A 72089-nucleotide genomic window follows, 5' to 3' on the forward strand; every position below is an offset into this window, starting at 1 on the left:
CTTTGCCATTTTCATTTTGTAATAAGAATACAGGTGCAAGAGGCATGCAACTAAGCTTGCAGATAATAATATGAAAAAGAAGAAGAGGGCATGCTTTTGATGTGTGATGTTTTGGTTAGCATTGCTGTCTCACAACTCCAGAATCCTTGGGTTACCCACCGGTATGGAATGTTCTCCATGTGTTCTCCAACAGTTTCCTCCAGGTTCTCCAGTTTCCTTCCATAAACATGCCAGTAGGTGGATTGACTACTCTAAAATGCTCCTAGGTGGTGGTGTTGTTGTGTGTTGGTGTGTGAAAGGTTGTATTCTTGTCTCACTCCCAGTATTCCCAGGTTCTGGATCCACCATGACCCTGACCAGGATAAAGAGGTTACTGAAGATAAATGACTGAATATTAACAGTAATCTTATCATTTTATCTAGATGTTTTTTTTTCTCACAGTAACAATTTTTTTAGGAAATGGGATCCCCAGACAACAAAGAACTCAGCAACGGATCCTTCTTGGCTCCAAAACAAACCTTCCGGGATAGTGGTGTTGCGTCTTGCTGATAATTAAGCTCCTTGTCTCTAGTGAATAGTCGCATATCTGTCTAACTAAAGTTCTGTCCATGTTTATCCAAAGTCCTATTAAGAATTTCAGTCAATCTTCATGTCACATACTGTACATAGTTATATACAGTATACGACTTGTGAAAAATCCTGCCCAGCTTGCTCCTCCTTAGACTGTGCAGATAAACAATACAATGAATAATGATGAAGAATATGAAGGAATAGAAATAAGAAGGTTCTGATTTTTAACAAACATTCTGTTAAATACTATTTGTCTTTTAGCAAATTACTTAAGAAGTCAAGATCATTTGGTTGTGTTCTTAGGTTCTTAGGTCTGACTGACACCTGCATGAGCACAGTTTAATATTTTGCTCAGTCTTATGTTGACTTCAATTGATCAAAACAGACTAATGACAGCATATTGGATTAGAGACCCTTATAAATGACGACACATTTGTCTCAGTTATCAGAAAGGGCTTATGTAGCTTTTATGTAGCCTTATGAAGCAATACTGATAAAGAACACTGGGCAACAAAGTCAGATTAGAACTTTGACACTTTTAGAAAATTCATGGTTCATCCTAATGTTTTCTTGAATTTAGTCTACAGTGCAGCGGGTATCTTTGCTGCTCCGGAGTTCCCAGTTTTGAGCTCAGGTTACTTTCTGTATGCAGACTCTACGCATGTGCCCATATCTCTGCGCATGCATCTAAGATTAATGTGACAGTTATTAATGGTGTCAACTAGCCTTATTACACTGGATTGTGCTGCTGCTTTATATCAGCTGACCTGGCGCGTGTTGATCAAAGATTCACTTTGGCAGAAGTGTGCCCTTTGATCCTTTGAGTGTATGCAAGGTGGTGCGCTAAACAAAGGTCTGTTGAAATGCACCATTGTGTGTGTGTGTGTGTACTCATTGTGCATGCATGTGCACACATTCACCCACTCCTGCTACATTTTTTGTGTTCAATTCCGTTTTTTTTATGTGTGTGTTTTCTTTCTGTAAAATCCGCACACCTTGATTTTACCACCAAAGGTTCGGCAGGTAAAAGCCGCCTCCTGCTCTGTCAGTTAATGAGCTAATTTCAGCATGAAATTATTTTTCTCCTAATATGTTCATGGCCTGCAAGCTTTGGCAGAACGTTCTTCATAGTTAGAATTCCTTTTTTAATGACAAAACCACACAGGATAAGAAAATAATCAAGTCTGCATTACGAACCACGTCGACTAGAGAATATAGTAATATTGTTTAAAGGTTATGAACCATTTTTCCCATCACCATTGATTGTACGGGATATTTTCAAGTGCAATTAGAATGCGACCAAATCATAAACTTAATTCCAATTCTGGTGGTTACTATGATTATACGTACAATTTTCCCTTGACTACATCTTGTCGTGGTATATAATTTCATCAGTTTGTTTTTTTAAACATTCTCCTTTGTGCACATTCAACCTTGTAGGCTGGGGAGCTTGAATAACCATCCGATTCGTCTGCTCGTCTTGTAGCTCTGATGGTATTGCAACGTGCCGTGACCACTTGGTTAACCAATGGCTCCACTGGAAAACCAGACGGTTGACCAAAGCATTCTCAGCTCTATTAAAATTGCCCTCCTTTTGTTTTATGAATATCCCTCTTTTCAAATGGGTAGGTGGTTAACATGGCAATCATTGGTTTTTGGTGTAAATAAGTAGGGAAGTCTCAATACCCTTTTAAAACACACACACGCTACTATTATGTCCGGGCGGACGTATGGAGTTCCTATTCATCAACTATAACAGACCTCTGTGTCTACAGAAATTATGATTACTCATAAGCTAAGATATATGTGAACTTTTTTTTACTCCACTTCCAAGAAGACATTATTTCGAATCCATTTTGTGCTTACCCATTCCAGTTTCTTTTGTCTATGATCTGAGCTAGCGTTTGCACATGTAACATTACCCCGGCAGATATTTATTTGATGTGCAGATTTCACAGTCAGAGTGTCAAGCTGAGACCTGAGTGCAGAGGAGTTTAGTCTCTTGCTGGAGAGAAAAGCCTTGGAGGGACTATTATGATTGGAACCATTGCACAAAGGGCAGACAGTTTTTGCTTGCACAGAGTGTGTCTCCTTGCCTGCTGATTCGTATTAAATCAAGTACAAGTCTATGTGTTTAGTTGCTGTGCAGGCATAAATGACAAAGTTTATGGGTTTGCTGTAGCATTCATTTTTTACAGGTGAAAATTAGCCCAAAATAATTTCACCCAAGTAAAGCAAAAATGGCATTTTACTGAAGGGGAAAGGGTTTTGTTTTTACTGCTGCTTGGTACACACTTGGATTAAAAACCTCATTTACTGCCATCAGGGAATGTAAGACAGTAGCAATACTAGTAGGAATCAACTTCCTCTTGCAGACTTGTATTGTCAAATCCCAAACCCTATAGAGATAGATGAGTTTAAGATTAAAAGGAGAATGGTTTTCATCCCCAAGCTTACAACAGTAGCAGAAATGATGTAGATGCAATGGTTCACATTTCATCCTCTACACCTTTCTTTCGGTCTTATTCAGCCAGTCACCAAGTCCTACAAAGCATTCTCTCACACTCTCTGTGACTCCGTAACCCATCTCAACTGAAAACGAAAACTGGTTCATGTTCCAGCTTCTCAATTTTTGTCAACTATCTTACGACTGTTTTGGGCGGATCAAAGGTTTTCCCACACCTTCTTGTAGGAGCGTTAGGATTATCTGTTACTCAGGATGGATTACAGCCAGTACAATTTCCCTCTCTGTCATTATCCATGTTTACATTGCTTAGTCTTCATTGTAAAAGAATTCTTTGGTTATGAGTTAAGTCAGCAGAATGATCAGTAGAATGTATTTTGGCCAATTGAGTGCCACTGAAATCAAAGGCAGACATGATAACATTCTCTCAGAATTGTTTTTTATTTAAATCTTAGATCTCTGCTTACATAAAATCTGCTTTTTTTAATGTTACTTGCTTACTTACGTTAATATAATTAAATGCCTAGACTCTAATACAGTGGGTTTCAAAGCCACTACTCATGTTAATGGACAGAAGAACTTTTATTACTTCAAGCTCTGAGAAGATCACCACAAACAGCTCTGAACGCCTTTTCTTTACCTTTTAAACCATGTTTACTTCAGGAATACCATTTCTCCTGATTAATGATGTAAACAGACCACATGGGAGGGAAGTAGTAGCTCAGTTATTAAGAGGTTGCTGCTGATTGGAAAGTTCCAATCCCAGGATTAAGCAATTAAAGAGCCCTGAGCAAGGCTGTTAACTTCCATATGCTCAGTTTATTAAAAAAAAAAAAAAAAAAAAAAAAAGTAAAATGTAAGTCACTCTGGATAAGCATGTTGGCCAAATGTTGTAAATGTAGTTGGGTTTTTTCCTCAAGTCTCTCATTAGAGTATCTTCATCATGGACATTTTAGAAGATATCGCAGATTTTATGTGGCTTCTCTTGGGTAATGTGACGAGTAATAATCTGAAAACAAATCATGAAATTGCCTGGAAGAAAACATGGCCTTGTCCTAAGCAGAAACCTGTTTTCCAGTCCCTCTCATTTCCTTTACTCTAAGCCTTATGAGTGAAAATGTATCTAGTGTCATAGCAGGGTGTGCGTATAAAGCTGCAGCCTCAGACTGTATATTTGGCTCGCTTAGTAGAAAAACAATTAGATGGGATATAGGTGGAGTTGGGTTTTGTTTTATGTGCTTCTGTATCTACTGTTCAGTTGTCAATAAGATGATAACACAAGGATGTGATTAGCAGGTAAGTGTAGTGTTCATGGGCTTGGCCCATTGTTGGCGCTGACAGTCAGATGAGATCATTAGCCGAGAATTTCCGTCAGAGAAACATTTATTTCTATACTTCCTGCTCTACCTAACAGCGTAAATTAGCGTTGCTATGCCTGGGTTGTTGTCAACATACATTTTTTTGACAATCCAGCTAAGCATTCGGATGAGTTAGATCAGATGGCAAGTGTAACATCATAAATGTATTTATTAGGCTCATATGCCCTTCACACTGTTTTTGTGGCTTGGCTGTCACTGGGATCTATGCACAGTGGAGGGTTTTCCGGTAAGGGGTGTGTTTTCTCCATGAACAGCTGCTTTTGTGAAGTGTTCGCATGCCACAGCTTCAAGAAATGGCTAGCACCAAGAAAAGTAGATTGCTGATATTTGAAGAAGAATGTTGTGATCCACAAAGGAAGCTTTGCTTTTACTAGGATCTCCATGAGCATAACTTAGGATCCTGCAGCAGCATAGTTGGTGTGTTTTTGAGTTGAACCCTAGAGGAGAACATTATTTCTCTTTTTTTTGTGTGTGTGTGTGTGTGTGTGTGTGTGTGTGTGTGTGTGTGTGTGTGTGTGTGTGTGTGTGTATCAAAGTACCAAATCATCTAATTTATTCTATAGAATAGTTTTAGATATAGATTTCTTTTGAATGAGACAATGGTGGTGAGGAAAATCTCCCTGAGACAACATTAAGATCTTGCGATAAATCCGACTTAAAATGGCACCCATTTTACATTAGGACACGGTCAACCATCCAACAGACAAATCTTCCACTTAGCTACTGCACGGTCATTACAGAGCTCATCATAATCATCTGAGTACTTATATGCTGTTGACATTCAGGAGAAGGTATACTTTTTCCAGTGAAACCATGCAGACTTTGTCAATTCCACTTCCCTGATCAGAAATCTGTGTTGTTTTTTAATCTGGTTAGGTTTTACATGACTGACGTTTATTTATGTGCTGTCTGGAAATTATTTAGTGTTGGTTTTGGCACTGATTTACTTTGATATTTACAGTATTTGGCAGATACATTAATCCAAATTGACTTAGTGAAGTGCAAACAAAAAATGTATCTTCATTTAAATACAAATAAAACATTAAATTTGTTAATTTAAGAAGTATCCTTTGAAGACGTTCAGTCTCTCAGTCACTGCTTCTGTCTTCTATTTGTGTATAATGCTTTTAAACAGCTCAAACTCCCAGAACTGTAGGTTCTTTACAACTTGAACTGTACATTTTTTTTTTATCACTGTCCATTTCATTATAAGAGGTTTCTGTGATTTCTCAGCATTGGTCTATACCCATGATAATTACTGATTCCTGTTTGGGTCAGGTCTTGTTCTTCAATGTGTACCGAGGACTGAAGCTATGTTCACACGTAGCATTTTTTCTATTTATTTATATTTAGTTTGTCACCTGTTTGGCATTCCTACCTAGTTGCTATATTAATCAGTGGTGGGCATGACTAGCATTACAACTGATAAAACTCAAGTGTGTATATGCATCATATCTTATGAGATGAATTAAAAACATTTTATTTATTTATAGCATTTAGTAGACACCCTTATCCAGAGCAACTTACATTATCTCAATTTTATACAACTGAGCAATTGAGGGTTAAGGGCCCAATAGTGACTGGGCTTAGTGGACCTGGGATCGAACTCACAACCTTCCAATTCGTAGCCCATCACCTTAACCTCTAGGCTACCACATGCACTGTGGAAGGGCATATGGTAGAAGCAGTGTGTCCTCTTTGCCAAGCATCACCTGCGCTGCACCAATCTTCTTGCATCGCTGGACACACACACACACATCTAGTCACCAGCATTTGGTGTAGCTCGTGTCACCAGAAGTCGACAGCTCTCTTTGAAAACAAATTAAAATTGAAAACTTACAAGTGGGTAAAAGTAGGGTATGCTGCAAGTTTAGTGCTTGTATAGTTGATATAGCTGATTTTTTTTAAATATCTGATTAAAGGGAATGTCTGTCAGAGGAATAAAAGCTATAAGAATTATGTTTTGGTTTATACAGTGTATGATTGTGCACTCACTGCCATGCCTTCTTCCCAGGTGACTCTTGTTTCTTGTGGTCACAAAAACTACATATTACAAGGCAATTTGGGTCACATATTCTAGTGAATAGTGCAGCATAAGATGGATACATGGCATGTCCTGAGAGAATATTGCATATTGTTTATAGAGTGCACAGTCACAGCTCAAATTGTCGTAGTGACACCCTGACACAACAGCTCATCTCCTGCCTTATGCCTCCATTTTGAAATCAGCACTTACTATAAGGACAATTTATTGTCATGTTACTACGCATGTCTTCTAAACTGTCCTTAGAGTTTTAATCAGTTGTTTATTTTCTGTTTACTTCCTTGATCACATTATATAAGCAGGCCTTTCATTTCAATTTGCAAAGAACTGTTATTCTCTTGAGCTGTGTAAATCCTGAGCCTTGTTTTCCCTGAGACTTTATTCTTTGTTCTGAATCTTTTGCTGATCTGTGTTTGACTACTCTGTATATTGACGTTTTGTTTGATGCTTTGTGCTATTATTATGTTTAACCATCACCTGTCTGACGGTTGGGAATTTGGATAGTTGCGGTCAGGGGCGCCACTATCAATTTTGGGCCCTATGAAAGAAAATGAGACTGGGCCCCTTACCACACCCATTTTGCACCAAACATACAAGCCTCTGGGGGCCCCAAAAGTGTATCGTCCCAACTTTCCCCCCTTTAGTGGTGCCCCTGGTTGCAATAAACTCAGCTCAAAAGTGCACTACAGTGTTGTCAACAATCTATCCAGTTAACTGTGATGATTAATGTATACTTACCTCTTAAACACTATATAGTCATCTACAGATGTGACGAGGATATGTCCATATGGTTATTGACCTAAAGCAAATAGTAGTATATACAGTATACCTTATTTAATAGTAAAGAGGTGCTGCTTTGTATTATGTTAATACTTTGAGCAGCCATGTTGGTTTAGCATCACTTGCTAAACTCAAGAATGAAGAGGGTGTATTTATTTATTTATTTTCCTCTAAAAGTTTTTCTTAAAATTAATATAAATGCAGCTTCTTGAAACCAACAGAAATTCATAGTAGCTTGATTTTTAACTTCATTTAAACACCTGAATTATGAGTGTGGCATGGTTCTTAAAGTTTAGAATAATGCTTTGTTTATTGGGCGAAAGAATTTACGTGACTTTTCCAGTCCAGTAGTCCAGGTGTCTCACTGTCTCACTCTCGCCGGCTCTCCGGCTCACTCCCCCTCAGTATGTGTGTTTGGATATGAGATATATATATAGGCTTTGGACTTTCCCCAATTTTTCCATCCCATATAAAACTTTCCGACACATTTTTTTAATTTAGCAACATCAAAGCAGCTACAGCCACTGGTGCCTGTCCACTCTAGTAATCAGTTTGTTGCCCAGGGTCAGATCTGTCCACTCCAAGCCCATCTTCACAATGCCTGTGATCTAGCAGCACTTCCTATCCCTCCACCATCAAGAGAGATAAAGAAACGAAAGGTGTTAATGCATATGCATTTGGTTTAATGGCAAGAAAAGGGATTGGTGTATATCAGGATATCAGATTTTTATTCTATGTGAGGTTTTTTTTTAGTTTAAAGTCATGCATAAAGAAATTCAATCAGTTATTCTGAGTAACCAAGCTGGATATTTGTAGGTCCCAGCAAAGTTGCAAAATTATTGCCTATGATTTTTGGATACATTCTTCTGCTATGTCTCCTGCACAGGATTTTTAAACAATGATCACTAAACCTGCTCTAACAGTTAATCCGTTGTTCTTTCATCAGTTGAAAGGTTATAGTTCCATGTCTACTTCAAAGCCTGCTAAAAGTGTACATTTAATTCTATCTTCTCAGACAGCCCACATGCTAACTGATTTATTTTGACCACATGTATTTCCTTTCCCTTCCATTCAGGGAACCTTTGTCACCGTGGGCTAACTAAATGATACAGTCCTGGAGTGATTATGTTTATTTGCCTAAGCTATGGCTTCCTCTAAAAGCCTTGCCTTTGGTGGGTATATACCATGCAAACACAAACTTTTTTTTTTTTTTTGCCTTCTGCCTTTTGCCTCACTTTCCTCTTCCTTTCCCTTTTCCCCTTTCACTGTCTCACTCTCACATTCTGCAGTGGTAAAAATGGACAGTCTTACTCCCCTCCTCATGGACCTCTGTGATAATTGCCGTAAGCCGCCCACTTGGTTTCTTTCTCTATTGTCCTCCCTAAAGTCTTTGGTCTGGCTTGAGATAAAGGGACAATCACTTCAAAGCAGACTGCTAAGAGTTTAACCCCTGAGCTGAAAGAAGCAGCAGACAATACAGTAATTGAGTAGAGTTACTGATCATTGGCTTGGTGTGGAGAGAGAAGCAGATACCCTCAAACATACTTAATTTTATTGGTGTTTAGGACCACAGCCTGCTACGGAGTGCAGGGGTCCTAGGGTTAAGAACTAGATGTTGACTTGATTGAATGGAGTTCGAAAAAGAAGGGAGTTTAACGGTTTTTCAGAATTTTAAGAACATTTTCTTACCACTTGTCTATGTATATCTTGTGTATGCTTGTGTACTTGAGTAATGTGTTCCTATGAACATTGTTGTATTAACATGGTCATGACTATATGTTTTTGGAATTTACAAAAACTAGTAAAAAAAAAAAAAAAGGGGCACAGAAAGAGATGAGGGAAGGATTTGGAAATAATTGTCTTTGCCAAATAATATATACCTTATTAAGATGCCCGTGGAAACACTGAAAAACAGGGGAAAATTGCCAGTGCTTGTCAGCATGGTGTGTGATTTCTGGCTCTGACGGTTTCTCAGCCACAGCTATGACACTCAAATTCATAATTGGTCTCAAATAGAGAGATGTGCCTGGTTTTATAAGCTCACTCATAAAGTTATTATTTTTAATTGTACCTCCTTACAATATTTTCTTTTGAATTAAGTAGGTTCTATTTTAGCAAATATTAACAAACTAGTAACCTAATTTAAGTAAAGCTTCACTCATACCAGAAAGTTACTTAGGACTGCACAACTGAAGTCTCAACCAGAAAACCTATGCAAATCTATGCCAAGCTTTCTACAAAAAAAAAAACAAAAAACATTTTTTTTGTTATACATATATCCTAAAATGTATAGATCCTCCTTGTGCACCAAAACAGCTCTATTCCTCTGAGGACTCCACTGACCTTCAAGACCTATAAAGGTGTGCTGTGGTATCTGGCACTAATACGTTAGCAGCAGATCCTTTAAGTCTTGTAAGTTGTGACTTGAGGCCTCTATTGATTGGACCCTTTTTGTCCAGCATATCCCACAGATGATCAGATTGAAATCGGGGGAATTTGGGGGCAAGCAAACATCAAACTCTGTCATGTCCTCAAACTACTCCTAAACAGTTTTTGCACTGTATCAGGGCTCATTATCCTGCTGAAAGATGCGACTGCAAGGGTGTGCATTGTCTGCAACAATATTTAGATTGGTGGTTTTTGTCAAAGACCAGAACATCAGTGAGCTTTGGGTGTCCATGACCCTGTCACCAGTTCACTGGTTGTTCTTTTTTGGATCACTTTAGGTAGGTTCTAACCACTGCGTATCAGGAACACCCAACAAGACCTGTTGTTTTGGAGGTACCTTGTCATACAGATCCTTACACCTGCCCATATTTCAGCTTCAAAAACTGACTTTCACTTGTTGCCTAATATATCACACCACATGACAGGTTCCATTATAATGAGGTGATCACTGTTATTTATTTAATGTTTTAGTGGTTTTAATGTTATGGCTGATGTATGTATATTTGTGTAAAATCTCTATTTATTACATAAAATCAGCTTGCTCTTGTGTGTGTGAAGTCAAAAGGCCACATGTGGCTACTATGTCAAGACGAGCACAGACTGATTGTCTATATGCATGAGCATTTGGATTGTAAATGGTCCATCCAGGACTATTAATCCATTTGGCATGGCTTCCTGTTGGTAATGGAATTGAGGTAGAGTTTAGGGTTTTGTATGTGGATTCAGTTAACTTTGGACTACAGGGCTATGTTGTTGAGTGTGATTGTTCAGAGGGATTAGGAGAAAAGTGTGCTATGGAGGTTTTATTTGTTTCAGAAATTTATGCAGAAAGCGTAAGTGCCATCACAACAGAATATATAGAACGCAGCTTCTTTGCCACACTGTGGTAAATTCTTATCACTCTCTACTAATTCATCCATGTTATGATATCCTATTTGTTAATGTTGAACATCAAAGGAACAATGAGGCCTTTGAAGTATGATGAGGGTGAGATCATTGGGACATCTTCCCTCTGGATTTGAAAATGCAGGACAAGCTTTTCTGGTAGTTTCACTTTTTCAGAGATAAGACCCAGACTTGCTGGTATGGTAGAAAACTTTGTTTGTTTGTTTATTTATTTATTTATTTATTTGCTGTGGGTTTTCTGAAAAATGATTTTAGGGCAAATTCAGAGTGTGCAGTAGAAATTTATGGTGAATTTTACAATCTTAAAACAATCAATCAAAAAAAAAAAAAATTAAATGTAGGCCTTTCTTAAGTAGAGTTAATAGAGATCCCTAAATGTATCTTTATATTTATATATATAAACAATATAGCCAAATTGGATACCAGACCGTTACATCCATATGTGCTTGTTGAACATCCCATTCCATAGTTAACACCCCAAATTCCTCCATAAAATAACACCACTCTTGGTGCTTGGTGCAAGCTTTGTTAGCTTCCAGAGCATTACTGAGGTCAGGCACATATGTCAGAGGAGAAGGTTTGGGGCACAGTTGGCATTTCAGTTTATGCCAAAGTTGTTAATTGGGGATGAGGTCAGGACTCTTTGCAGGATAGTGCGCCTCTTCCACTCCAAATTTGGCAAAATATGTCTTCACTTTGTGCACAGGGACATTTGATTTGGGCCTCTTAGTTGCCGTAAAGGGAAATTGTAATGCTGTTGCATACGAAAACATATTATTCAAATGTGTGGTTCCAGCTTTCTGACAAAAGTTTATTTAGCTCTCACTTATATTTAAATGTTAAAATGACGTACTCTAACATATTTTAATTCAATAATTTAATTCAAATTCAAGTCAGAACAAAAGGTTTGTTGATGCTTTTTCCTTGCTCAACATGTCAAAAGGCTTTTTTTCTTTATTTGTGCCAGCTGAACATTGTTGTGCATTTGAAATATTGCTATTAACATTTGTTTTAGCTAGTATGATAACAGTAACTAAGCATTCCAGTTTGAACTGCCATTTTATTAGCTGGAGTTACTCTAAATCTTTCACCTTGAACCTAGTACCTTTGACATTATTATTGGCATAATACTGAGGAGATGACTATAATTGACAAACCACACACTACCCTACTAAACAATGTGTGGGTTGTTACTATTTACAGAAATGAGGTTCTTACTGTTTTGATATGCTATTTTTTATGTAGTATGTGGTTTGGGGTGTGCCTTGAATAGTTTTTGAATGTGTATTTACATGCCACTCACAACCATAAGATTTTTATAGGGTGCAGGTTCATTACTGTTTTCAGCAATATATTAGTAGCATGATTTACTACTGAAATATGTAAGTTTATTTTATTTTTTATTTTTTTTTGCAATCAATTAAAATACACACCCAAATCTACTTCATATGTTAATCTCAGTATGCTAATTAGATAACCTGCTAACCTTGCAGGCAACTGAGCACTCAGCAGTGTGTTACTCAGTATTATGCAAAATCAGTTGGAGTTTTAACAAGTCTAATTAATTTCATTCAGCTTCATGTGACAGAAGACCACTAACTCCACATCACGCCCTAACCATTAATGGAACGTACCTGAGGTAAGTTCTTATAGGTCTGCAGGCATGATCCAATGTGTCTATTAAGTAGACAGAAGCCTATTTGTTAATTATTTGTATAATAAACAAATGGGCTATTTTTTCTTGAATTATTATGCTTTCCATGCGTAAAGCATTAAATAGATTAAAATCAAACTCAGATACAGACATAAATACTGTCATATGTAATACTGCTAGTCGAAACAACTTTGCCACGCCAAACCCCTTTTTGAGTTTATTCATTTGATCATTTATTTATTTGTTTATTTTATTTTTACAACATTTATTGTCTTATAGACAGCGTGTTCTCAATTTGATGAATCCTTTTTGCATAACATAAAATAACACGTTTTTTAGCACATTAAAATGGTGGAAATATCATGTCTGACCATCTCTATAGCAACAATAAAAATAATAATTACAATAATAATAAAAATATTATTAGTAATAATAATAGTAGTAGTAATACTACTACTACTACTACTACTACTACTAATAATAATAATAATAATAATAATAATAATAATAATAATAATAAACTACTACTAATAGTAGTAGTAGAAATAATAATATTAATAATAATAATTATTATTATTATTATTATTAATACATTTTGTACAAGTTTAAAAATAGAAGAAAAATACCAAAACATTTTACACGTTTGAATAATGAGAATAATATTTAAGAAATTGAATTCGGTTTATAGAATAAAACTCTATTAAGGTTTGTTATGTCATTTATTTTATAGTCTATAGCTGAAAAGTTTGAGAATCCCTGCTTTTAACATCTGGATAAGCACGTATTACGTTCTGCAGAGTATTTGGGCAGGGAAAGGGTTAAAGAAAACTTGTGAGCTTTGAAAGTGTATGTAGCAACAGAAGGATCGCAGGGATGTAACGCTATTGGGGCGGCAGATCACTTACTTCTGACGTTCCAAAGCCTCGGGGAGTTGGCGCAAGATCGCTTGCCTTTGATAAGGTCCTTGCAACTTGGTAGCAACTTTTGTTTGCTAAAGGTCTCTAAGAGCGAATAACACGTTACGTTAAAAACGTGTCTAAGATATTCGTGTTTTAGTGCGAGTTTTATTTAGAATTTGTGCATTTTTTCTTCTTGTTCTGAAGCTTGTCCGTTTTTTTTCTTTCCAACAGGCGCATTTCTTTCTATGTACCTTTCGGGACCAGGCTGTCGGCTTGTAACTTTGATGTCCGCTCTTAAACCCTGAGCCCAGTACATATTGGAATAGCCTACAGGAGATGTAGCGTGCGGCGTGGCTGCGTGAAACACTTGAGGAAAAACGCGGGGGGAACCGCTTTTAAATGTTCTTTCTGTGACTATAACAAAAAAGAAGAGGTCTGAATTCGAGAGGAACGCCGCTATATTGGATATTGTGGAGTATTTTTTTTTGTCTCGTGGAAAACGCTGGAGTTTTTGGGGGGAACAGAAGTCATGGGTCGATGGTAAGTTTCTTGCTCCCCTTGCTTTGGCCCCACAGGCCCGCTTTTGATGTGCTCTTCAATCGCTTTGAAGTATCGTAGCTGTGTCCAATCGAGTGCTTTTTACTGCGTGGAAAGCTGAAAGACACGTTTATTCGTTCTAGACGCTGTTATGTTGTTGTTTTCACTCACTTTAGCAAGTGTCGGATGGAACGGAATTGTCTTTCATTATCCCGGTCAAAAGAACTTTGTGCGCGTGCGGAATTTCTTCCTTTGAGATGTTAAGACTTTTCCTGCGGACTTTACAGAGGTGGGGGGAGGTGGGGGGGTCTCGAACGGGGCGTTTACTTTATTTATTTATTTTGGCTTTATTAGTTATTATGATCATTATTTAGGTCTTGAAATGATGCGGATGCTGTGTTTTGTCCGAATTGCACGAAAAGCTCGAGCTCGAACTCTTAATAGGTAAGAAAAGTCTCGTGTGTGTGCGTGTAATTTCACTCGGATTCACTTTTATACTTAGTATGTTATCGGCTGTAGATCACGCCAAGAGATTTTGAACTCTGTTTCGTGTCTGTTCTGTGGGATACAGCGGATCAGTTTGCGTGAGAAGTCGTTACAGTGTTACTGAAGGTTTCTCAGGGGACATTTAAGTTGCCTTTCTGACCCACTGGAAAGATCTGCAAAGTGTGATTATGAAGAAAAGTTATTAGAATCGGTTGTTCAGTAACGTTGCATGCTTTGGAGATGTGTTTTTGTTCATGCAAATGTTATAAAGCGGGTGTTCGGGATTAGATCAAAGGCCGGTTGGAGCGCGCGTGCTTAGTCTGAGGAATCTTTATATTAATGCGTGTAGATATCTAAAGAAGGTCGAGAAGTTTGCGTTGGGGTCAGTTTTTGATTGAAGGCGATGTGAAAATCTGTCTCTCTCACACACACAGACACACCGTCCAGATATTTCGGCTAGGTGTTCATAGAGCGACTTGGAGTCTATCAGAGTGTTCAGAGTAATTACTAGTAAAGCCGAAGTTAAGTTTATTAGTGAATGATTATACAAAAACTACCGTGAATAGTAATAAAGAGTCGACGTCACAGTGGGCAGTACAATAAGAATTGTGAGCATGTCTGTATAGACTCATGTGAAGCTTTGCCCCCTCCTGAAAGCCTGAGTGTGAGCGCGCGCTCCCTTTGAAGTTTGGGGCGGATCTGCTTTTGATTAGATCAATACTTTGTGTGTGTTTTCAGAGAGAAGCCGGACAGAGGAGCTCCCCCGCTAACTTCAAGCGAGAGTTCGAGGGAGATTAGAGTCGAGCTCAGGCAGCCAGAAGCCGTGCAGCCATGAACGGGGCGCTTACGGAGCCCGTGGCCACGAGCTTCCGAGAAGATGCTCCCCGTCCGCCCGTGCCAGGCCAAGAGGGCGAAGTCAAGTGCCGCAAACTGCCAAGCAAAATGACCGCGCTGAGGGTCAAGGAGACAGCGAAATCGACGCGTAGGGACGAAGAAGGCCTCGGTGAGCCAGAGGGCAGCGCATCACCGGACTCGCCGCTCGCTCGCTGGACCAAGTCTCTGCACTCGCTGCTAGGTGACCAGGACGGCGCGCGCCTTTTCCGGGTTTTCCTGGAGCGCGAGCGGTGTGCCGATGCGCTCGACTTTTGGTTTGCGTGTAACGGCTTCCGTCAAATGGACCTGAAGGACGGCAAGACGCTGCGCGTGGCCAAAGCCATTTACAAGCGCTACGTGGAAGCCGATGGCGTCGTCGGCAGGCGCCTCAAACCGGCCACCAAGACTTTTATTCGGGACAACGTGAAGCGACAGCAGATCGACTCGGCCATGTTCGACCAGGCGCAGACTGAAATCCAGACCAGCATGGAGGAAAACGCGTACCAGACGTTCTTGCAGTCCGACATATACCTCGAGTACGTGCGCAGTGGAGGTGAAAACCCCTCGCACACCAACCCCGGTGCGCTCGGGAGTCTAAAACTCGTCTGTGGCTATTTGCCCACTCTCAATGAAGAGGAGGAATGGAGTTGTAATGACTTTAAAGCCAAAGCTCTGGCTGTGGTCGGACTATCGGCTAAAGCTCTGCGGGCTGCTCCTTCTCTGAGGACTGTAGAAGTGCTGGAGAAAAACTACAGGTGAGACCATGACAAACTCCTAGTATTGCAAAAGTTAAACAACTCAGTAAGTCCTACAGCCTTCATTAAGCGATGGCAGTGTATAATAAACGTCGTTAGCCGAGTATTCTCTTATCGTGCGGTTTCTTTTAAGAGGTTTAGTCTCATATTGCTTTCATTAGTATCAGCTTTTCCAAAAAGCTGAAACGCGCGCGCGCACTCGGCCCTCTGCTGGCGCGTGCTCTCTTCCTGTGCTTTGAAATCGCTCCGCTGATGGATGGAGCTTCAGAGCAAATCCGCCTCCGGACATCAAAGCGCTGGAGCCGATTGTGTCTTTCGTCCAAAATACGAAACAGTATCTGGAATATTAACAGCGAAAATGCTTTGGAATTACTAAGAACGGTGACTTAAGTAATCCGCACTTTAGCATGGATGCATGTAGGCTGTGTGCGAGACCCTCTAAGGAGAACTTTAGACCCTCTAAGGAGAACTTTAGACCCTCTAAGGAGAACTTTAGACCCTCTAAGGAGAACTTTAGACCCTCTAAGGAGAACTTTAGACCCTCTGAGGAGAACTTTAGACCCTCTGAGGAGAACTTTAGACCCTCTGAGGAGAACTTTAGACCCTCTGAGGAGAACTTAACGTCTTCCTTTAAAACCCAGTACCACTGTGGGACCTTCTTAAGGCCCAGCGATTTATTCCACTTTTTAGTTGAAAGTTTGGAATCAGGTTTGTCTGTTATTACACTGTAATTAAGGGTTGTTTCTCGTGCACTGCGATTAACATGAACATTTAGCACATGACTGTGTAAAGTCTGGACTGGTTTAGCATTGTAAATGAGCAGAGGCGTCGAGGTGCGGTGCCAGACTAATGTTTATCCGCTAATAGCTCTGCTAGGAGGGGAATCCGGACTGCGTTTTCATCTCATCCCAATCTCTTTAAGCCCCTTTGGTGATGTTGGTCACGTAGATAAGCTCCAGGCGTTTTACAATACTGATAAGACAAGGTTACATAAAAAACCCAAAGACATAATGTACACTCAGGCTACAGTTTTGAAGCCTTTATTTAGATGGTCTTTGAACTGCTTTTGCTTTCTCTCTCTCTGCATCAGGGCTGTTTTTATCTCAGCCATATGGAACTCATTTCTCACTTCCTCTCCTATTCTCTCTTTCTCTCCACGTTATTTGTGGAAAAAAACAAGCCGCAGTAACTTGCTCGCTAAGCCAGTTGCCATCATCATCTCTGTTTCTGATTTTTTTGTCCTCTATCCAATGATTTCACTTCCTTCTCCACTTTTATCTCATTCCTCTGCCAAAGACAGGGGGAAAAAATCCCACGGAAGGAGCCTGAGCATACTTTTTAAGCGGAAAAGAAGATGAGAAAGGGAGGGGGGGTTCTTCATGAAAGAACGGATGAATGAGAGGGTGAGGCAGGGAGGGGGAAATGCGAGCCCAGCTGTGCTAAATACCTGACTCTTTGCGAGAGCCTCCAAAGGTCAGGTCTGACTTGGGGCCTCTGTCCGCAGTCATGCTGTTTAACTCCTTGCAGCCCTCCTGCCAGTAGGCATTCTCATAAAGGAGGCCCTCCTTCCCCCTTCTTCACTTCCTCCTTTCTTTCCACTCTCTTATGGTCTCCTACTCACTATGAGTTCTTAGATCTGTCTCATGCACTCTTTCTGTTTGTCTCTCCCTTGAGTTTTGCGCTCTCCCTCCATCTCTCTTTGACTGTCTCCCTGACCTTTTTTTTTTGCTTTTCTTCTCAGAGTTAGCACAGGCTCTCTTCCTGTCCTCCTTCAGCGAAACAAGAATGTGTCACAGCAGGATAGAGAAATGGAGAGGGTGAGAGGGAGAGCGGGAGGGAAAGAGGGAGGGACTAGGTGGGTATTTGGAAGAAGTATACCACAGTGTTGGAAGGAGATGAGAAAGAACTGACAAGAGGAAGAATACCGTTTAAGGAAAAAAGATAGATGGAGATTCTTCTCAGACAGTCGGTCTAAGCGGTTGACCGCCACGAAAGACCCAAAGATCATATTTCAGTGGATACACATACCATGTAGCTTATAAACCTGTATTACTTATTACAGCCCAGCTCAATGTTCTTGCACAAGGGTTTGTTGTGGAGGTCGCATGAAAGGCAAAATCCTACTGAATTGATTCCCATGAACCCTGATGCCTTTTATGATATGGCCTGTATGCAGAAACATGACTTGTTGGGAAGTGTTTCTTCAATAAGGTTGAAAACAAAGACATCCAATCTAAAAACAAAACAAAACTCAACCTTGTACTAGAAGGTTAGAGTAGTACCACACTGTGCTCTTGGAACAGTAACATATTAACATTCCCTTTGTGTCTGTCCAGGTCATATAGGCGCTGTGATCCTGCCAACCCATACCATGTGGCCTCCGGCTGCAGCTTCGCCCCAGCCACCAGTGCCAACGACAGCGAGATCTCCAGCGACGCCATGACAGACGACTCTATGTCAATGACTGACAGCAGTGTGTAAGTCTCACATTGTGTCTTTGTAAATAGTCGCAAGCAAACAGTGCACAGAATAATAAACAAGACCAGACATTGTGTATGATGTTTGCGTTCGCTTTGTATTTGCCCAGTCTTAGTAATGTGACAGAATAAGAACATGGCCTTGACTGTTTTATTTTTGGTGATATATTGTTTGAAGCTGGTAAAGAAGAGATAATGCTCCGCTCAGCACTTGGCTCTTTAGATGTTTATTAATAGGAATGTGCAGAGTCTCAGATGCGTTGGTGTACTGCAGCAAGGGGACTCGGGCTCAGGCGTTTCTGCTTTGGAAAAGCACCCGGTCTTTGGGAAAATCAGCGTGCTCCATTTTGAACACTAAATAATACCAATGTCTGCAAACTCTGCCTCTGCCACAGGAATCAGCTCTTTTCTTATTCCCTTGCCCTCTTCCGAGTGTTTTGAGTTCATCAGGGGTTTTCGTCCTCCTCAGAAAGACCTCATTTTTTGTGCTTAGCTAAAACCTAGTGGTCACCATTTATTTCTTGTTCACGCCCATCCCTATTGTGTCCTGGCTTGAAAGAGGAGCGGAGAACTGGCCATGTGGACCGTAAGACACTCATTGAGACGAGCTGGCAGTAAATGAAAGCTAGGTGGGCTTGCATTGCATGGGTTTCTTGACTGGCCCTGGCACGGAGATGCTAGCTCTTTCTGGAGCATGAGAGCATGTCACCTGGGATCCACTGAGTTTAGGGCAACCTCCAATGCTCTTTCAGCCCTAAACTCCAACCCTAAACCCCTTCATCCGTACACACTCGAAGATCGAAGCACCCCACCCCCCACGTGTGTTAGCAGTGGAGCCAATTGTGCGCACGCATAGTTAAGTGCAGGGAGTGAGGAATAAAGTGCATGGTGGATGAAAGGCTTAAGCGAATCGCTTTCAGCCCATTGTTAAGGAAGGCGAGCTTAGGGGGATAAGAGGGTGGCTGGCTGCTTTGAAAATTACTTGCCCAAGTGAATAGGCGATCCCCATAAAGCTAGGCCAATGAAAGAGGCCAGCTTCTGTTCCCCCGATGCCTCAAAGAGCCGGCCAACGCACAGCTTGTGGGAGTGTGTATGTGTGAATGTGAGAAGGCCAGGCTGATTAAACTTGGAAGATTAATATTTTGGCAGAGGTCATAGTGCTGGCTTGCTTGCTCTCCTTTTATACGATGGGTGTAAAATAGGTGTGGAATATTTAGAATATTGTCTCAAGTTTGCAACCGATCTCTTGTAGCTCTAATTTGACACTTTATTGTTGTTTTAGCGTAGCATTCATTTGCATTTCCAACTTCGAAAGACTTCTAAAGCCCAAATCACACCATCAGTTCCCAATAAGCTTAAAAACCTGGCGATAAAAACCGCAAATGTTTGTTCGGGTCGATAATTTAAAACCTGACAATAAGCCATATCTTCTCTTTTTTTTCATCTGTTTTCATCTTTCCCCTCAATCTTACTCACCAGTAGCTATTGTGCTCTTTCCTTCTCTTCCCTATTCAACTTTTATCACTGCGGGTTAGGCAAGGAGGTGGGGAAAATGCAGACGTCTATTTGTTTGGGGACCGGTTTGATTGCGGTAGTTCATTTTTTATTTTAGTTAAAAGGCACAGCAAATCGGAATCTCATTTCTAGATAAAGAGAGCGCAAGGGAGCATGGGAAGAATGTGTGTGTGTTTTGGGGGGGTTGCTTATATCTTATTTATGGATTTGCTTGGACACTAGGGAATGCTTCTGCGCCGACTTCAAACATTACCTTATCTTACAAACCAGCCTTTTGATGTTGCCGAGATCAGAGGCTGACTGCAGCGCCGCTTGCCAAATGAAGATTGGAGCTCTGGCTTTGTGCGCATGACTGTGAGCTTTCAAAGCCATGCCGGAGACAGCATTCAGGGCTAGGTCAGACGCTTCCAAGTGTGCAAAAAAAAAAAAGCCCAAGCAAAGGAAAGTGTCCAAGCTTTCAAAATCACCCTGAAAAAGTTGTATTCAAAAGAAAAGTCAGTGTTAGTGGAGATAGGACACGTTTCACAAGGATGCTGTGAAGTCATCTGAGACATGTTGCTTTTTGTACTTAGTTAAGCTTGTGGTTATGGAAGCCCCACATTCCTTTACTGCACACTTTCAGGCTAGCTTTCAGGCAAGCCTTGCACACGTGAGACTTACCTTCTAGTAAACGCTGTGTGTGTAATTTGTTCTCACTTTTTCTGTCTTCTTCTTCTGGCAGTGACGGGATCCCACCATACAAACTGGGCAGCAAAAAGCAGCTTCAGAGAGAAATGCATCGCAACATGAGAATGAATGGTCAGGTCTCGCTACCTGTCTTTCCTGTAAGTTCCTTCGTCTTTATCACACACGCACACGCACACGCACACACAGATAGAGAAACCCCCAATATCAGCTCTTCTCTTACAATTGATCAGCAACAGCTGATTAAAATCAAATCTTCAGGTCCCTTTTGTGTGCTAGTTTTAGGAAATGGCCACAACTTTTTTTTTCTTTTCTTTTCTTTTTTTTTTAAGACAGCGTCTCTCAAAGCTGTCGAGTAGCAGGTCGATGTAAATAAGCTATTTCTAAACGAGTCTGTTTTATCCCCGGGGCACCAAAACCTACTCCTTTGCTTTGATCACTAGATGAATGGAACCAGTTTGGGGAAAAGTGACAGCATCCAGCAGCGCTGCCCCCCTCTTTTCCCTCCATGGGGTGTGAGAGACAGAGGATGCTCTCAGTGTTGTTATCTCAGTGTTGGCTGAACAGCTTTGTGAAGTGCCTTGTCTTATGAGCAAAGACAATTTGACCAGTTAGAACCAACTTGACAGTTCTACATGTGTGTATATGCATGCAGGCGCTCAGTGCATAACACACAAGATGACCCAATGTCTTTGTGGTCTGCGTCTTTTCCATTCTTCCTCCCCTATTTCCAAATATTATCCCCTGGTTTGGGGCCAGGAACTTACAAACAGGTCTCCTCAGTGTAATTAGAGGAACAAATAAGACCACACCATGAAAGAGAGCACAAAAATAACCATAATAAATTAAACGATATGTGGGAACATGTCCACATATACACCCACCTGAACACATAATGTGGCTACTGGAGCTCAGAAATGCCCAGCATGGGGTGGGCAAATAAATTACCTCTGCTTCTCTGATCTCCCCCTGTTTGAATCCACAATCTTCCCCCACTGCCTTCACTCATCTCCTCATCACTCATCTCCTCATCTTACTTTCCCTACTTTTAATCCTCTGTTTTTTTTGTTTTTCCTCTCTCTCTCTCTCTCTCTCTCTCTCTCTCTCTCTCTCTGTGTGTGTGTCTCTCTGTCTCTCTCTCTCTCTCTTGCTCTTTCTCTCTCTCTGTCTTTCTCTCTCTGTCTCTGTCTCTCTCTCTTGCTTTCTCTCTCTCTCTCTCTCTCTCTCTCTCTCTCTCTGTCTCGTCTCTGTCTCTCTCTCTTGCTCTCTCTCTCTCTTGCTTTCGCTCTCTCTCTCTCTCTCTCTCTCTCTCTCTCTCTCTTGCTCTTTCTCTCTCTCTGTTTTTCTCTCTCTGTCTCTGTCTCGTCTCTGTCTCTCTCTCTTGCTTTCTCTCTCTCTTGCTTTCTCTCTCTCTGTCTCTCCCTCTCCCTCTCCCTCTCTCTCTCTCTCTCTCTCTCTCTCTCTCTCTCTCTCTCTCTCTCTCTCTCTCTCCCTCCCTCCCTCCCCCCTCTCCTGTTGATATGTGACTTTTATTCCTGGATGTAAAGCCACTGTCGCTCCCAGCCCTGGTGTGCGTTTGATATTTGCCAAAGCTTCTTTGAAGTGGCTTGGTGGCACTACAGAGAGAGCAAGCTGAGGCTCCTCAGAGTGTGACCAACTGCTCACACCAGCGGTGAAGGGCACAGTGTGTTTATGGAAAAGGCACTCAGGTAGAGGGCAGCTGTGTGAATCAAGCCTTGCTCTTTGTTAGTTCTAGTTTAATACATATTATTGGCACAACCACATTTAAACGCAGTCGTGCCAAAAGCAATTACAAGGCTGTAACTATACAAATAACGTAATAACGGCTGTATTTTTATCACATGCAGAGGCCACGGCGGCCACCGAAGGACATGACCCCGGTGGAACCAGCAGCATTCGCCGCTCAGCTGATTGCCAGACTTGAAAAGCTGAAGAGAGAACAAGAAACTATGAGCTCACTGGAAGAAAGACTGCAGCAGATTCAGGAGGTGAGAGTGTACTGCCATCTCACTTCTCATACGAATGTGTGGCTGGCTTTGTTATACAGGTTCCACAGTATGTCCACAGTCCCCTCAGTTCAGTTACTTGCCTTTTGGAAAAAATATATCTTTGCTTGTGAAAAGTTTTGGGTTGTACATGGAACATCATGGTTTATTTGTATGATGTCTTCATGCAGGAGGAAGAGCGTGAGGAGTCTGAGGTGTCTTCTTCCTCACAGCGCCGCTCAAGCGAGGACGACCCACAGGCCATCCTAGATGAGCACCTTTCACGTGTTCTCAGGACACCTGGTTGTCAATCGCCCGGAGTGGCACGTCATTCGCCCCGCTCTCGCTCACCTGAACCCCGGCCTATGACCAGGCCTGCGGGTAGCACCGTGCCTATGTCTGCCTACCCATCTGGGCGAACGATTGTCTCTAAGCACGTCCATCACCACTACATCCATCACCACTCTGTGCCCAAGAGCAAGGAACAGATTGAGGCTGAGGCAGCACGGCGGGTGCAGGGCATGTGTCCGGCCGTACCCGAATGCTGTCCGTCACCATACGCACGCAGCCGCAGCCTGGGCTCTGAGCACGGAAACAGCGTTGGAGAGGGGAGCCAAGGGTGAGTTGTGATTTGGGTTTAGCAGACTTTGCTGACTATCTTTTTTGTTAAGATTAGTAGCTGATTCTTCCTGCCTCTATAATGCACAATGGTTATATCTAAATATCTCCTTTCTCCTCTTCTCCTCTCCAGATGTTCGAGTGCTTTATCCAAGCGTCTCTGTAGGTCAGGTGAGGAGGTGAACAGTGAGAGTGCAGATAGTGCCACCCTACAGCTGCCCACTGACAGTGCAGACCGCTCACAGAACGTCTGGCAGTGGATCCTGGAGAGCGATCGCCAGGCCAAGCACAGGCCACACAGGTAAGCATGCCACCCTTAAGCCATTTGACCCAATTATGTTTGTCTTCACTGTTAATAACCATTTAATTATACACTATTCCCAACAGCACTCAGAGCACGAGGAAACTCTACGGCTCCGAGTCAGCACGAACCCACACTTGGGGTGGTGCAGGTATCTCTGGGCACCTCCGAACGCACCAGCCTGCTCATCCATTTATCCAGGACCCAGCCATGCCCCCTCTACCTCCACCCAACACCCTAGCACAGCTGGAGGAAGCGTGTCGACGTCTGGAAGAGGTTTCCAAACCCCCCAAACAGAGGTGTGGACCTTTTCTTACAAACCTATTCAGCATTGTATTTCTGGGTTTGCCTGAAGGTATAATTATGCATGTACCATATACTAATGATCATTTTCTGCTATCAGGCATTCAACACCAGGCCTTCAAAGAGACAAGAGCCATGCAGTGCCTGTCCAGACTGGAGCTGCTTCTCTCCAGAGCCAGGCTCTTCAAACAGAGCAGTAAGTAGTCTGGACATGTGTATGGAATCTGATCAGCCAAACCATTCCTGTCTACTGTACAGTGCACACCAGGAAGATACTATATATCATTCTTTTTTTTTTTATTTGCGCAAGCTTCCAGTGTTCACACATTTGCAAGGTTAAAGCTCATCTAGTGAAACATCTTTTCCCTAACAAGTAAAATGTATATTTTAATAGAGTTTGATCCGAGCAGTGCGTCAATCTTCATTTTAGACCTAAAATGAGATTAGGACTTATTTCTGTTATAGTGAAAAAAAAGGTTAAAGATTTAGACCAGTCTGATCCCTTGTACTCAAATTAAGTGGCAAAAACATTTTTTTTTTTCTTATCCTCAACCTGAGGTTTTTCTCAGCTATGACAGTGTGATTCATGTAGTGAGCGTCTGCACACTCTCACACCTCTTCCTCTCGTCCGTCTTTCCTCACAGCACAAAAGAGCCAAAGAAGCCTTCTGGCAGCCACGCCAACGAAACTGTTGTCACATACTTCTTCTGTGGTGAGGAGATTCCCTACCGGCGAATGATGAAGACACACAGCCTCACCCTAGGCCACTTCAAAGAGCAGCTCCGCAAGAAAGGCAACTACAGGTACACACTCGCTCCTACTGCCAGGTCTTGATGACTGTACACAGTTAGGGAGTTGAAGCCGCCCTCTAGTAGACAGGCCCACGGAGCCATGTGTTTCTTTTGTACGTAATTGAAGCTAGCAGAGAAGAACGGCGCCCTTGAAAGGTTTCAGGAGCTTGAATTGGTTCATGCTTTTAGCTAGATGCTCAAAGAATAGCCTCTACTGTTGTGTGTAAGAGAATGTTTACTGCTGCCTGCTTACTGGAGGTAGGTGGTAGGAAGGGAAAGAGTGTGTGTGTGTGTGTGTGTGTGTGTGTGAGAGAGAGAGAGAGAGAGATGGGGGATGCAGTGAGTGTACAGAAGAGGAAAGAGGGAATTTTAACTGGAGCCATTTGGTCACATCTGGTATTGATTTCTTTGTAAAGCACACTTAATAAGCACGTCTTTGAAGCCCAGGTCTTTCATTTCATGCACTAAGACTCGCGTAAATTCTTCAGCGATTGTATCAAGCTACATTTGCTCTCATGCACCGTGTGTGTGTATATGTGTTTACTTACGCTATCGGTTCTTCATTTTTCATTTACATCAAAGGGTAAATTAGCTCTTATTTTTGCCCTGTTTTCTTTAACTGGCGCTTCAAACAGCCCACTCAAAACGGAGCATTGGCATATATGAGCTTATTTACAGCTTTAATCAGCTGAGTCAGTGTCCCAGGTATCATACACAATCCTCTTCCTGAACTACAGCTCTCCTACCTTGCACATTCTTTGTAAAAAAATTTTTTCAAGGCCAAGCGAATTCAAAGCTGATGGTTTTAATAGCAGAAAATGTGTGGAGCTGTGACATGGCAGCATTTCAACAAAGAACAGTACTTGCCAGCACTGCCAGACGATATTGGTGCCAGATGTTGCTCGGAGAGGAATCTTGCCACATAAAATGTGTTCCAGTGGAAAGACTTCTTTCTTGCACCCTTTTCCCCACTTCTTCCTCTTCTTTTTTTAAGCATGTAAGGGCCATTCTTCTCGCACTTTTCGAGTTGAGCACTGTGCAAAGATGATAGGAAAAATAAAGATGCCACAGGTCTTTGTTTAGAGAAATCTTCCTGTATGGCAAACACATTCTACTTTCCTTTTTATTAGTAGCCATAGCTTCTGCCAACAGTTTGCTGGAAGTTGCACACCCCCTACCCCATCCTCTACATGTTTTATGTGCGTTGTTTTTATGACTTGGTGGAGTCCGCTCATAAAACGAAAAGTTAGCTCTTGGAATTCAAGTGCACACTACAGCACACTTTTTTTAGTGAACGGGGGCATTTTCCATTACAGAGCTAATTATTTGGAACAGCAACCCTTGTTCCACTCATCTCTTTCTCCCCTGCTTACTTTTAAAAGGGAATGGAGGGGCGGAGGCGAGCCTGGAGCATGTGACCTTGCAGGGATGATAATGATCCCCCAATTTCAGGTCACAACACTGAGAGCCATCTTCTCTATTAACCCTGGCCAGGTCACAGGCCCAGAAAGAGGAGAAAACAAACGTCTGTCTGCAGAAGCACGTGTGTGTGTGTGTGTGTGTGTGTGTGTGTGTGCGCGCATGCTTGCATGGTGACATGCAGACTTGCCGGCACCCAAAATATCAACCTTTGTAAAAGAAGCCCTTCATTTGACAGCGACCCCAATTAGACACCAGTAGACAGAGGAACACTGGCGACAAGCTAAAGAGAAGAGGGACGTCAGAATTTAAGCCGCCCTCTAATTTAGAGAAAAGCCCCCTTTTTTGCCCAAAGTGGGCCCACACAACAATGCAAGGGGGGTATTTTAATTACCCTTTAGGCCTTTTAAGCCATACTTCTGCCTGGAAAGATCAGAAGCATCTTGCTTCTTGCCTTGAGTAACATCTGAAAGTGGAAGGTATGGGGTACCTTTTTGACCTCTGTATGTTGCTGTTCCACCAGTGGTTGCTTGCCTAGAGTCTCTCGTCAGTAGCTCATTTCCAAGGCTCCCTGCTGACTTGGGCAAATAATTACAAACAAACTCGTGACCTGAGGCGAGGGGGTAGAGTGCAAGCCACCCCCCTGAAAAATGATTTAAAAACAAACCTTTAACGCTCCTCTTTTCTTTGCACAGGTACTACTTCAAGAAGGCCAGCGATGAGTTTGAGTGCGGAGCAGTGTTCGAGGAAGTATGGGACGACGGCACCATTCTTCCCATGTATGAGGGCAAAATCCTGGGAAAAGTGGAACGAACAGACTAATTTGCCACTCGAGACCAACAAGTGAAGAAACAAACTTCTACACATAGACCTGTATTTTCAAAGATAAAGAAATTTTAATATATCCACAAAAAATTTTTTTGTTTTGTTTTGGCGCATCAAGCTATTGAAGGAATTCTAGCCAATGAAGTATATGAACTGTGGGAGGACTCCAGCAAAGCAGCCTGGGAGATCAGGCACCTTAACTCTCAATTGGAATGGTCAATAGACGCTAAGTGTATACCACTGTCTGAAGATGCGGGTGACTGTATGTGGTTTTTAAATATATATGTATATGAGGGATCACTACAGAGCCGGTGCATCCCGCACCATGGACTGCTGACCAAGGTTTAGTTGTGTTAATTGCAGGTGTTTGCTTGAACTGTGTGTGTGTGTGTATGTATGTGTGTGTATGTGCGTGTGTTTGTATACAGAGGTTTGTGCACGTTATATTGTGCTTTTGTAACAAAAATGAATATTAATATTTATTAAACTGTCATTTCCCTCCTGCCCCATGTCCAGCTTAATGGACAAGCTGCTTAGTTGAATTGGGAGATTGTTTTCCAATGTAACACATGCATGGTCATAATGCTAGAGTCCCCCTTTATAAATAAATGCTAGGAGTCTCTAATGCTGTCCATTGAGGAGATGACTTCCGTGCTGGGACCACCCAGTATTCTCAACCTTCTCTGGTGTTGATGTTTGCTCTGTTCCTTATGCATCCAGGCCCCTGTCCCCTTTTACATCATAGTGCCTTTGATTTTTTGAGCCTAGGAATTGCACAGGATCAAACCAACATGGCAAGGAGCCTTGAAGGACATTAATGTATTAAAAAAACTTTCCAAACATCCTGATATTATACAGCAATGCTGATGTCTTAATCCCAATGAACAAAATCTGTGGCCTTTCTTTATTTCAGCACCATTTAAACAGAAATAAGCAGGATGTTGAGAAGTTAGGTGTACCCAGTTTGGAAGTTCCCTCCAAAAGTGGTGAGAGTTACTGAGAACTACAGAGCTCCTGGACAGGGTGTAGTTGTGCACTGGCATCAGCAAAGGAGTATGGACTAATGTCAGTACCCGCAGTACCTGTGCCTACATGGATACCATGCCATGTGCTGCCCTGCTTCAGGGTGTAATATTCCCTTGCTTTTCTAAAGGGGTTTATGTTGCAAAGATTTTTTTTTTTTTAATGCTTTGGATATCTTATCTATTCTGTTATTTTTTTTCTGTTCCACATAAATGTAAATTATGCATATATAGAGCATCATTTTAAAGATGACTTGGTACATTAATTATTGTAATTATGAAGAGATGTAGCCTTTATTAAATGTTTATATTTTTCAAATGAATTCTCCTTGTGGGTTGACTGTTTACTTTTCATGCAGATTATCTCTCTCCCTCTCTCTCCCATGTATGTATATATATGTGTGTGTGTGTGTGTGTGTGTGTGTGTGTATATATATATATATATATATATATATATATATATATATATATATATATATATATATATATATATATATAAAATATAGTATATATATATACTGTATATATTACTATTAATTCTATATATATATATATATATATATATATATATATATATATATATATATATATATATATATATATATAAAATATAGTATATATATACTGTATATATTACTATTAATTCTATATATATATATATATATATATATATATATATATATATATATATATATATATATATATATATATATATACATATATAAAATATAGTATATATATATATTTTTTTTTTCATTATTTTTAAGAATTAAATAATCAATTTTCAGAAAAATGTAAATCCAATCAGTAGTTTATATGACTATATTACTTCAGCCAGCACCTTGCACACTTTGTACACTTACACAAAGTCACGAATTTTGTAGGATCAGAGTCTGAGTCTGATTCAGGCTAAAAAAATGTCATACTCCATCCGCTTCTGTGAAATGTCTGTCTTTCAAAGGAATATAAAGTGATTTACCTGATTGGCCAGTAATCAGGTTCACTAAAGCATATACAGGTTTCTACCCCAGCAGAGACATGGTTCACAGCTCACTTGCGTCACCCCATAGCTAGCCTGGACATCCAAGACCTGTTTCATTTCAATATTTAATTATAAACCTGACAACCCACCACCACCACCACCACCATGAGAAACAAACTCCCAGACCATAACTCTTTCCCAGAAAAAAGCCCTTATGTTTCCTCAAGCTCAACTTCAACCCTTTAAACATTCCATAGTAGGTGGGAACCTTCAGCTCTCGAATGTTTTTGTTGCCCGTTTGGCAGGGCGAGACTACACATTCACATGGTAGCTTGTGGGAAAGGCTTTAGATCACTGTTTTGGAGGATGTACTTGAGAGACAAGGAAGAAAGGTTCATTGAAGCTGTGCTTTCCTTCTGTGGCCCCATCATCCTTTGCATGTCTACATACGGTTCAAGAAGCAGGGCACAAGCACAGATCTTCTTGTAGCTATGTGTGCTTGCTTTACTTTTCTATTACTGTTTCTACTTGACTTTTTTGTTTACTTTTCTGTTTTACTTTCTACTTAACGGCAATACAATGAAACTTTTGTATTATCGTAAGATCACACATTCGAATCCCAACAATGCCACAGCCATCCATAGTCACAAAACAAAGAGAGCACAAAGTTGTCCATGATCTCTTGGTGGGAGTAATGGCATTTCTCTATCCCATGTCAATCACGTTGATGCTAACAGATAAGAGAGCACTTAGTGTGTTGCTCTGAGTGTGTTATGTCTCCCTGTGATGGAACATGAGCAGCAGCTCAAAAAGATATGGTGGCTGAATTTATATATTAAACAGGAATCACATAATAATCTTCCCTCTTCCTGGTTGGTAGTTCGAAACAAAGTGACCTGTGGGAATATATGAATATGAATATATATATATATATATATATATATATATATATATATATATATATATATATATATATATATATATGGTTATATTGTGGCCATAATAATATATAATAATACTATATAATAATATTGTGCATATATATATGGTCACATATATTTGGCCATAAAGTTGAGATGATTTGTGGTCAGCAAACATTCTGGCAACCCTCCGTTCTACACAGTCTTGTCCTTTTCTATGGTCTGGTTTGATTTAAACCATATATTGTATCTGACATTGTTTAAAAATTCAAATAGAACTACAAATTAATTCTAGGTGGCCACACCAACAGGGTGGCCAATGATATTTTGCCACCCACTAGTTCTGCCTCTAGGACATCTTCCTAGGGATAATTGGGAAGATTGGATTCATCCCTTGAAACACAGAAATCAGGCAAAGTGTTGGCCTTAATGAATCATTTAAACCCTGGTGAGAATTCTCTGACATAATTGTTCCCATTATCAGCCTTTTAATTAGCTTCCTTCTAGAAAATTAATAAATGCGCCAATAATTTGGCCACCAGAGCCTTGTTTTGTCTGCTTGTATGTATTAGTACGTGAGAGAGAAAGAAAGTGGTGGGAGTCGTAAAGCGTTCTCCTGGATTTCATAATGCTCTGCCAAGCTTTGCTTAAATAGAATGCCAGGCTCAACTGCATCCTGTAGTCAGTGTGAAGCAAGTCTGACCTGCCTCTCTTCATGTTCCTTTTAATTGTCTTCTCATTCCAGCATTGCTCAAGTTTTACATGTTCCTGTGGTTTGATGGTGAAACCATTGGTCAAAAAGATTGATAGATAGATTTTTTTTTGTTTTCCAAGGGAAAATAGTAAGCTCGAAATAGTAGCTCGAGGTGTGTCTCTTGTTGCTCTACAAGAAACTTTGCTTGAAACTGATGGAGCTTTAACTGTTCCATTTTCCTCACTTTGTATGAGATTGGCAATATGAAGCTTTGGATGGCCTTAACAGTTTTCAGTGAGCATGGAAGAGTAAGTGCTAAAGTGACTCTGATCTCTGATTCCCACTTCAAATATTGTACCAAAAGCTTTTTGCCCCAAGGAGAGCACAGCTCCAGACTGGTTCCACCATACAATGGATCCCTGTCGACAGATCTGTTTGGTAGAAAAAGAAAAGAAGAAAAAACACAACCAAATCTTGGAATGAAAAGCAGGAACAAGCAAAAATTAGGGTGGTGAGGCTGAAAGGATGGAGACGGAAACAACAGATAAATAAGGAGAGCAAAAATGGAAGGAGAAGGAAGCAAAGGAGAAATATAAGAAGGGAAAAGGTAAAGAAGAAGTGGGATAGGGACTGGGATGATTGGTGTTCCACGAGACACATCAAAGCGCTCTGGTAATTCTTATGTTGAACAGGCACTAATCGTATCTGAAGGTATCACACTGCATGGAGGAGGCAGAAAGAGAGAGAGAGGTGATAAAAACAGAGGCGGCAGAAATCCGGTGAGGGCACAAACATTCTAAATACAGAAGGGAAGAGAAAGCTTGGGTGTGGCAATGGTGGCGGATCCCAACGCCAGGTTATGATTACAGCTAAAGAAGCACTCAGTGCCTCAGGGCTGGGCTGAATCTCAGCCTGGCTGTGTGTGGAATGATAGTGTTTTGTGTAGATGTTTGTGTTGCATGTGTTCATTCAGTTTCCATGATTTGACAGATTATGATTATGCTTGGAACAATTCAGAACATCCAAGGTGTAGTGTGCAGGGGAGTGAATCATGTCTTTGCTTGTTGTCCAGACCCTCGTTATGTCAAACGCCACATTTTGTGGGTTGAGAGCTGGTTAAGGTTTAACGCCATAGATGAGCCTCCTCATCCGTGTTTACTGCTGCTCATTGATATGTTTGGCGTTGTTGGGCATACGCTGTCTATATAACCAAAACACAATTAGTCTTTTTTTAGTTTCAAACCTTTATAATCTCCCTGCAAAAGGTGGATTCTGGTTTTCTGCTCGCCTTGTCTATGCACAAATTCTAGCATGGTTTCTAATTCTAATCATACCACTCCAATGGAGACTGCAAAATGTCTGTATATTCATATTACAGATAAAATAGTTCGGTTTTTGAAAATACGGAAGAACAAATAGATGTAATGCAGTTTCAAAAATTTGTTTAGTGCTCTATAAATTAATTTAACCCCATAGTGGCTTAACACCATGGCTTAAACTGGAACATTTCTGTTCGTTTGTTGTTGTTTTTAATTAAATATGAACCCAAACACTATCCCCGCAGAGACACTGAAAATATCCAGAGGTAGAAATGGCAGCACTGTCAGCATGTTGTGTGAATTCTGGTTCTCAAAGCATTACAGCTTTAATTAGAGATGTGTGGGACACACTCACACACTTATTATTTTTGTTTGATTACCTGCTGCAGTATTTTCTAATGAATTTAGGAGTTTCTGATTCCCAAAATATAACCAAACTATAACCAAATAGCATAATTCATTCCATTAAAATCCCATCCAGGCAGTCACTAATGAATGGATGGTAATGTTTATGAATATCTATTTGCTCCTTCCACAAGCTTCACATGAAAGTAAAACTGATATTTTGCATCCTGCACCTCTAAAACCTAGTAAGTTTTTTTTTCTTTTTAGAAAGAAATATGAATAGTGCATCTTCTATTCAAATGTGTATTTGCATCTGTATCTGTATCCCTTTAGAAGAGATTATGTGTTCATTCTAAATAATGTGTTTGGCTATGTCTTTACTGTTCATAGGCAAATTTATTATGCTATTATGTATTGATAGTATTCATTATGCCTTTTTTAATTTTATTTTAATCAATGCTAGCATTTTTGACTCAGTAAATGACACTCATGTAATCTATCTAAATGAATAATAATTAATAATCATTCTGTATTTAGTTTTATTAAAGTTGGGCAGTTTATGGAGGTAAATGTATGTATTTTACATGTAAGTAAAGATCTGTTTATGACCTGGTGTCGTTTAATAAATCACTGATGTCTTTAAGCTCAAATGAAATAAATCAAAAAGCTTTTCTCTTTCACTTCATACTACATATTTCAAAATGAATAAATCTCCTTCCTCCACAAAACCTGAGACAACAGCAGCCACACAGATATGCCTATTTAAATGCTCTAACACTAGCTGGAAATGAAGTGTGACACAATCTTTGTCTAGCAGTTGTGGCACCTTAACGCTAAGCACCTGTTTGTGACGCTTGTCACTTTGCTGATCAAAGGCACAGCTAAACAACAGTATAAACAGGAAATAAATCCATGATGGCGGAACACAGCCTTGATGGGATATGACACCAGTCTGGCTTTGAAGAATGGCATGCTTGCTCTCAGGCTTTCCCTCGCGCTGCTGGGGCCCCACTACTTACTTCTCAAACCCCGCAATTTGAGTGCAAACATGCATGATTGTGCATAGTTGTCCACCGCACCCTAGATTCTGTAGACTGCAGCGTGGAGTGTGTGGTCAGCCAGGCGTGGACTGTGTAGTGGCCAGACGCCACCAGAATGGCAAGCACAAACCTCTCATATCACCCATTCTTTTCCATTCTTCTCACACTATTTAAAGATTCCTTGATTAAGCCACAAATTGTACAATCTCAAATCAATCAACTCAAATCAAATCAAATTTTATTTGTCACATACACATACATACAGAGTACGACATGCAGTGAAATGCTTTTGGCATCTGTCCGGTATTCAAACATAAGGAATGCAATTTGGGATAAAAAATCTAACCAAAAGGACGTAGATAAATAAAAAAAAGTATAAACTATATATTAAAAAAACCTTTATCATTCATTCATCTTCTACCGCTTATCCGAACTACCTCGGGTCACAGGGAGCCTGTGCCTATCTCAGGCGTCATTGGGCATCAAGGCAGGATACACCCTGGACGGAGTGCCAACCCATCGCAGGGCACACACACACACTCTCATTCACTCACGCAATCACACACTAGGGACAATTTTCCAGAGATGCCAATCAACCTACCATGCATGTCTTTGGACCGGGGGAGGAAACCGGAGTACCCGGAGGAAACCCCTGAGGCACGGGGAGAACATGCAAACTCCACACACACAAGGTGGAGGCGGGAATCGAACCCCGACCCTGGAGGTGTGAGGCGAACGTGCTAACCACTAAGCCACCGTGCCCCCCTAAAAAAAAACCTTTGTAAAATATGAAAATATAATTTTAAAATAATGTATATACATATACATAAATATACATAAATGCATGTGGTTTTCATTATTGTCCTTAAAGTGTCCATGTGCAGTATGGTGTGTATAAAGTGGTGCTGTGCTGTGCAAGTCCAGAGTTAAAGAGACAGTCCAGAGTTAAAGTGTCAGTGCAGAAAAACAGTGAAGGGGAGAGGTTCAGTACTAGATTCAGTACTAGATCTCTGGTTTGCCAAATCACTTGCTAAGTTTGTTTTCCTAGTTATGAATGCTGGGTTTTATTAGGAACTGCAGATAAGCAGCAGTGGCTCATGCATGGGGCAAGTGAGGGAAGAGCCTCACCATATACAGTATCAGCCATTCAACAAATGTTAATTTTCATAAAATTCTCATTCACAACTCTGCACATTTTAAATTTCATTGAAAAAATAATTATCTCTAAGAGTAATCAATCAGTTAAGACTTGATATTTTACAAATATAAATTAAGGGGCAGATCAAGCTCATAGTCAGGATAAGTATAAAACCAGAAATATTACAATAACACACAGAGCAGATTAAGCAAACACAACCATGACTGCAGTCAGGTTTGGCCAAGAGAAGCTGCCAGCACTGGATTTTGCTGTATCTATATACTGTAACCTGATGACATCATCTAAGGACATAAGTGGCAACACATAAGTTTCTGATGGAACAGCAGATGAAGCAGAATAGAAAGCCTCATACTGGAGTTTGGAGTGGACCAACCTGCACAGACTGAACAATTCACAACAGCCAAGGTGTCAATGCTTAGTTTGTGTAGTGTGCAGAGGAGTGTTTTATATCTTTGCTTGCTACTTTGCCAGGCCCTCGTTAAGTCAGATGATACGTTTTGTTTGAAGAGCTGGATAAGGTTTAATGCCATAAATGAGCCTTTTATGAGGGATTACCTCTGAATCTCCTTCAAAAACTGCCCCGTCCCTTTCTTCTCATCCTTGTTTACTGCTGCTCACTTATATGCTTATGGTTTTTGCATCTTGCTCTTGAGCATATGCTGGTCTATATAACCAAAACACAATAACTCTTCAATTTCTGAACAGTCTAGGTCTAAGCCTCCTTTATAATCTCCTTCCAAATGGTGGATTCTGGTTTGAAGCTCTTGTATTTTCTAAATGGCATACATTCTAACAGGGTTTCAATATATCACTCCACTTAATGGAGACTGCAAATTGCCAGCACCACTGGCCTACAAATCACATCTACTTCCAGCTTGAAAGACCTGGATGGAACAGGATCCATAAAGAGCTGGTTTTTAGGACTTTCAGTGAGTCTCTTTCTCTGGCACAATGGAGACTACTCTATGGGCACTCTGACAACATGCAAGGGATAATACTCTACTATGGGCACGCTGGACAACATGCAAGGGATAATACTCGGGACCACCACCTGGAATGCTTCCAGCCAACCATCAGTGGAACTTCCTCATCAACTGCTGACACATCAGGATCAGGTTTATGGATCCTGTTTCTCCATCAAAGGTTCCTCACGACACTGGAAAGACTGACATGCTTCTACCTAAATGGTCAATGAACTAATTCTGCAGTGTCCAGGTTACAAAGGCAGGAAGCACAGAGGGATACTGGACAACAACATCAGGATCAGACACAACTTTCGGTAAACAAAAGTCTTTTTACCAAAAATATCAGTTCCCAGAATTAAAGAAACAATGGATTGGCAGAGCCACCTTTATAAGGAGGAAGCCTTATTTTCCATATACACATTATGCAGGGACATACAAATTACAGCCTGTTCAATGCCTTGAATTAACACATCACTGCCTACAAAATAAACTATGAGAGATGGTAGAGGCCTTTACCAAAACAAAGGACTGAGCAGGGCAAGTGTTTCCCCAAAACCTTACAGGAAGCTTGACTTTATGTATGCCTAATCAAATACATGCTCTAAAGTAAACTGAGGACCACAAACATTCAACAAAACATCAGCTGAGCCACTAATGCCACATACAGCACAGCATTGACTGCTTTCTTACTAGCTACTCATGGAACCGAAATATTAAAGAACAGCAACAATGAGAACTACAACAAGTAACCGAGGCCGACTGGGGCAGAGCTCATGCTGCCCAATTCTGTGACAGAAACCACAGTATTAAAAACAAATGAAATTGTTTTTAAAAAATCCACTCAAATATACTATAGTTCACACTTACACAATACCTCCTTTTTTTCTGATGAGTAACGATGGAATTGAAACGTTTACTTAAACTAAAACTGTAATGTAGCTGTGTGTTTACCAAACTATCTAGGCTGTTAATGTGTTTTTGGACTTCAAGCACCTAAAAATATTTTATAAAATATAACATTTGATTTTGAATTCATTATTTAAAACAAAAACTGACAAACTAAATGTCCTAAAATTTAGAAATGAAGCAAATTAAAATGAGGCAGCAATGTTATGCCAGAGATACACAGTTTGATCAATTTTTGTTGTTTTGTTCTTGTTGTTGTTGTTGTTTTTGTTGTTGTTAGACTATTCATCTACCTACACACTACTATCTTTCTGAATATCCAAGTACAGTTTGTTTAAGTTAATTCCAGCATTGTTGACTTTTCACTGGCTCTTTTGGGATTACTGTAAGAATTCTTTAGATAGTAGACTGTAATGTAAATCAAGTGTGATTGACTCATGACATCATTTTTTTTTTTACTTTGTGTCTATGGTCATGATTTATTTCTGGAAATAATGTGCTTGGGGTTCTGAGGACAGGTAGGGACAGAAGAACCCTATTGTGTGAGTTATCAGGCATTTCCTATCAGTAGTGTCCTCAATATGAATTAGAGGCTCAGTAAGGTTAGAGATCTGCAGCAACAAACTGCAGCCTTCCAGCTGTAAACCATTGCGTCCTGGCAAGGCATACAGTAAAGAAGGAACATGCAAATGGGATTTTAAATTGCTTCCTTCCGATCAGGACAAGAGATTTTCGAATCCTGAGGGCAGATGTAACACAGGACAAGGGTAAGGAAATACTGAAACTGTCTATTGTATGCTGAGAGTATGTTTACACCCAGGCCCAGGCTCCTCCTTGGAGATGTTTTAAGGTTCCCAGTGTGAAAGAGATTAATAAGGTCTCCAATGTTGTGTAGGTATGTTGAATTATCATGTGGCCACTTACTAATATTGCTTTCACTTTGAAATATAGAGTACTAATGGGCTTTCTGACCATCTGCATTACTTTTGCTCTCATTGGGACTCATTAATCAATCTTTAACTAAATTAACATTTATAGCATTTGGCAGACACCCTTATCCAGAGCAAATTACATTTATCTTGCTCAAGGGCCCAGTAGTAGCAGCAGCTTGGTGGTCCTGGGATTTGAACTCACAACCTCAAATCAGTAGGCCAGTGCCTTAAAAACTGAGCTACCACTTAAAATTTGTGTGTAAATATTTGCATAACCCGAGTTAAACTCATTCATTCATTCATCTTCTATGGCTTATCCGAACTACCTCGGGTCACAGGGAGCCTGTGCCTATCTCAGGCGTCATCGGGCATCAAGGCAGGACAATTTTCCAGAGATGCCAATCAACCTACCATGCATGTCTTTGGACCGGGGGAGGAAACCAGAGTACCCGGAGGAAACCCCCGAGGCACGGGGAGAACATGCAAACTCCACACACACAGGGTGGAGGCGGGAATCGAACCCCCAACCCTGGAGGTGTCAGGCGAATGTGCTAACCACTAAGCCACCGTGCCCCCCGGAGTTAAACTAAAATTTACAAAAGTTTATTTTTACACGTCATTTGGTTGAGTTGTACCTGTACCTGTGCAAAGCGTGTTCCTGACACCGCTAATTTGCATGTTGTCACGAATCACTGCCAGAGTCGCGGATGCAGTTGCAGGTAATGTGTGAATTCGGCAGAATCAAAACATTACATGTGCACAGATCAGACGATCAGCAAACAACTCAGAGAAGACAAGCTAAAGTCAATAAACATAAAAACAGAAACCACAAAATCAACACAATAACAACAAAAAAAATGAGCATGAATTGAATACTCTGAAGTTATTTAACTGAATGAAAGAATGAAAGTCCTGTTAAACAGTTCATGAGTGTGTATAACTGGGGTACTGAGAGCAGGGTGCAAGGGAGCAAGTGCGTGTGTGTTTGTGTGTGTTTGTGTGTGTTTGCTTGTTTGTTGAGGGGAGTGTTGTCTGAGGCAACCCTACATAACATAAAATGTAATAATATGTATATATATGCTAATCATATTCATATGATAATATGTAAAGAAATCCTAAAAATGTTCAGTTATGTAGGGTTCAGTAGGTTGAATATAATTTCTTTATTTAACCAGGTGAGTCAGTTGAGAACCAGTTCTAATTTACAATGACGACCTGACAAAGAGGCAAAGGTATTTAAAGGTTATAGTGTTAATATGCTAAAATGCTGCTATGCTATTGGTTGCTAGGGTTTTGCTACTTGGTTGTAATGAAAATTTAAGAATATTATATAGCTAAAACCTGTACAATATCCAATATGCAGACCACGTGATCCATTGTGGCGACCCCGAACAGGGAGCAGCCGAAAAAGTATATATGGCTATAATAGTTGCTAGGATGTTGCTAGGCGACTGTTATGGGTTTCTGTGTGATGCATTGGTGTTTCCAGGATGTTTTAATATGATCCCCATTAATTGCAAAGTGGTAGCTAATTGGTTGCTAAGGAAACTCAGCTGATTCCAAGGGTGTTTGCTAGGTGGCTGGTATGGCGTACAATGTGGTTGCTCTGGAGATGCTAGAAGCTTTCAATATAATCCCACTTGGTTGCAAGGCTGTAGCTATTTGGTTGCTAAGGAAACTCTGCTGGTTGCTAGGGTGTTAGGGTTTCTATCATGGTCCAGCTGGCTGCTTATTCCAGGTGGTTACTATGCAGTTGTTAGCAGGTTGCTTTGATAATCTTCATAAAGAAGAAAAAGAACTGAACATTGGCTCGTTAAAGCCAACATAAAAGCAAGCTCTAAACATTCCAATATCTAAGGCATTTGTTTGTGTTTGTTCGGCTCACATGCAGATTTTACCATCCTCTATTTATACGTAGCTATTCCTCATGTCATAATTGAATGATTAATTTTATTTGTCTTAATTTATGTTTTTGCGTGTGCTTCATCTCTTTTTTCATATTTAATTAATGGCAGTAATATAAAATATCTGGGTTTCACAGGTTTTTTTTTAATAGTATTATTTGACCTTGACCTAGTGAACTAGCATGAGGATGTGTTTGTGGTAGAGACTATTAAGCACTTCTATTAAATGCTCAGATAAGGATAGCATGATAAAAATAAGAGGGAAGTATATTCCATTCATAACAGAGCACTTGCATTCAGATTATATGATTTGAAATTGATAAATCAAGGTTTAAGCATAAATGTTGAAGCACAGACTTCTGAGCATGAGTAAAATATCAATATTCTTCTGATTTCATGAGATTGTTTTAATTACAAAATTCTTGTATAAGCAGTTGTACAAATAACACAAATAAACCCATTGGTTCCTTGATAAATGAAGCCCATTGTTTTAAAAGCTCTTCACAGGCCCCTTGTTTTTGCTTCTTTTTCCCATTCTTCTGTTGTTCTTGTTCTCCTTCTTCTGTGTGAGGGTAGGTATGCAGGGTTGAAGGGTTGGGGGCTGAGTGCAGGGAGAGCATACAGTCCATGTGCCGTTTTTATGGCTAACCACATGTGTTTCTGGATCTCTGGGCCTCCACATTTCCCATGGAAAGCCAGTTGGGGGTAGCGTTGGCTCGGGCGGGGTGGAGGGCCTCTGGAGGGGGAGGAAAAGATGGGGTGGTGAGGGAAAGAGAGACAAACATATGGTTCTTGTTTGGAGGACTGAGATGGAGCAGCTATGTTTTGTTCCCTGCAACGTGCAACGGAAATCTAAACATCCTCCTGGTGATTAAACAGTATGGCTGCAGAGATGCCCTAGCAAGAGAAACAACAAAATGCACACTTGCTTGATGGCTACATTGACAGAGTACATCAACAAACGTTCAGAAGATCAGAGAAGTTCAAAGAGAAAGAGTCACACTGCTTTCCTGTGTATGTGGAAACAATCAGTGATTGTGAGTATTGTAAATATTCCACAAATACCCCAGGAAAATGGTCATAAATGATACAATTCGGAGCACGCTGAAGCAGGGATTCTCAAATTTGTTGCAGCTTGGCTGAACAACTATTGTCTTTTAGCTATTTATTGGACCCATAGAGATTTTTAATTATGAAATTTCCACTCAGAGGATACCTTTTTTGTGTCTGCCAATAGCTTACCTGTTTTTATGTTATGGAAGATTTCAAAAATTCAAAGAGTTCAAAGAAACATCAAATGTCATTCTAACTATATCAACTCAATAATAAATATAATAACTTTGTGGTATCCACTGCTGCAACAACAAATCGCAGACCTCCTGGTTATGCTTCATGGGGTTCTGACCAAATTTTGAGAACAACTGCTATAGAGAACAACTCCCAACTATTATGTGCAGTGCAGAGATCCAGCAAGGACAGCACACAATATACAGCACAACACACTAAGCATCACAAATAGGAGCATGTGTTTATTGTGGGAGTTGGTGATTGGATACCAGTTGCCCCTTCCCTTCAAACATTCCCTAGATATGATGTCATGCACCTCTGTGGAAAGCAATATCCATGGGTTTGAGAAGCATCAATCAGCCATTCCCCTTATCCCATGAACCAGACCCACTGCTGAGACAAGTCGGCTTGGACAGACATCAGACGATCACACTCATCTTACATGCAGCACTCGGCCACACACTAGTCTTTAAAGACTGAACACGGAGGTACACGAAGAGAGAGTGAGAATGAGAGCACTTGAAAGCATTTGAAAGTTCAAAATCTGGGCAGTGGTAATGGATTATATGATAAGGGTAGATGGAAAAAAGGATAAGAGTGATGGGAAGGTAAAGAAAGTGTGTGTGTGTGTGTGTGTGTGTGTGTGTGTGTGTGTGTGTGTGTGTGTGTGTGTGTGAGAAAGAGTGAGAGAGAGAGAGCATTGGTGTGAAAATCAGTGTTTTGGTTGGTAAACGATAGTTGTAAGCAGAAGAGAGAGGAGGAAAAAGAAAAGAAAGTGAACCTCTGTTCTCAACTCTTACTAGGGTGGAGGCTGGTCTAAATAAACTAGTAGATTAGGCCACTGTTTGAACTGTGAAATCTTCCAAGTAAAATGAACCCTTGTTGTTTAAAAAGCAGGAGGGGTTAAATGACTACAACTGAAAGGAAAATGTTATTTATGGTATTTACATTTGGAAAAGTAATGGGTTAATTTGGGTTAATTTTTTTGTTTCTGTTTTCTAACGGTCTGATGTCTTGATTTTACGTTTACTTTGTCTGAGCTTCTGCTGTCACTGTAGATGGAAACCAATGATCTTCTGTAGCAGAACTCTCTCTAAAGCAGAATTCAGGTCTCAAATATCAGATTAGTAGATGAGAGATTCAACTTAACTGAGACACTTAACTGAAGAGTTGATAGATATGATATGACGCTTCTTTACAAGCCTAAGCAGTGAGTAAATCAAAAAAGATTCAAGATTAACGTGGAGCTACACTGTCATGTGATATATATGGCATATTTAAAAAAAAAAACAACTAAAAAAATTCTCAAAGAAATTGTGGATGAATATTTTTGTACTTTTTTGAACTCTCAACTGGTTAAAAGAAAACATCTGGGAATGGGTTAAGAGCTTCAGGTACACTTGTATGTTTATGCTTTTAAGATTATGGTAATAATTCATGTTCCTTCTGGAGATATGTCTTTTTGTTGTTATTTTAATAATTCATATTCGGTTAGCTCAGCAGCAAAATGGGATACACACTCGATGAGAGATGCTTTAAGCTTGGAAGCCTGGCTGTGGTGTCCCTGGAGCTTATTTGAGGTTAAGGTCTTGCTCAAGGACTTGTCAGCAGTTTCAGGGAAAAGAGAAACCTGAACCAGCTGCTCTATAGGACTAAACCAATCTTAGTTTTATCTCAGGAATCTGAATGTTTTTACAGCCAAATACTGACCAAATATTTCACTACCAACTTATCACATGGACATAACCATGAACTAAACCAGTGATCAGGGTTGAGGTAATGCATTTATGTTTAAGATTAAGAGAGAGAGAATAATTAACATTATTTCTGACAAGTTATCGCCTGTTTTTGATTGGACACGATTAACTTGAATATTTTACAAAAGCCTCAGAAAAAAATATTATATAAATGTGCATGTCAAGAGCCAGCGAACAGGATTATCAAACCAAGTTAACTTTCGTTCATAGTTTTTGAAGCTTCAGCTACATTTGAATGCTTGTTTGGCTGCGAAGGAAGATGTCAAAGAGAGGAATCTTAACTATGTGGTTTAGCCCTTGCCTTGAAGATGTTAAAATTTGTGTTTAAAAAAAGAATTCAAAGCAGCCTGCACACAAAGAGAGAGAAGCTTGAAATGTCGGTCCTCTGGTGTTAAAAGAAATCCCCTAGATGAGAGATGTAAGGGGCTGACTTTGGTGTCACTACAAAGCCTTCCTTTTGAGGCACACAGGCTAATCAGAAGATATGAAGATGGCTGTGCCTGCGTGACCCTGACCAGCTGGTGAGTCAGGGTGAAAGAGAGAAAGAGCAAGGGAGAAAGAAAGAGATCTGAGGTATTCTCTCAGATATGCTTGAGAAAGAAGGAGCGATCTGAGGTATTCTTTCACTCTGTCTTAGCTCTTCTTTTTTGTTATGCTTGAAAGGGTGACCCCCCATGCTCCAAAACGTATGCTACAGAAGATTTTCCACTCAACCCAAACCTGACGGTTTCAATCCAGGTATTAGTATTGGAAGAACAACTTCCTAGCAGTCCTAACTTGACTAGCAGTTTAATTCCTACTAAACCACTCATGGTTTGGCTGTTTTATTGTCATTTGCAGTGCCTCAATTCTTACACTGATTCAAGCAACAGGAGATACATGCAAATTTTGAAGTTCGTCTGGACTTTCATTTGACATTGGCTTTCAGGCCACTCTTTAATGACAGTGTGAGTGAATATCTGAATATCTTCATGCTCATATTCAGTGTTTTCTGTCATATTACTAGCACAAGCCTCTGCTCCTTTTGATCCATCCTCTGCATGTGTACTGTAACATCGGTAGTCTGGCTGCAAGCTCATTTTCTCATTATTATATCAGCGGTGACAGAACAGGAAATAAAATATGACAAATGTAGGTGGGTGACTTTTCTCCTCTGCCTTTATCAGAACTTCAGAACCATCTTGGTGGAAGAACCCCCCCTCCCCCATTCCCATCCTAATTGTCCAGCTGTGTTTCTTTCTTCTCCTCCTGGGCCTTCTGGTCTTATCTGGGGGAGCTTACAGGCCATAAAGAGAGAGCAGTCTCCTTCCTGTGCTTTAAAGTCTGACAGGCAGGATGCCGGCTTGGTCCGGCTCTGTTTCTCTCTCTCTCGCTGTGAGATCACGAGATGGCACAGGAAAGAGTGATAGAGAGAATGATGGAAACAACAGCAATGGTTTCCCGGAAAATCTACTGGGCCTTTCATCAGTGGTGTATATTAATTACTGTCAACTCACAGTCACTTGTATTTTGGTCATAACCCATGGAACATTCACATCCGTTCTCAAGGACCTGAAAAGTTCAAAAGTTCATCATCTGTACTATGTACAATCATTATTCTTATTTCATGGAAGAAAACAAAAACATCACAGGAATGATCAGATAAATGGGATTTACAACGATAACCATCTATTATTTACTACCCTCATAATCAACATTTGTTTATTATTTTCCATTTTCCAGAAACCCCTATCTTGTCATCTAAAAATAGTAAAAGCATTTAACAGCAGGCATACCAGACAACCCATCAAACTATTGCACCTTGTCTTTGAAGCACTTCAAAGGTTTAACATTTAAAGGTAAACAAGTAAGAGGGAGGAGGGAAAGAGCCTTGATATAAGGAAATGACGCATAAACAAGAATATGCACTTCTTTGTTTGATTTCAGCTGAGGTTGATAAGCTTCCAAAGAGCTGATCTGATACAGCACCTCTGGATCGCTGCTGTTTGAAAGGCCGGTTTGAGGCAGTCTGGTTCTTGAGGTTGTGGTTGAGATCTGAGCTGTGTTGCAAGGGATAAAATCCCACAGTGGTATGATGCAGCCAGGCCAGCTTTTCCCCACCTTCCATTCAATACTATTGTTATATTTTCTGTATAATGTAGCATGTCCTTCTGAGGAATCTGATGAATCTGTAGCTTTGATGTATTTGTCTCAAGCCACAAAGACTCACTGCACATGAAAACGACATGTAACAGATAAAGCACATCAGGGTGTGCTGTTAAAGGAAAATAATCACTGATTATTATTATTATTATTATTATTATTATTATTATTATTATTATTATTATTATTATTATTATCATTATTAATTGATTGGCAAAATTGATTTCTTGCTGTACAAATACAGTGATTTTCCAATTTCTTCAAAACACTGTATTAGAAACAAAGAGTCTAAACATTAATGTATATTAAAATAATCACTGCAGTCAGTTAATGGAAATTAATTAACACCAATCACTTCTGGCCAATCAGATTTAAGCATGGCTCTGTTACAGTATATATATATAAAGCATGGTCTGACAAAACTGCTGCATCTCTGCTGATATGGAGCAAATGTATATCTAACTGTAAAGGCAGCATCTTTGTCATGATGAGGTTTTAACGAGCCTGTGACATGCATTGTTTAGCAGATGGCATGTGTTTCCCAGAGCAGAGCAAGCGAGATCACATGTGAGCAGTAAACGTGGGTCGGGTAGCTGAACCGTATTTACGTTTAACCTGTCCTTCACATGAGGCTGTGTTAAAGACCCATGTCAACACAACACATTTTTGTCAGTTGTGTCTTTGACCCCATGTATCCCATGTTTTTTCTTTTAACTTGAATTGTTTAAAGTTGAATTGTATCAGCAGGTTGTGTACCACCCATCCAGGGAGTATTTATGCCTTACATCCAGAAATAGCTTACTGGATCCTGACCAGAAGTAAACACTTGTGAGTTTAAATCCCAGGACCACCAAGCTGCCACTGCTGGACCCTTGAGCAAGGCCCTTAACCCTCAGTTGCTCAGTTGTATGAAGTTGCTCTGGATAAGGGCATCTGCCAAATGCTGTAAATGTAGTGGATAAATGTAAAATATTACTATAGATTCCAGCCATCATCACACTTAATCGAAATCAGCTGTTACTGTGGAACCAACTGGAATGAGATATTTGTTGTTTCCTAAACATATGGGTCACAAATGGTTCTGATTGGTCTATATCTTTTGTACTATATTTTAGCTAATGACAAAAAAAAGGAGAAAGAAAAAATCTAACTTTCATAAAGTTTAAGAACCGTCTGGAAGCCTGTCCTGAGAATACTGGGAGGAATGCAGGGACACACATATTCACTCCCTTATTCACAAACACAGTAAGAGCATTTCAGTATCTTCAATGATCTGTTTATTTAATACAGTCTAAATAAAAAGTTTTTTTTTTACTTCCGCATTACAGGTAAACAGTTTGTCTCCATTAAACATCCACCCATGCTACATGCTCTCCGTCCGTGTTTGTCCTGTCTTTTTCATCCTCATATGTTTTTTAATATTTATCTTGACTGATATGCACATGGGAAGGAAAGGAACTGTGGTTAGAAGGTTACATTTTTACCCCAATTTGTTTCCCCATCAGTTTAAATAATCCTTAAAAAACTGTGCTTACATACATTACTCTGATTAAAATACAGTATATGTTGTAATACATGTTAAGAAAATAAAACAACAAATTTAATGTAACTACTTACAAGCTGAATTATTTAAAAAAAAAACACAACAACGCTGTGATTCTACGATTTCATGTTTGGGAGGAAACCAGAGAAGCTGGTGTATGGACATATGGACAATATACAAAATTCTGCACAGGCAGACAGGTGAGCATCATTACCTGAGCATCTGTACATCTTCATCCTAACTGCATCTGCAACTTAAAGGAATTAAAAATATGTTTGATTGGCTGAATCCAGAATCCCCCAGCCTTTTTAAATAGTGTATTATAATGATTTCAGTCCTCTTTCCATGGAGCTGTGTCTCGTTGAGCATATTCACAGTGCCAGGGAAAACAAACTAGATGTCTGTGCCTCCTGCTGCACTGCACGGTGTGTTAGATTGGCTCTGCGTGTAGCACTCACATTTGTTTTAGCTCAGTATGCTCTGGCACCCTCTTTCACGTCAGCCATTGTTGTTCATCCTTTGTGTAGCAGCAGCTGCTTTCATGCTCGGTCTGTTGAGAAAGACGAGATATTCATCTGCTTCTTTAGATGCAGCTCCAGGTCAAGGGTCATGGCCAGAACTCCCTCTGAAGTCACTCTTTTTATGTACTTTATGTTCATTAACTATAAACACCATCCTTCCAATTAGTTTATGATGATGAATGGTACTAGTTTTACGAGTAGTGTTGGCTAAAGCGCCTTCTCCTGCGATGTGTTCTTGAATTGTTTAAGGTTTGACGGGAACACACAAGGGTAACAAGCTGAGCCCGGCTCTCATTACTCCCCATCTGCCCATCTGCAAACGAGATGAAAAGAGATCCTGTGGACGAGCTAGTGCCAAGTGGCAACGGCGCGAGCCGAAAGGGGGTCTCGCTAATTTTCAGTGACAGGTCACTTTGCGCACTCAAAGGGAGCCGTTTTGTTTGGCTTTCCTGTAGGCGAGAGGGTAATGGGCGCACGGGGGGCCAGAGGCATCCTCTGCCAGTGTCGTTCACAGCTGCTGATTAAATATGATAATGTGCCCCATCATGCTTTGATGTCAAACAATGCCTGGGAAGGATGGCGTGACAGTGGAATTCTTTATACGGTGTGTGATGAGGCACCAGGCAGGAGTGCTGTGACAATCCGAATCATTCATAGAGCAGGCGCAGTCTGTCGAGTAGGTGGCTCTTGTGTACGGAGTAAGAAAATGGCTAACCATCGACATAAAACCCCATTCACATACAAGTATTTGTCATTTTAAATAAAATCTGTGAATGAACATTTCTCATTTATGCCTGTGTCAGTATTTGAAACAGATTGTGAGTTTTATTCATTGTCAGACTTTTAAAATTTCCTGCCAAAAGTTTCATATTCACTAAAGAATGCTGGTTTTAAGGTAGAGGGTGAAAATAGAAAATGCTCTTAATAGATGTTAATTTCTGAATCGGTTTTGTGAATAGAAGACAGTCAGGTAAAAAAGAAAATATGATAAATATGTTTATTACATTTTATGATGATTCAATAGCCAAAAAAACTGAAATGTTCTAGATTATATTTACCATATATGTGAATGTAAATTTAATGAGAGAGAGAGGGAGAGAGAGAGAGAGTGAGAGAGAGAGAGAGAGAGAGAGAGAGAGAGAGAGAGAGAGAGAGACTAAATAGACATATTGCATATCGCTGAATGTCTTACCTGGTAACACCTTTTCATTTCATTTTAACTTTTAAGATAAAAATGACTTCAATAAAAAATAAAATGTTTATGTTGATTAGATAAAGTGCAGCATCAATATGACACAAAGGCTAGCATTGCCATCTCACAGCTCCAGCATCCCCGGTTCAATCTAAATCTAAGGTTATCATCCATTAGGAGCTTCTCATATTCTCCGCCTGTGTTCCTGGGGAAAGGCTTCTTTCATGCCCTGTGACCTTGACCAGTGTTTAGTACAGATGAATTCGATCAAGTGAACATAAATGTAATCATTTCCCACATATTGTTTCCAGGTAGAAAAATCTTATTGGGAGAACTGCAGATGAATTAATGCATCCTGTGTATGTTGATGTGTGTGTTATTGCCTGTATTGTTTTGTTCTTAGTGTTTCATGCCATATCGGTTCAACTGATCCTGGAGAAACACAGCAACGTCAAGCAGATCTTTTCGTCTGAACAGGTGCAAAGTCTTGAGGTGTCTGCGCAAAGTTGACGCACTAATAACAATACCATTTATATTACTTAAAGACAGCAGTATCTCCCAATGTCTCAAACCCAAAGTAAAATAAAACCGGATTAAACTTGAAAGGCGGGACATGTGTACTTCCATGCAATCCACCTAAAGTAGAGCTCCTGGCAGGATTTTGAGGGATCTCATTAATTCAGAAAAACAGAACAATTAATTTTTTTTATGAAAAATGATCTCATAATTCTGAGATAATTAACTCATTAATTCATAAAAACAGAGTGAAAAAAATGTTTTTCAAAAAATATTTATCTCATAATTTTGAGATAATTAAGTCGTTAATTCAGAAAAACGGCAAAAAACTTTTTATTCATGAAAAATTATCTCATAATGCTGAGATAATTAACTCGTTAATTCAGAAAAACAGAGTAGATTTTTTTTCCTCAAGTGAATGCAATACGCTTCCGTACGCTTCCGTAGAATTAGGCTTAAAAACAATAAAATAAAAAACTTTTTTTTTTTTTTTTACATTTTTTTTCTCTTGCTTTTGAATGAGAAAATGACCTGTTGATTTTCAACGGTGGAAAAGAGATATTACAAAGTCATTATATAGATTCATACAACATGGCCCATGCAAACAATGGTTTCTCCATATTACTATATCTACTAGAATAATATCTACTGTATCTACTCTGTCACAGCCTGAGAAATGCTTGGAAAGTTTCTACAGTGCACTAGACAGGGTGGTGGAAGAGCCTGAAACAGTCAAAGCTTGGCCAAACTTGCTGAGAGAACGCTTCGGTGCGGCTTTTCATCATGTTCTGTGTGGTTTTTTGGATCTCCACGTCCCTGCGGCTGCCGGAATAATGGGCCCCCATCCTCTTAACTTCGACATCGCTGTGTGTGTTTGCCGCAAGCTGTCTAGCGAGCTCTGTCAGGACAGGCTGACAGCAGTGTGTGAGCGTGTGTGTGCGCCAGCCGAGGTTGAGGCGTCACAGAGCCAGGTGTCAGTGTAAAGCATCACCGAAGCCCATCAGTGACAACCAATACTGCAATGTAGTTGTGGAAGGATGCTGTTGGGTGGCGAACAACCTTGTTTCTCTTCTCATCTCAGGGGAAAATTGCCTCCCCACACCAAGCTGGGACTGTGAAGTGTGTGTGTGTGTGTTGGGGGTTTAAATTCAAGAAGAGCTGTCCTGATCTGTTTGTGATTATTTGCGAATCTATACGTGTGTGTGTGTATATATATATTTGCGAATATATATATGTGTGTGTGTGTGTGTTGGTGAGAATGATGTAGGGGTGAATCCTGCATCCCTCTCTCTATGTTCCTCATGAACTCTGTTACTTTTATAATGAACACAGTGGCTCCATGTCAGCTAGCGTAGTAACAGATATGTAAAGCAGCTGCGCTGAATATAAAGTGGGACACAGGGAGCTTTTTGGAAAAGAAATCTGGGTTTGAAGGCACAGTGGTATGTATTTATTTAACAACAACAACAAGAACTCTGTCAATATCTGTAGAGCACAATATACAGTGTCAAATTGGCATGTGCTTAAAGTCACATAGAAAAAAACAAGATCTCCTCTGCCCCTCTAATTCGTATTAGACCTGTCTATCCTTCCGTAAAAAAGGTCAACTTCGGTTCTCTGTGTATACATTGGTTCTTATGTATGTAACATCAACAAACTCAGTAAAAGATCTGTGTAGTCGATAGTGATGCAACCTGAAACTAAGTTAGTACTATTCCTAAAGCATTCAATACCTGGTCAGTTATTAGTCATATAATATTGTGAGAGGAGTAATTATGATCAATGTATTTATATTAACTGCATTATGATCAAGTAATGGTCTTACTAAAAATTATATAAGTACCATACATTTATTATGAATACAGACTGATAGAAGGGTCACATGACACTACTATATATATATATATATATATATATATAAATATATGTACATGAGGGCTGCATCTGAGGATGCTGAGAGGCTGAAAACAGAAATGATATTTAAAGAATAGCAGCAAAAAAAATGTCTCTTTCTGCATATATTATCATACACAGGTCAACAAAATCATAGAAATAATTGAAGATGTCTTTGGTTAGACCTCACTGAAATTTTGACCCAGGTTATGGTCCTCAGTCTGACATTGGATTCAGGATATATATAATGCATATCATTCTACCACCTAAATTTATATTATAAAATAAAAAGTTCAAATACATTACAGACCATAAAATAACAACCTGTTTAACATCCATCATTAATGGAGCACCAGTATATTCATATATGATTGTCCATAATAAATACATATTTATTTAATAAATATCAATATGTGCAAAACTGCAATGTGCATGCATGCATGCTGGGATGTCAGAATTTTTAAAAGCTTACATTCTATGGGTATTTCTGGACAGATGTCTGTTAGGTAATGTTGCAGAAATCAAACAGACAAAGAGAAGCTGAAAAAAAGCTTACAGTAACCCGGCTGCATAAGTGTACACATCCTTGTATAATGGGACATGTGCCCCTGCTCATAGTGAAAAATCACATACATGTTTAAAAGTAATTAGCGTAGATCCTTCATCAATGAAGTGATTCTGATTAACCTCAAATAAAGATCAGCTGTGTCTTGGAATAACCAGAAAAGGGGTACAAATGAATTTCCAGGTTTTTTTTTTTAATTTTTGGAGAGCAACATAATTTGGAGAAGAAAAGTGTGGACAACGGTGACATCACCGAGAACTTTCAACATTAGCACACCTGCCACAAAGCAGCTTTAGAGATATCCAGATATACATATAGATTTCAAATTCATACCTATTAAGCAATCCAGAGGCAACAGTAGCAAGGAAAAACTCCTTGAGCTGACATGAGGAAGAAACTTTGAGAGAAACCAGACTAAAAAGGGACCCCCTCCTCTTCAGGGTGACATTAGTGGTATTATTGTGAATATAAATCATTACTCTTCTATATGTATACTACAGTGTCAAGCAGTGCTAAGTGTGTTGGAAAGACATTCAGTATACTGTAAGCATTATGGTCATTGATGATTTCAGTAGAGTTTACATAGTTCACAGTGCGAACATCCACAATCATTTTATCCTTGTGTTACCATCTACAGCAAATTCCTGCCAGCTTTTGTGCTATCAGTGTGGGACCTCAGCAGGAATGAGTGATTCTCAACTCAAGGAGGCTCCAAGCAAGGCTGGGTGCAGACACAGTTGGGCCAGGCAGGGCCAGAATGCAGACACCTCATCATCCAACAGGAGTAACAATGCATTTTTTTTAAAATGTGTAGCTTGACCCAAAAGACCTATACAATAATTAAAGTACTGGTCACTCCCTGTATGTGACAACACACCTTACATCTCTTTACATTTCTGGGCTGTTGAGTATCATGGTTAGAGGAAGCTCTTTCTCAAAAACCTAAGACTGATTAAATCACCCCATTTCAATTGGCAAGATATCTTATGGTCTGATGAGAACTAAGGTAAAACGTTTTGCTTATAATATATGTTAAGCTTAAAATTAAGACAGCTTAACTCCCAAAGAACACCATACCTATGGTAGTGGCAGATTCATGCTATGGGGCTGCGTCGTTCCAGCTAGGAGGAATTGTAGACAGCTCCAAATACTAATCTATTTTGCCACAGAGATCTGCATGCCACATACAGTTTAGACAGCTGAAGTCAACAAAGGAATGGCTTCAGAGGAATCAACGTTTGGAATGGCCCTGTCAAATCCTGTGGAATCACTTGAAGTGGACAGGGTACAGAAGATCTCCTAGCAATCACAGCACAGCATGACAGCACTGGAGCACGTTTGTTCACTGGAGCAACGAGTGGAATAAGGTATAATATACTGGTGGACTCTTAGCCAAAAACAAAAGTATTAGTTAAGGGGTGTACATACTTATGCAACCAGGTTAATGTGTGTGGTTTTTTTTTCTTCTTTTTTGCTATACCACAATAAAGAAAAAAATCTGACATTATTTAACTTGCTTTAATTTTTTATATAACAAATGCCTTCAATTTTAACAGGGGTGTATAGATATTTCATATGCAGAATATTCGTTTTTATCAGTTTACCTCCCAGATTCTATACATTCCTTGCATCCTACCTGGCTTTAATGTACATAAGTCTACAATGTTGATTTTAATGTCCAATTTTACTCTCAAGCTTTCTTCTATTCTGTATATGTAGGGTTTTCCTTTCTCCAGTTTATGCCTGTGATGTTGATGGGATGTTTACGGATGTTTAAAAGTTGTTTAAGAGATGTTTACAGAGGTCTTCATGTCTCTGCTTTATAATGCTGAATAAAGGAAGTCAGAATTGTTTTCCTGACATACACACGGTGCAAATGTATGGCTTGTGATTATTATAATTATTTCCTACACATTGCTTGGAGGTGTCAGACATACTCCCTGACACTCAACACTATAATTGCTCTTCTCTGTCTCCAGACCTGTTTATCCAGGTTATATGGGTATCATTTGTGTATCATTCACTATGTTCTCCTTCCTCAGGGCAGAACTAAGACACATTCAGCAGCCCAATATATCTGTTTAGTAACATGGTTCCTGATTTTGAGTTCCTGAAAGACAGGTTCCTGATTTTTGGGAATTCTCTCTCTCTCTCTCTCTCTCTCTCTCTCTCTCTCTCTCTCTCTCTCCCTCTCTCTCTCTCTCTCTCTCTCTCTCTCTCTCTCTCTCTATCTATCTATCTATCTATCTATCTATCTATCTAAAACAGTTAGGAAATGGTATGTGGCCATGTATGTTTTTCAAGAGAAAGAGTATCGGTTTTCTCATGATGACCCTACCACCAGCACAGGGTCAACCAGCTGCATTCTAAGACCAACTCTGACCATCACCCACTAACTGACCCCCACCCACACACACAAATTCAAAACAAAGCGTCTAATCAAAATTCTTGAATATTACCATTTAAGTTTTTATTTGCATAATGTTACTGTACATGCTTTACATTCTAAGCTACAAACAGACTCTATATAGTTGCTGTATTTTATTAGTAATAAGAAATCAAAGCAAACTAAAGGTTAAATAAGGTTAAATAATTCAGCATAGGGCCCAGAAAAGTTAGTGTTAAAATAATAGACTGCCTTGTCTGTAAGGGGCCACAAAATAGGGGAGAGCTAGATTTTTGTAGCTGGAAGTGTTTGCTGGCTTGGGCTAGTATTTTTTAATCTAGATTTTTATTGTATTGGCAGATAATGGATTATAATACATTACTCACTCACTCACTCATCTTCTACCGCTTATCCGAACTACCTCGGTTCACGGGGAGCCTGCGCCTATCTCAGGCGTCATCGGGCATCAAGACAGGATACACCCTGGACGGAGTGCCAACCCATCGCAGGGCACACACACACACACTCATTCACTCACGCAATCACACACTACGGACAATTTTCCAGAGATGCCAATCAACCTACCATGCATGTCTTTGGACCGGGGGAGGAAACCGGAGTACCCAGAGGAAACCCCCGAGGCACGGGGAGAACATGCAAACTCCACACGAACCCCCAACCCTGGAGGTGTGAGGCGAACGTGCTAGCCACTAAGCCACCGTGCCCCCTATAATACATTAATGTAATTAATTATATAATAAATGTTGTCCTTTGGCTGCACCATGTTCAAGGCTGACACAGTGGATCATAAGATTCACATATTTGATTTTGGTGCAGGTTTTATGCCAGTTGACATTTCTGACACAATCCTTCCAAAATTTATCCAGGCTAGGGAACAGCACTGAAAGTTGTATATGAAGTCTGTTTTAATGTAGTCTACTACACAGATTATTATCCCATTAATCAATCAGCAGTGAGGATTGGTTCTCAAGTGAGAACAGATTAATATCCTGAGTCAGAAACTTAAACATAACCCATCAGTCATTTTGTTTATTGCTCATGGGATGCTATGCTAGTTATGCAAAATACACATTATAGACATCTGATATAGCTATCACATAATTGTCAGTATATATATATATATATATATATATATATATATATATATATATATATATATATATATATATATATATATATATATATATATGACAACATTTGATGTAAATATGTGTGTTCATGAGGTCGGATGTTGGTTTATAAAATGCTAATTTTATTCATAATTCACTATTTTCCTAACCAAATCAGCTTGCTAGGTGCGGAAATGTTAGCTGTAAGCTCCTTAGCAGACTATAAATCAACTTGCTGTTAGTTCAGTGTTAAAGTGTTCTTTTGCAGAATGGTACTCATTAATTACATAGTTCAAGCATGAAAATATTCATTAATAACTATTGTACTGGGGGGCACGGTGGCTTAGTGGTTAGCACGTTCGCCTCACACCTCCAGGGTCGGGGTTCGATTCCCGCCTCCGCCTTGTGTGTGTGGAGTTTGCATGTTCTCCCCGTGCCTCGGGGGTTTCCTCCGGGTACTCCGGTTTCCTCCCCCGGTCCAAAGACATGCATGGTAGGTTGATTGGCATCTCTGGAAAATTGTCCCTAGTGTGTGATTGCGTGAGTGAATGAGTGTGTGTGTGTGCCCTGCGATGGGTTGGCACTCCGTCCAGGGTGTATCCTGCCTTGATGCCCAATGACGCCTGAGATAGGCGTCGAGGTAGTTCGGATAAGCGGTAGAAGATGAATGAATGAACTATTGTACTGATGCTGTAGTTTGTGTAACACAATTCTGCAATGAGCAGTATATGGCATATGTCTTCAGCATTGTGGTATCAACTATAACACTTGATAATGTTTGATTTTGGAGTTTGATATAGCGACTAGCTTATGGAGCAGCTAGTTAACATTTGCTTCAAGGATTGCAATAAAGTACATATAATTATTCCTTTCTTCATGTTTCATCTTATGTCAGAAAATCAAAGTTAGTTGAGGGCCTACAAAAGAGAGAGAAGCCTAATCTTATAATGTGTTTGCTAATCTATTGACTAGCTGGTATTAAGGCTCTAAGGAAATGTTTTACAGTGAATAGAAATTGAACTGTTTACACTAGACAGTTCACCCAGACATCTTTTTACTGTGCTGCTAAGTATAGAGCTCAAACCCAAACATACCTGCTACATTTTTTTGTACTCTTTGTACTCAAGCCCACCGTTACTGAGCTCAGAGGACAATTCTAGGCTCCACCTCTCTTCTGAAGCATGCGTGTGCATTACCCAAAGAGCAGCCGCATCCCTGAGTTGAATAAGCATCTCATTGTTGGGTGCAGGTGTGTGCTTGTGCCAGTGGCCTTGAGTACAGGATAAGGGAACAATATGCTGTGTAAGGGGACACCCTGAGTCAGCACATGGAGGTGAGGGAGGCAGACGGGATGAGATTACACAGGTTAGGACCTGCTGAAGATGGGGGAGAGGGGGGCATTCAGGAGAAGGTTTCTTTATTTAAAGCATGTATGCCAAGATAAAGCATGTGTACAGTATGCTAGAAATAAAACATGATGAGGCATGCTGTTTAAGAAAATAATAAAGGGCCAATACCATCCTGATTATTTTCTAAAAAACACACCCAGTTATACAATTTGCCTCAAATTTGACAATTTTGCAATTTGCCACAAAATTACGATTGACTACGATTTTGTTTAGTATAAGACACATCATACCCATCTGCAAAACAAGTTTGTTCCTGTTATCAGACAGGCCTAAAACTATCTGGACACCGACACAATTGTACACCTTCTGTACACCATCACAATGGATATGAGAATTCCTGATGTGATTGATCTGTAGTCACTCATCTGTAAATCAAGGGGGTTCAACTACAAAATGCTGTAGAAAGGACATTATTTACATTTACATTATTTCCTGTCCAGTGTCACCCAAATAAGAATGGGTTTCCCTCTGAGTCTTGTTCCTCTCAAGGTTTCTTCCTCATATCATCTCAGGGAGTTTTTTCTTGCTACCTTCAACTCTGGCTTGATCATTATGAAAAATTGTTAGAGATATATCTTAACTTAATTTTAAAATTTAAACTTGAATTTTTTTATTCTGTTTCTATACTTACGTATAAGCTGGTTTGAGACAATGTGAATTGTGTTATACAAATAAATTGAATTAAATTGAATATACTCTTTAGTTAACAAGCTCAAAAAGTAACTGGACAAAATAATTCAACAGTTGGGTTGAAGTCAGATGACTGACTCAGCCATTTAAGAACATTCCATTTTTACCTTAAAAAGCTCTTGAATTGATTTCACGGTACATTTTGAATCATTATCCATCTGCATTGTGAAACACCATCCTGTCGGTTTTGCAGCATATGATGCAGACTGATTCTGAGTAGAAAGTATATTTCTATACACTTCAGAATTCAACCTGCTACTTCTATCAGCAGTCACATCATTAATAAAAAGCAGTGAGCCAGTTGCACTGGCAGACATATGACCATGACATAACACTGCCTCCACCAAGTTTGACAGATGATGTGGTGTGCTTTGGATCATGAGCCCTTCCTTTTCTTCTCCATTACTCTGCTCTTCCCAACATTCTTCTGCATGTTCATTTTAGTTTCAAAGAATCTTGTTCCAGAACTAGACTGGATTTTTAAGATGTTTTCTAATAATATCTAATCTATCCTTTTTGTACTTGATTGTTAGCAGTGCTTAAATCTTGAGTTAAATCTTCTATATTCACATTTATGAAGCCATCTCTTGATTGCAAGATGACATGATACGTCATAATGATACGTCTACATCCTTGAGAATGTTCTTTACTTGCCTAGATGTTTTAAAGTGTGTTTGTGTGTAAGATTGTGAATTTTTGTTTTGCTTTATATTAATCTTTGTATAATATTATATTATATAATAACATTTGTATTATGTTTCTTATGTTCTGTAAAGCTGCTTTGATGCAGTGTCCATTGTTAAAACCGCTATATAAATAAACTTGAATTCAGTTGCATTGAATTAAAAGGTTGTGCGTTCAAATTTCATGTCCACCAAGCTACCAACAATGGGCCCCTGAGCAAGGTCCTTCATCCTCAATTGCTCAGTTGTATAATATTAGATGAAAAAAGCAAGTTGCTATGGATAAGGGCATCTGCCAGAGCAATTTACAATATTATATTCTATGACCTAGATGTCATCATTGAGGTCCTTCCACATCACAGCAATCAGTAGATAATCTACAAAAATTAATCCTGTTTTACCTTACTTCGGTTGAGGTACAGTTGAGGTTGTTGGGAAGCGTATTCCAAATAATCTACCATCTGTATTTTTCAACAACCATTTAGATGTTTGCTGAGTGGAAAAAGGAAAACAGGATGCTGGGTGTGTTTGACGGCAGTCAGACTGCTACATTATGGCATTTCATGATTATATTGAGGTTTTTCTTGTAAGGCTGTGTCATTTCAGTCTTCTGGTGGCAGCGCCTGTCAGACAAAATAGAGCTTCTGGCTCCTGGTGGCCATGACATCATTGTTAAATAGGATGTTTGCATCAAATCTCGCTTAATCTCAGCACATGGCACAGAGTACATCTTTATTTGTACACAAATGCATCTTCAGTATAGCCAGGGCTTCAGAGAAACATCAGGAGCCATGAAATCACATCTATACTGTTCTGATGTCCATTAAAGGACCAGTCATGATTTCTTCCATACAGCCTTCTGAAAAATACAAAAAAACAAAAACAAAAAAGTATTTTCCAAAACAAACCTAAGATCAGAACGATGGGAAAAACCCACCCACATGTGCAGGACTCAGAATTTGTGCAAACAACAAAGAAGTTTAGATGCATTCAAGATTTGTTCTGGGAAACATCAGGAGATAAGATGATGAAGAGTAATCATTATGATTAGCTTCGAAAGAAGGTTGACCTAAAGCACAGACAAAAACTTTTCATAAGTTTTACTTATAAAGGGATTTTTTTTTTCTAGTTCTGAGAATGTAACTGATTTATTTATTTAGGTAATTGAGCAACATTAGCACTTAGTGATATTAAGGAAATTCTTGCTATATACTGTAGGAAAGCCTTGACCATTCAACACAGCAAATAAATTCTAACAGTTCTAGTTTTCCTAAGGTTCCACTTTGAATTTTTTGTGAATAATAACTCTTCTGTTGTAGGGGTCCACACAGAACAAGAAGAACTCTTTAAGGTGATAAATGGAATATTTTATGAGCGTATGTGGAAAAGTAAGGAATGAAACCTGAGCTATTTGCCAAAACTGACCATTTCTTTTTATTAAAGAATGACCTTCATTTACATCTGATTTTAATCCAGTTAGTCACTTTCAATTTCCTGTCATGATATGGTGCTTCCTTTGGAATCTGGAAGGATGTGATTTCTGACAACCTGCTCAGTAAAATCACAGTATCTTAGGCACACAATAAAACACTGAAACACATGAAACACTGCTTTATAAACACTGGATATTATCCAGTTAAGAATATCTTATTTAGTATTGTTTGCCTTCTCTATATATGGTCAGTTAAACAAAACTCTCATCTTTAATAGACACAGTTAAGCAAATTACTAATGGACATAAGGAAAGATAATGTAGTTAAAGATGCACTAATACTGACACTGGTGTTGGGTATCGGTCCAATATAATTCTTGTACAAAAAATAGCTTTGACACCAACATTGCAAAACTTGAAGGGTGGCAAACTCTGCAGCAAATGCTGGAAAAAAATGTGTACACAGTACTGAGTCTGAAAAAAAAATGTGTTGATGCGTTGCTATATGTAGTCTTTTAAAATGATACCATACTCACTATGCAGAACAGAGTTGCCACTGCTTGCAATTTGGCATCAGTAGCTAACCTTTTTCTAATTATGTTAACATTTCTGAACATGCAGGACCGTTTGAGAAACCATTTACAACCGCATACCATGCTTTCCTGCTCTCTACGTTTGTCATCAGTTGTTTATAGTTGAGACCAAACTTTGCCTTCCTTTCTTTGATTTGTTGGTGCGTCTCTTCCTGTAAAAAAAACTCCCCACATTCCCTGCAGGTGTCTCTAGGCAACCGAGTGGGCAAAGCAAGAAAGAGGGCTGCAATGGAACGCTAGCTAAAGCTATTCCAGGAATGCAGATATGAGCTGCACACACAATAAAATGAATGGAAAGCAGAACTAACTGAGGAAGAGCCATAAGTGAAATAATAACTAAAGCTTCTGAACAGCCTGAGCTAGCTTGCTTAAATGTCTGCTATCTCTCTAATAGGTGTGTTATGATTTGTGCCTAATGACGGCCTTCATTATTTGGATCAACTACTAACTTTAAATGTAGGCAGACAAGAGATCCAAATGACCGGCAGATCAATTGCACAATTGTTTCTTGACAGAAAGAGACCGCACAATGGTGTCTGTTGGTGTGTGACGAGCTTCTGCTGCCTTTCATGAAAGGATTGAGTAGCAGTACAAAGTCATTCACTCTCAGTCAGTTTATCAAGTATGAAAATATACTCACTGGTCATTTTAATAGGAACACCCATACTCCCGCACAATCTTCCATCCAGTCATTAAGCAGCAGTGGACAGGATAAATTCATGATACGTCTACATCAAACATCAGAATGGGGTACAGACTCAGTAAAAATAGGCAATTGAAGATTAAACAAATACTAGCTGGTCTTTTTTGAGACTTTACATGCCCAGTTTCTGAGATCGGTGTTTTTGGCTGACCAGGGTGGAAGGTGATGTGGTCCTTTGCTGTTATAAACCAAACGGATGACGTAAAATATATAGAACCGTTATGTATGGTATGCTGAATAAATAACTGTCTCTCAGAGAGTCCTTCATGTTTAGAAACATATACATAATTAGGAAAAAATCAGAGTGTTGTGTCTTCTGAGAAGCTGTTCTGTTCACCACAGTTATAAATAGTGGTTATTTGAGTAATCATAGCCTTCCTGTTAAACTGAACCAGTCTGACCATTCTCCTCAGACCTCTCTCTGTAGTACAGCCTTTCTGGAGCAGAGCTGCAGCTCGCTGAGTGTTTTTTTTTTTTTTTTCAGACTGCTCTGTTTAAATTCTAGAGATTGTTGTATGTGAAAATCCCAGGAGATTAGCAGTTTCTAAAAATTTCAATCCAGCTCAGCTGGCACCAACAACCAAGCCATGGTCATAGTCACTGAGTTCACATTTTTCCTTATTCTTAAATTTGATGTTAATATTGTCTAAAGCTCTTGAGTTGTATCTGCATGATTATATGCACTGTGCTGCTGCCACATGATTGGCTCACTGGAAAATTGCATAAATGAGCAAATAAATGGGTCTGAGAGCATATGTCTTCAATTTACACTAAAGACACTGCATGGAAAAGTGCTAACAACACATGAAATCCAGTTGGGACAACATAGCATCATTTCATATGATTAATTATTAGCAACATTTTTTTCCCAATGTGATATTGCAATATACATTACTTTTACACCAACACTCTGAGTAAATCAGTTTCAGACTCGAATCGCTGTGTAACGTTAGGAAAAGGCAGACACTTTCCTGCACATCTTCCCTTTGATGAAACATAAGAGATCTCAAAGGCTGAGAGCAGACCCTTATTTAAGTTATTGAAGGGGGCTCCAAAAAGGGAAAGTTCTCCAAAGTCACTGGAAAGCCAGCTCTTTAGGTAAGGGAGGAGGGAGGGTAATGTTTATGCATTAGATTTCAAAGGCTTCTTTCCAGCAAGAAAATCTAGATTTAAAGATGTTCTTCTGCCAGGGGGATCTGGGGGATTCTTTTTTTCCTCCTCGTCTTTTTTCCACTATTACTGTTTTTCCCCCCACATGATTAAGCCGTTGAGTGACATGGCTTCAGTTGACACAGTTTCCTCAAAGGGAAGGCAATGATTAACTAAGATATGCATGCATTCATCATCCTTGTCAGAACATCAATGAAGTTTGGGGTGCAAATAGCTCACAGAAGGCATATTAACTTATTAGCATTAGCATTTTGACACCTATTCATACAGAATCCAGGTTGTTGACACTGGACAAACTTGGACATGGTAGTTTGTTTGTTTTTTTTATGGAAAAAAGGGTAGATATATCACGGTACTTGGAGTTCCCTTGCAAAAAGCATTCTAAAAGCCTTCACTGGATTGTGTTGGTTGAGTGTAGCATCAAATCCAAAAATAAGCAGCTACTCTCTCTCTCTCTCTCTCTCTCTCTCTCTCTCTCTCTCTCTCCCCCTCTCTCTCTCTCTCACACACACACACACACACACACTTACTAGTCTTACTGTCCTTGTGAAGGCCTTCTTCCAACATTAATTATTAATGCAGCTTATTAATGCTATGCCTACAACTTCCTCTAAACCCGATACTTAACCTCACTAACCAAAAGAAAACCTTTTGGCTCTTTTAATTTTAAATAAAAGCCATCATTTTCATTGAAAACATCTTTCTGAGGGCAACATTCGTTCCCCACCAAGCTATAAAAACATGCACACATACACATATAAAGTTTGTTCTGTGGATATAGAGTTCTTCTGTTCCTTATCTCCCTGGGACATGTTTCATAACTACACTGTGCAATGCCATCTCCAGCTCCATCTTTTTCAGGTGTTACTGAATTGGCTGAGGAAGACATGACAGAGATAGAGAATTTCACATAGAAAAAACTTAACTTTAACTGAAGAGGTGAGCGAGAGAACAAGAGATAGAGAGGGCACACAGAAATGTCTTTCTGAAGTGGCGGGAGTTTTTGTAGCTTTGAACTCGTCTCTCTTTAGAAGCCTGATGGAGATTTGAAGAGCTCTGTTGAAAGAGACCTACACAGTTAGATGTTTAATTTGTTTCAGTTGTTTTGTTCTTTTTCCTTTCTTTCTTTTTACCACAACCATTTTTTCAAGGCTTTAATATTCACACCAAATTGAACACAAAGTGTATTTTTTTTTACACTTCTTTGCTTTGCCTCTAATTTAAATGATGATTCTGCACTTTCAAATCATCAGTATATTTACATATCTCATTTCAGTGTGAGAAATAAACAGCTCCTATTCCTTTCTTTTCCCTTAAACACTAATTTGCACTTGTTAAATGACAGCATGAAGTATGTAGGACAAAGCTGAGATAATTATACATATGCATTATTGGAGCAAAAAGAAGCTGTGTGCTTTATTTGCCACTGTGTTTACTTCAGTTCATTTTGTAAATATATAAATGTCATGGACTCAGCCTTTTGTACGCCATAACAGCGAGAAAGTGGTCAAAGTGGTCTGTTGTTGGCTCCAGGCTGATGAACGGTCTGTTACACAATATTCTGTCCACTTATATACTTAGCAGAAAAATAAATGTCTTTTTCCTTTCCTTTCCTTTCCTATGTGTAAATATTTGTACGAATATAAAAAGATCCTGAGAGATTTACTGAAAACATTTTCACAGGCAAACAGAAAAATTGACCAACAGAAATATAAAAATGATTTATTATTAATTATTGTTGGAATGTATAGTGGTATGTTTTGTGTCGATCAGACTAGTAAAATGTATTCAAAGACCACATGGGACCACAAGGTGCAAGTCACCACTTAGAGGATGATAATGATAATTAGGATGATGAAGAGGATGAGAGAACTATGAGAACACAAAGTGTCCATTGTCCAGAGAACACACTAAGAGTTGACCTCTCCCTTGACCTGTCGGTGAGTCTTCTTTCTGGGGTCATGTGGGAGGACTGAACTGGCACCTACATGTCTAGGAGTCTATTGTGCCTCCCGTTCTGCAATAGTTGCCCTGAGTTTCTCTTACCAATGTTTAAAGCACTAGGACAGCCTTCCTGGTCTGGTGAGTAAACAGTGGGTGTCTGTGTGATCTGCCGCCACTTGAAAGCCTTGCTGTCTCCATCTACGATTTATGTAAGAAGCAGAAGAGACTCTCAAAAGGTCTTCTGGAAGACAGAACTACTTTGGGTTGAGTGGAGGTTGGTATGGGTGTTGGGGGGTTGGGATTGTGGATGAAATCCATCATATCACTCATGTCAATTCCTAAGAATGTTATGTGAGGTCAGATCAGTGTGTGTGTGTAGATGACAGATGGAAAACAGTGTTTGTATTTATGAGATCGGATTACTAGCCAGATGCTTGACACACATCAGGATACCAAAGCACACGTGTACTCAAGGTACACACATCATGGTGTGGTCTGTGTCATACCACTATGTCAACCTGGGGGCAATCAGCAAAGTCACCTAAAAAAAAAAAGAAACAAAGACAATAATTGAGGTTAGCAAATGCTTTCATCATACTTTCATTAGGACATGCCGATTTACCATAAATCATTAATGTCACTCTTTGCTTTGAAGTGAGCATTCTGGGTAAGCAGAGCGAGGGAAAGAGTCCTGAAACTCTAGAGCACAATAGTTGGATTAGGTCGGTCCTTCATGTCTGCGCGGCACTCAATTGAACTTCTTAAGATGTAACATCTTAGTCGTGTAGTACCTTTTGAAGTCCATTTGAAATCATAATCCTTCTTTAATCAAATCTTGCACAATTACTGCCACAGAAGGCTTGCCTTTACTGCCTGCTTTTGGCACCTTTGATGTTTCTTTTTGCATTTTCTGTCCATTTTAAGAGACTTTGTTAATGTCCTGTAGCTGAAATACACAAATTGTACACTGTGTTTCAGTGTCATAAACAGCAATAATTTACTATTACATTTTTATTTGCATTTACAGAATTTGACAGGTTTCCTTATCCAGAGGGATGTCCAGAAGGACTACCAAGAAAACCGATTTTCATAGTATTATTATTATTATTATTATTATTATTATTATTATTATTATTATTATTATTATTATTAAGTATTAATTTAATTATCTTCAGCCATTAATTCATATTTGATGGAATCAATAAAGATAAAAATAGACTTTTGAGCAATGTTGTAAATACAATAAAATGTAATGCTGTGTTCTTGAAAAGTTAGAGACTGCTATGCTAAATGAAATGTCAGTCAGTGATAAAAGTTAACTCAGGATAGCTGCTTTGAAACTCAAAATTCGTTGTTAAAGAGTTGTTAAAAAAAAAAAATCTAACAAACGAACAAAAACACTCGCTATGAGAATGCTAGTGCAAAAGATGGTGCTGACTCTCAGACAAATAAATGATCGGCTGGATGTTGGTGGTCCACATCATTTTTTTCATATTTACAAATCTAAGGGCCACATAGACGTAGATTTCCAGATGCTCATCATCTGTACAACCTCATTTGCCAGTATGGAAGACATCTGCCAGACAGTCATCCTTGAGTATATAAAGTATTTGATTTGAACCTATCAGTGTTGTAAGGCAGCACCCCCTCTTGGTGACACTTTATTAAATCTCCACACTCTCCCCAAGGAATAAGTAGAGTTGGTATTAATTCTCTTTGTGCAGATTTATAACAAGTTATAATTAAATAAGATAACTCAACATCTTCCCAATCAGCAGGTGTACAGGAGTGTGTCAGATGACACGTGGAATGTCAGTGGATTGTATTCCCATTTAAATGGGTTTACATTTATCTGAAAATCACATTTTATATTGTCAGACATGATTAATCAATAAAGATGCTTTGTGAGTATGAGGCCCCGGGTTTAATCCCTGGCATCTCCACTTGACCAATACCTTTGGGGCAGTGGTGGCTCAATCTGTTTAGGCTCGGGGTTGAATCAAGGATTGGTGTTCAAGCCCCAGCACTACCCAGCTGTCATAGTTGAGCCCTTGAGCAAGGTCCTTAACCCTATCTGCTCCATGGGTGCTGTATCATGGCTGACCCTGTGCTCTGACCCCAACCGCCAAAGTTGGGAAATGCAAAGAAAGAATTTTACTGTGCTTTAATGTATATGTGACAAAATAAAGACTTCTCTTCTCTAAAGATGCATTCTTTTCCTGATTGGTTGTGTGTTGATATGGTTGTGTCCATATTATTTTGACACACCCTGAGGGAATCGAAAGTTTCTCTACATGCTTATTTCATTTCTTTGACCGTACCAACCATCCTTTAGTATAATGTTTAGTTTGAACTTGTCAGTGTCATAAGACATCCAAAGAGGTCACTCAATAATTCTGAGGCATTTTGCTTCCACTTGGGTTCACTTATAACTTTAGAGCGAATGGTTAGAGCAAATAAATGCAAAGTTATTCCTCCTGATTACTTTTTATCCTGAGTATGAAAATGATCTAAATCACTCTTCAGTGCTCAACCCAGCTGAACTCCATGAAAAAAAACACCAATTAAGGGAGTTTGGAAGAAGAGTTTTTATCCCTCTAGTTCCAGACACTTAAAAATAGACGACATATTGAAGATGAATTGAAGCTGTTCCGGCAGCTCAAGGTGGCCCAACTCCTTCCTCAGACACTTTATATAGATGTTTCTTTTACTTTGACACCCTGAGGTTTGAAGCTTACTAAAGAAAAGCATAGCGAATTCAAGACTGGAGGTTAGTCAATCTGTCCAGATAATACTGTTTTAGTTTATTACAATTGTTTATATAACTTGTTTGCATCCAAAAGAGCAAAAATGTCTGTGGTTTTAAGGTGGGCGGAGTGACATACTCTCTGCCATGTCATTCACATCAGTAAGAGCCAAGCTCATGCATGCAGATGGAGATGGATAACTCTTTCATAGATAACTTTTTCAGAGTTTGTTACACTGCCCCATGATGCATCATGAGCAACAGATCTAAAAGTTTGCAGGTGTCTAAATGGAAGTGCATGATATCCTTCACCCTCCAGATTGGAAGCTGTCGTATGAAAGAGGAGACCCAACTAGTGGGAATTAGCCAAGACTAAATTAGGAGAAAATAGAGAGGAGGAGGGGCACCACTTTCCTAAATGTTTAAAAATGATTTATTTGTTGGTGCCTTCACTCACAAAAAGGTTTTGTCCTGATGTAAAACCTGTGCAAAGAAGACCCACAAGTTTGTCTGACAGCCGTAACAGGGGCCACTCCGCTGAACACGGTTTGCTGAGCACAGCTTTGATCTGTGAGGGAGACTTGATCTGAGAGGGGCTTCGCTCTGTCCTTGGCAGCACTAAAATGTTCCCAGAGCCACATGTATCCATTTCTCCTTGCTCTCTTGGGACCAAGCTTGTGTTGAACACTCTCCGTTTCCAAAAGATTGTCAGCGCACTGAATGTTCAATGTTGTATATCTATCCGTCATGATTAGGGTTACATGAACACATTAATGAATAGTGACAGTCCAAGGCACTGGTAAATGAATGAAAAATAACATATTCTACATAGAGAAAAGGCCACAGGGCAAAAACTTTCAGGTGGTGAGAAGCATATGGGACAAAGGCCTTATGTAACTTCCTGGTCCAGGACATAGATTTTTGTGAAATAGATTCAGGTACATTTGTTAGAGTACATCACAGGTTCATACAAAAACAATCTGCATGAGCAGGAAAAAAACCCTTTATTTAAGATTCAGGCATATTATTATTATTATATTATTATTATATTATTATTATTATAGAGTTACACTAAACCAATTGCATGTTTGTTCTTATCATGAGGTAATGTTAGAGGTACACAGTAAGATCTCATTATTGAAGACTTCTATCATAGATAACTTTCTCTCTCTCTCTCTCTCTCTCTCTCTCTCTCTCTCTCTCTCTCTCTCTCTCTCTCTCTCTCTCTCTCTCTGCCCCCCTCTATCTCTGTCTCTCTCTCTCTCCCTCCCTCTCTCTCTCTCTGCCCCCTCCCTCCCTCTCTGTCTCTGTCTCTCTCTCTCTCACTCACTTCTTTCTTCAGCTCCTCCCTCACTTCTGTTTTCTGTTGTCAGAAATGAAGTGTCTTCACACCTGCTGTCCTGCTGCTGCTTTGATCCCTTCAGCAGGGAAATTCCTTCAACGGATGAAAGAGCACACCTATAGTAAAGAAAGAGAGAGAGAGAGCGAGAGAGAGAGAGAGAGAGAGAGAGAGAGAGAGAGAGAGAGTTAGCTATGATAGACAGGTTAGTGCCACTTCCTCTCCTGACCAGTTGTACTGCTGTAATAACTACAGAGATTGTTGTTTTGCTCTGAAATATTTTGCCATTTAACACACTGTTGTATACTTGTGCAGAGAGAAAGTGCCGTTCTTTATTCTAGCCATTGCACCTCCTGTCCCACAAAAAACTGGCAATAAAATGCACACAATCATCTTTTATGAGACACTGTGAAGTCTCAAATCTTTCACATCTTTCTTTCTTTTTTGACTCAGTGTGTAGTCTAACATCTGTCCTTATTCCTCTCCTCCTTTTCTTTTTATTCTGTTTTGTTGTTCGTCATTATTTCTACTCCCCCTTTCTAACTCATCACTTCTCCTCTCCTTTTTTCTCCCCCTTTGCTCTCCTCCCTTGTATCCTTATTTGTGATCTTCTCCTCTCTACCCCCCCCCTCGTTTCGTCTCTCTCATCTCCTGCCCCAGATGCCATATTCCTTTCAGTTTCATGTCGCTTTTATGTCTGTGCCAATTCCATACCATTAAACTGTGCCTGATTGACAGCGAGTCACACATACGACGCACTATAATACAAAGTGCACTCTCAGTCTTTGTGCATTGCTGGGTGTCAGGAAACACGTCGTTTTAAAGTAGGTCTACAGATCTATCAGTTTTTACTTTACTGAAAGGTTGATAAATGGGATCATGATTCTCTGTTTTCTGCAAAATCAGGACATTCCTGCAGTGTTACATTCAAAATAAATATATGTGTGGCAGTCTGGAAACGCCTGGCACATGGTCAAATTTGGCCATTTTCTACTGGTTATGGAAAGTACAGGATTTCCTGAACTGAAATATTTTTTCTTTTTAAAATGTCACCCACGTGTAAAGTTACAGCATTTATAAATCTGTTTATCTGGTAACTGGTCAAAGTGAAAACTTCATCACATTTATAAAGTAATAAATCACATGTATACTGTGTATATACAACTGGAAATAATCTGTAACTCTTTTTTTCCAAAAGCCAATAAATGGTTTTTCATAAGTATTTGTTTTTACCTATTCTACAAGGGGCTATAAATATAATACAACTTGGGGTAATAAAACAATAAAAATAAAAAAGATATTTTTTCATATAAATGTTTCTATCTTCAATCTAGATGATGATATCATTCATTCATTCATTCATCTTCTACCGCTTATCCGAACTACCTCAGGTCACAGGGAGCCTGTGCCTATCTCAGGCGTCATCGGGCATCAAGGCAGGATACACCCTGGACGGAGTGCCAACCCATCGCAGGGCACACACACACACTCATTCACGCACGCAATCACACACTAGGGACAATTTTCCAGAGATGCCAATCAACCTACCATGCATGTCTTTGGACCGGGGGAGGAAACCGGAGTACCCGGAGGAAACCCCCGAGGCACGGGGAGAACATGCAAACTCCACACACACAAGGTGGAGGCGGGAATCGAACCCCGACCCTGGAGGTGTGAGGCGAACGTGCTAACCACTAAGCCACCGTGCCCCCATGATGATATCAAACCATGATTATCCAAGTAATTGTTCATAAAATCTGAAGGTGTTATATTTAACCACTAACATTCTGTGTAAAGTTATCGCAACTGAGGTAAAAAAGGAATGTCACACAGTGAAAGCCAGAAATGTCCTGACTCATTTTATATCAGACTTCTGGTGAAAAAATTATTAATTTGTTCGGACTGATTGAAAATGTCCAATAAGTAAATTTCCATTCTGCCATTTGAAAAAAATGGAGTTATATTATTATTATTATTATTATTAGGAGTTATGGGCACAAAGGCGTTGTGGGGCTCTGAAACGCCTCAAATTGGCCGATTCCGCTGAGTCCTTGGCCCTGAGTAACTGTGACCAGTACTACCATCTGACCAAGTTTGAGCTCTCTAGGCCTTACGGTTTGGGCTGCACGATCGTTTGTAGGGCGGAATAATAATAATAATAATAATAATAATAATAATAATAATAATAATAATAATAATAATAATAATTAAAGCTGCAAGCAGCATTTCCCGGGTTCAAGCGTTTAAGGCCTTTAGGGAGTTTAAGGCCTTAAAGGATTTTCACATACACAAAGTGACCCGCAAGTTACAGAGGGTGGCACCCGCTCCTAACCTAGTGTCTCTAATACAGAAAAGCTTACCAACGTGTTGCACAATATATGTCATGTGAAGTACTCACCTGTCCAGTTTTCCCCAAAATAAACAAAGTCAAATCCATAAAGCGAAGAAACACAAGCATCCAGATGCAGAACGAGTGACCGGCAAGTCACATACACAAAGTGACCGGCAAGTCACATACACAAAGTGACCGGCAAGTCACATACACAAAGTGACCGGCAAGTCACATACACAAAGTGACCCGCAAGTCACATACACAAAGTGACCCGCAAGTCACATACACAAAGTGACCGGCAAGTCACATACACAAAGTGACCCGCAAGTCACATACACAAAGTGACCCGCAAGTCACATACACAAAGTGACCCGCAAGTCACATACACAAAGTGACCCGCAAGTCACATACACAAAGTGACCCGCAAGTCACATACACAAAGTGACCCGCAAGTCACATACACAAAGTGACCGGCAAGTCACATACACAAAGTGACCCGCAAGTCACATACACAAAGTGACCGGCAAGTCACAAAATAACTAAGAAATTGGGATACATGAACAGTCTGACATACTTATTATTAAGAATGAATAATCAATCTGGTTGATTGGTGCATCGACGGGTGTTAAGAATTATTATTATTATTATTATTATTATTATTATTATTATTATTATTATTATTATTATTATTATTATTACCCTATAATGTACAACCACACTAAAACTAGGAATATATGAGGGATGCAAATCCTGTGAATCTTGGATTTTTCAAACATATGGCTTTTTTTATGTTGTGTGCACATATACATCAGCTTGAATAAGTCCAGAATGCTTAGTGAGGAGCAAGATGAGGTGAATGTTTTGCACATGCATAGGGTGTAGGAATAATAAACAGATGTGGTCAGCGTGCACACACACACACACACACACACACACACACACACACACACACACACACACACACACACACACACTTTCAATCTCTTCTATCAGTAACACACTCATGCACACCTGTACAGGATTAGCTGTGCTTTTGCAGCAGTCACAGCACTGCCATCCGCCTTTTAAATTCTCTCCACCACTCTTTCTCATTCCTTCTCTCCCCATTTTGATCCTCACTGCTATAACTTTTCCCATATTTCTCCCTTTCCCCTGTTCTTTCTCTCCCATCTGTCCTGCTCAGACTTTCCTGTTGGACTGATACACACCCGTCCCCTCTTCCCGTTCTCATGGCTTTTTCTGGAAATGCTTACATGTGGTTAACAGCCACACATGTTTAAGTGCCATAGTAATGAGATCCAACATAACATCAATTGTTTCCCATCCATTACTCTGACAAGGCTTGAATAAAGGAAAGAAGAATTCAAAGTACATGCATTTTAATTTTGTACACATATGGAAGGAGGACAATTTAGTACATATTCAACTGAGATAACAGATGCACTGAATCACATTCATACACAATAATGTGGTATAATGTGTGTTTATTTGACAGAAATGATTATCATCATTTGATGTATGAATACAACATTTTATGATTCCAGTCACTTTATTATTATTATTTTTCTTTGAATGCATATCAATAAACCAATGAAGTTGCGAAAATAGTAATTCATTTAAAAAAAAAAGCACATAATTTTCCATTAATTTCTCAACATCTAGCATCAGTGGTGCATATTTAATGCCATTAACTAACTGCACTGTTCTTTTTTCCCCATGGAGCCTTTTATCTCCTGGTCTAAGGCTGTAGTCCTGCAGGAGTGCAGGGTTCACCTAAAATCTCCTTGCTTTCTCTATACACACCAAGTAATGAGATGCAGATCCGAACAGTGTTTTAGTCTTCCTCCCCCTTCCCCATGGCTTGCTTTGAGGCTGTTACACGACCCAAGTTTTAATGAATCACCCGCTCCAGTTGATAGGAAGCTGGACTGGATCACATGATCTACACTTACACTGTCAATCAAAGTTGGTTTCAAAGACCCCCTGGTAACTCTTATATCCTCTATGTTGTGTACACTTGGCCCCTACGCTTTCATAGCATCTACTGGCCTTTGCTGCTCTCTCTGGGAATAATAATTAAAATCAAAAGACATCTGATGCAAAACTCTCTCATCATGAGCATCAAAACCTAATTAAGTCTTCAGAGGCAGTTTGAGCTTTGAAGCATATTACCTCACATTGATGCTGAATATACTTTTACAAACATTTGAAATCCCAACCTTTAACATAATGTTTATTCCTTGCTGAAATCACGTGAATTATTCCTGAGATATTTGTGGTTTGTTAAAACATTCTGACCACATGGAACATGACACATCTGGATCAGAGGAGGAGGGCAAAGGGGAAATGTTCCATACCTCCTAAATTCAGAGCTTATCTGAGAGAACAGAATGGCAAAAGAAGACAGAGAGAAGAAAGTGAAAGTGAGTAAGCAAAAAAGAAAGAGAGAGAAAAAGAGAGTTTGTGTGTGTATGGAAGGGGAAGAGAGTTGAATAGCTTCACTGTGCTAGCTTTTTCCTCTAATGTGGAGCAGCCATGCTGAGAACGAAGTCTTTCTCCAGAGACCAAGCAAGGCTGCCTCTCTCTGTACCCTTCTCTCTAAAGCCCTTTGGGGGGTTTGAAGGGAGGGGAAAAGGCCTAGCCCAGAAAGCCCAGCTCTCACCCCTGTTTGTTCCATGGGAACTCACAATGTGGAATCTAATCCTGCTGTAATGTGGGAGTGCAGCCTTTCAAAGCTAATGTGGAAGCTTTTTCACCCGGTTCATGAACGAGAGCCCCAGCAGGACCCTGTAGCTCTGGGTTCAACATTCTAAGTCAGTGTGATAGCTATCAGAAATACCTCATATGTGTGTATATCTTTGCTAAACTAGTAGAGAATGGAGAAAGTGGTTAATTGTTCCCGAATTTTGGAAATGTTGGATATGTCTGGATGATAATTTGAAGATTTTCATCCAGAATGTCAACTTCATTAACAAGCAGACCTAATGGAGAGCTTAATTTCAGGTAATGGCAGTATCATCTTGAATTGAATAGAATAGCAAAGAATAAATGAGCTTTCAATGAGAGATTTCACCACATGCATTGCTGCTTTGCTTGTTATAGTAATCCTAGTTTATTTTAGATTCAAACCCAGGGTTATATCCATGTCTGATAATTCCCCCCCTGTTCACCAGAGGGAGCCATTGCCTGAGTAT

General features: G+C 39.7%; 1 protein-coding gene across 1 annotated transcript; it reads left to right on the plus strand.

Annotated features, from left to right (window-relative positions):
• Positions 1 to 13362: 13362 nt before the first annotated feature.
• Positions 13363 to 28079, plus strand: axin2 (axin 2 (conductin, axil)). The gene is made up of 11 exons (XM_060892278.1): positions 13363 to 13684; positions 14906 to 15795; positions 18132 to 18272; positions 20509 to 20611; positions 22340 to 22480; positions 22669 to 23096; positions 23229 to 23396; positions 23483 to 23695; positions 23800 to 23895; positions 24344 to 24502; positions 26605 to 28079. The coding sequence occupies exons 2-11, from the start codon at positions 14999 to 15001 to the stop codon at positions 26729 to 26731; spliced, it is 2373 nt and encodes a 790-aa protein (XP_060748261.1). The 5' UTR covers positions 13363 to 13684; positions 14906 to 14998; the 3' UTR covers positions 26732 to 28079.
• The last annotated feature ends 44010 nt before the right edge of the window (positions 28080 to 72089 follow it).

The sequence above is a fragment of the Tachysurus vachellii genome, chromosome 18, assembly GCF_030014155.1.
Source record: "Tachysurus vachellii isolate PV-2020 chromosome 18, HZAU_Pvac_v1, whole genome shotgun sequence".
NCBI lineage: Eukaryota > Metazoa > Chordata > Actinopteri > Siluriformes > Bagridae > Tachysurus > Tachysurus vachellii.

Bases quoted from the DNA above. Each gene is read 5' to 3' on its own strand.
- axin2 (XM_060892278.1), top strand. From the start codon at position 14,999: ATGAACGGGGCGCTTACGGAGCCCGTGGCCACGAGCTTCCGAGAAGAT. The intron at 15,796-18,131 runs GTGAGACCATGA...GTGTCTGTCCAG, and splicing joins GTGCTGGAGAAAAACTACAG to GTCATATAGGCGCTGTGATC. The intron at 23,397-23,482 runs GTAAGCATGCCA...TATTCCCAACAG, and splicing joins GCCAAGCACAGGCCACACAG to CACTCAGAGCACGAGGAAAC.